The following is a 72,089-nucleotide window of genomic DNA, read 5'->3' as shown; positions in this document are numbered from 1 at the left end:
TTGCAGGCGTGGGACTACTCACAACAATAATTGCATGTCTTGGCCATGGATGCTGCGGCCCTAGCTTGCGGTGTCTTAAATATCGCCGGAAAATTCGTTAGCGGCCGACTTCACGCAAAGGCCAAGAAACATAACGATATACGGCTGTTGGCTGAGGCCAAACTTAAGAGCATCCGTGCACAGGTATCTACGGCATTATCTGATGGTGTTATTTCGGACGAAGAGTTCAAGCAATCGTTCAGGAGCTCCAGAACTACTCTGATCTGAAGCAGGAGATACGCGCTAAGTCTCGTAAGGCATTCAACGCCGTAGAGATCGATGAAAGCACGAAAAAACAGCTTATAGATCGCGGCCGAAAACTAGCTCGGCAAGAGCTGAAAAACGGTCTTTCCGAATGATGTTCTGGGGAGGTGCCCAGTTTTGGGCTCGAACCCATGGTCCAAAAAGGCCTGGTTTATAACTCCCCTGTTACCAATTAATCACCACCCTAACGGCAGGCTCCGGATTTTTTTTGCGCTAGCGACCCCCCTTGGTGGTACGGCGGCTGGCGGGCGGGGCCGCGGTGTCGCCGTCGCCGAGCTCGTCTCCCTCGAAGACGTCGTGGACCGTGATACTGTGACTGGCGGGCGGCTCCACGATGACCACCTCCATCTCTGAGGGAATGGAGAGGCCAATGTTCGAGGCGCAGACAGCGTTCATATTGACGATGCCGCTGAAGACCAAGTGGGAGCGGATCAGGTGGACATTGTGCGCCGTCACCGGGTGGCCGTCACAAGTTAGAGGCTCATAGGTGCGCTTGCCAGTCTTGGCGTCGCGGTGGGCCTTCGTGTAGTCGAAGAATGTGGCCTTTTTGGGGAGGCCCGTGTCCTTGTCGAACTTCATGTTCGTGCGGCAGATCGGATTCGCCAGCTCAGTACCGGGATCCGTCTTTGCCTCCATCGACACGTGGGTCTGGAAGAGCGGGACAATCGTGGTGTTGGGCACGACGACCATGCCGGGCGGGTAGTCCTTGCGGCGAGCATCCCGGAGGATGATGGTCCCGTCGGTTAGGCGTTCCTTCATCGTCGCGTTGAAGAATTCATCGACGAACTGGCGGACGCGGAAATACTTGGACTTCTGGTCGCCGCCGGGCAGGGCTCCTTTGGAGCCGCCTTGGTCGTCTGTCTCGACGCGGTCCTTGTATAGCTGCACATTGAGGATGGGGTGGCGTTCGCGCTTCTTCACGGCCCCGTACTTGCCGCCGCGCTCCGCGTTGATGCGGGTGGCTTCGACGTCGTCGAGAGGGGGTATTTGGCCGACGTGCTTCTCCTTAAGAACTCGCACCATCAGCCGCCCCTTCTTGCCAGGGGTGGCGACGTGGAGCCCCATGTATTTCGTACCGTGGGGGCTGGGCGGGCGGAGGTTTCAATCGAGAAGACCGTCGAAAGCGGCTTGCCGGAGGCCTTGGTGGCCTCGCAAGCGGCGATGAGCTCAGCACAGTCGAAGGTGACATAATTAGACGCCATGTCTGTTTTGTCGTTCTGGTTGGTCGTTCTGGTACGTGTTTCGGCGGGGAATAGACCGAAAGATCGATGTGTCTAAGTGCGACACTAGAAGGGGCTGGGGGCCTCTATTTGTTCTGGGGAGGGTCCCAGGGGAAGGTGCGGCCGAGGGTGGGCTAATATGCTTATATCTTTTCACGAAATGAGGCTGAGGGGCCTCTATTTGTTCTGGGGAGGGCCCCCAGGGGAGGGTGGTCCATAACCTATAGTGTGTATACTACCCCCAGAAGCAGGGAAGGGAATGGGGACTGGGAGCCTCTATTTGCCAAGGGGAAGGTGCGCCAGAACCCCTATTCCCTATACTACTTAAATACTGTTGGAACTTGGAACTAATTTCACATTTGTCTTGTTAGTGATAATAAATCATAAAAAAGATCTGATAAATCATAAAAAGATCTGATAAATCAATCATAAGAAAGAACTCTTTCTTATTACTCTAATTCACGGCAAGTGTACATGTGTCGTCACGACTATCGTTTGTTTCAAACGCTAAGGTTGCATCTTACAGTATACAACACCATTATATGACATCTTCCCTCTTATGGAGTTAACTGAAATCTTCATCAAAGTTTGAAATTAACCAGTGTCTCATAAATCAGATCACTGTCCACACTTTGGATTTCCACAATTACAAGGACATACCTGCACTTTCTGATTAACTTTAGAACAATTAACTTAACTCAAGCTTACACTGACAATTAACTTTGAGACACCAGAACACCAGTCATTCGAAACTGTAACGTTTAGGTGGATTAATCACACGTCCAGAACGAGTAGTTGAGCGCGCTCGCTGCCGATTCTAGCGTATTGCTGGAGTACCTTCCACAATGTCGTCAAAGGGATCTGGCAATGGCTGGATCATGTCTGGGGTGATTCCCGATGCTGGTTTCACGTCGCTTATTACAGCAATATCGACTTGATGATGGTGTGGACTCACCTTTGTGTGATGGAAGTTGTAGGTTGCTTGGAATTCTTTTGATTCGACAGAAACGAAATTTGTTCCCATGTCTGTGATGAGAAGATGGGCTGTTCCCAAATTTGGCAAAAATGTCTTTCAATTTCAAGATTGTCTTACAGTTAGTAAGATGGGACACTTCCGATATTTCAAAATAAAGTGAAAAGTAATTAATCGCTATCAAATAATATCTGTTCTTAAATGTTCGCTGCGATCTGTTGCCATGGACGTGAAGGCAAACGAGTTGACTTTAATGGTTCCTTTCGCAAACTTGGTTGGTGAACTTGGCAATAAGAACACTGAGGTACTTTTGTCTGGATCTATTTGCTGACTTCTGGCCACCATACCGACTGGCTGGTTCGCTGAGAGAATTTAGTCATACCCTGATGTCCGTCATAGATTCGATCAAGAATGTCATGACGTAAACACTCCGGAATCACAATTCGAATACCACAAGTCAAAAATCCGTTGACTGTACTAAGTCTCTCAGGTACGGAAAAATAGTCTCTGATATTTTCCGGAAAGTCTTTCGCGTGATCAGGCCATCCATACTGAACGAAACGCTTATTCTTTTCAATTTGTGCGTAACGCTTTTCCGTTTCCACCAATGTCCTTGACGCGTACGCAACCGGTTTCCATTCCGATCCGTTAAGATGCAATAGGACACCGCCAAGTATATATCGAGATGCATCTGCACTTACCATTGTTGGCAGTTTCACGTCGTACACCGTTAACACTGGAAAAGAAACTAAAGCCTGTTTTGACGTGGCAAAGGCTTTGTTCTGTGGTTCTTCCCACATCCAAACTTCAGGGATGACAACAGCTGAAAGTTATTTCAGCTGAAATTTACTATCCCAGCCAACTTAGGCCGGGGTCCAGGGGCCGCCTAGGCCCCGGAAGCTGTGAGGTCCTAGATGGCCGGAGAGAGCATCTGAGCCATTTTAGGGAACTAAACTGTTCAATACTGACACATCTTCAAGACCTTATTTATATATTGTTTGATGTGTTTTCACAAATACAAATTGATATTCCAGCTTTAAAAATAAAAAGTTGCAACTTTCTAAGGAACTGCAACCTTTAAGCAACAAATCTGAGATAGACAGGGATTGTACTACCCAGGATATTTTCAGGTGATGTAAAACGCTTTACACTTACCACCTAAAGGAGTGTCCTGTTTTAAATACATATTATTTATGTATCAATTGTCCTGGCATAGACTGTCCAACTTCTACAAGCATTGTTAGAAAGGCTTTCAATTGTTCTTTACAAAACTAGCATGAAATCAACGTCAAACACAAAGAAACTTTTTCAGTCAAATCAATATGTCATTATCAGAACATCTGATTACATCTTCTTCTTTCTCTTAGCAGCCAATTCCTTAAGTCTTTCGACAGCTTTTCTTTTAGCAGACTTCTGGTGATCAAGTCTGGCTTTCCATTCCATATTCTGTACCTTTAATTTATTCTGGGCTGCTGAACGTACAGGGATTGGATGTCTCTCTTTCCTCAGATCTGCACTTTCCTTCCACAAGGCCTTCTGTTTCTGTGCAGCAGTCCTCATGTTCAAGCACAGACGCCTGTCTACCTTTTGATGCATAACATTGGACTTGGCAAACAGTTGAACTGAAGGGTTCTGTCTGGCTTTTAGTCCATACTTTATTGACTGAATTGCATTAAAAGTGCTGACATTCATCCTAGTCGACCTGTTGTCAATAATATCTCCCATCAAATTAAATGACGATTCCACCATTGGCCCATGAAAACAAGTGAGAATGGTGAACACCATCTTACACAAAGCAGAGTATTTTCCTGTACTCTGGACAGCGATCCACCACTGATCAACCTTCATTGTAGCTGGGTCAGGAAGAGATATATCAACTTGATATTGGTGAGCTTGGAAAGAAATGGCTTCTACTTCTTCTTCTGAGAGAAAATGTTTTGTGTGTACCATGATTTCTTTCAAATACTTCAGTGTTAGGTGATGTCCTCTTGCAATAGGATCGATGGATGAGACAGCTTTCAGTAACACATTTTCCAGGGGGAGTCTCTTTTGGAGATGCTGGGCACAGTGAATAAATGCTGTACAGGCTAAATCCAAAAATGTTGCCACTTCATTAGAACTTTTCTCCTCCTCCAAAATCCTCTCGGCTGCCAATCCAACAAACATTTCTTTCCTCTTTAAAAACTTGTTCTCATCTTGCTCGATTTGAAAAGTGATGAGCTGCTCAGCTTTGAGTTTTGAGACCACCTCCGGTTTGATGAAACAAGACAGAAACTCCCTTAAGAGCTCTTCTTGTTTGTCATGTAATAGGTGAATCATTGGCTCTTTGCTTTGAAACAAGAGACAATAGTTTTTCAGTAGGCGCAATACATCTCCATAAAAAGACATGATTAGGTTGGTTTTCTGGAACATTAAGAGGACTTTCTTGATTATTCGCTGTTTTCGGGTTTTACCATCTTCTGTCAGGTTCTTACTTGAAAGTTCTGTCCAGATTTCTTTTATACGACTTTTTCCATCAGAAGACACATTCCTTTCTTTCAAAATATTGTACACTGGCGTCTTGTATAACTCCTGATCGTCTTTTGCCATAAATCCATAATACATGACACGAAATGCATCCATCACGGTTATATTAGGAATGGTGACATCATAACAAGACAACCACCGGTGTGAGAGGAATCTCTGGGGAGTGGTGAATGCAACTGACAGAATGTCACAAACTTCCATAAGCCTAACTTTCAAGTCAGCAGACCATTTCACATCATTGTGAAGATCTGTACAAAGTGTTTCCACACATCCATCAAAAGGCTGACAGAATTTTTTGCAAGCATTATGTATATGGTGGCAGGAGTCGCCATTAATGTCTAAAAGTTGTGGCGCCACCTCTTTTCGCATTCTGGTTTCTAGGCCATTCTTCGAACCACGCATGACAGAGCACGAGTCCATCAAGACAGATACAAGGTTTTTCCAAGGAATATTCTTGTCATTGAAAAGTTGCTTCACTGCTGTAAATACACTGTTTGTGTCAACTTTGTATAGCTCAACAGACTGAAGATGTTCAACCACAATTTTCTTTTGTTTAGGACACAAGTAGCTCACTAATATAGCTAGTATTCTCTTGTCAGAGTTACTTGTGCTCTCATCTATATTGAGAGAGAATGGACCTGTTTTCAAGTTGTCTATAGTCTCATCAATTAAAGTTTTCCCAAGTCCATGAGTCATTTTGTATGAAGCTGTTTTCCTATCAAGTTTTACTTTAGTTAGTGCTCTTGGGTCCTTCGCAAGCTCTTTAGCAGTGTTGAGAATAACAGGGGCCAACGTCAGTGGAAGGGTGTGCTCAGCCAATACACTCAGGATAAGGGCCTGTAAAATAAAAGCAAAAATTTAAACAATACATTTTACGTTCATTAATTCATTTAAATCAATGATACCAGGAGGCAAATGATATTGACATATGCAATCTTTGAATGGTCTTTTAACTCGAAGTAAGCTGCTGCAAAACTGCCAGTATTTCATCCCACAAAAAGTGAAATGTGAACAAAGCCAGCAGTTGTAAGTCAGTCACACACAAAATATTGGTATATTCATGTATATTAAATGTCCTTGACAACCTAACCTTCTAGTGCTCTAAAGATATTCAAACGAATTGACAACGAAAACACTAGACAACAATGAAAGAAAAAAATTTCTTCTCTTAAGACTTAATGGCTAAGAAACACCATAATACCAAAACAAAATGTAAACAAATATCAGAAATTATACATAGGGAAATCTTTGATAACAGGTTACAGGTTAGTAAATATTGTCTACAGCATATAAGCTAGAAATTAGTAACCATGATGAGTGCACATTTTACTAAGTCATAGATTTGATAGTTTGATAAATAAATATTGCTACACCCATAAACCTTCAGTACAGCAGCCAAAAAAATATATTAAAAGCCAAAGTACGCCCATCTCCAACTACATCTAGTTACTACCACCACATAAGCGTTTATAAAGAGACTAAATGAGTTGAAACTAAAATTACAAACCAAGTCAGCAGGATCCTGTAACAATTAGAAAATTACATTAGCCTACTGATTAGACTAGTGATACCATACTATGTACTTGTAACACTGCCTCGATAACATACAGATTGATTATTTTTGCACTAATATGGCAATTCCCGGTTTACTGTCTGAAATATAGTAATAAAATTCTTATGGTACTTTTGCCAATTAACAATATTTGAAAATATTCATTTCGTATATTGCAATTAATAATATTTTGAAAATTTCATTTTGTATATAAAAGAAAATTACCTCAGAATGAACTGTTCTGTCATCGACCGGAGTGAAAGGAATGGTACCACTTTCATTTGTTGAAACGGGCGTCGCTAGAGTGCCCCAATGACTTACATCCACTGATTTCCTCGTACCGGTTGTCGTATTGTCTGTACTACTTCTGGCAGTAAACGCGGATCCCAGAGAATAATTTGTCATCCTAACTGAAAGCGCTGCAGAATGTTTTTTTACTTTGGAAGCATGTTCAGTCAATGCGATGCATCCTCTTGACCCGTAGCTGATCATATCCTGGCAATAGGTGCACATAGCTTTACCGGGAACATCCACCTTCTTGACAAATGCATCCAGACTTTCCGTTATATCTTGAGTCTTATCGCCAACTTTTACACGGACTGTCACCTTATTGTCAAGCCATTTCCATCTAAATTTGTTTCGGACGCCTTTATCGATTTCCTGGACACGTACTTCGTCCCCAAGCGATAGAAATCCCACCATCTTTGCATGAACTACAACTAGAGTTAAGTTTTGCGCCGTGTTCTAGACCGGAAATGAGCTGTTAGAGACACGTTCATGGGTTCAAATACCGGAAATAAACTTGGCTAAACCAATGAAAACTCTCGTTTCAGAAAACACAAGCCAAGTTTATCACCCAAGCATTTAGGCCCATTGATAACAGCTGGGCGATCGTCGTGAAAGGTGCAGCATTTCAACACTGTATTTAACGTTGAAAACTTTGCCGACTTCGGAACGATGGAGGATAAAAGCATTATAAATAACACAAGATATGTAGGCCTATTTAACATATAATTTATTTTCTCAGTATCTACAGTATCTATCTCAGTATTGAAGGTACAACCCCCCTCCCCCCCCCCCCCACTTTCTCCTCGGATTTAGACGATTCACAAAAACGACCGAATTGGATTTTTTTTCAGCGGATTTCCGCGAATCCGCGGAAAATTGTCATCCCTGAAACTTTGTCAGATTGCAGCAACTCATGTAGGGGCTGAAGCAGTTCCGACAAATTTGGGAAATATTGTCCAAGATAATTAACCATTTCCAAAAATCGTCTTAATTCCGACAGATCAGTTGTCGGATTCAAGCCTTGTATCGCCTTGACTTTATCGGGATGTGGACTAATTCCATTAGCAATAAGCCTGTGTCCTAGAATATCCAATTCTGTTTGGCAATGGACTTATTTGTCCTTATTCAGTGAGAATCCTGATGCTCGCACGCGATCCAGTACACGATCAAGAAGGTCTTGCGATTTTGGCTTGTCGCCTCCAACGAATACATCGTCCATGAACACAGCTGTACTTTCTAGATCTCCAAGTAGTTCTGAGACTGCACGGGTAAAGATCTCTGGGGCATTTGTTATACCAAATGGAAGTTTACGGAAGGCATATCTCCCTAGTGGCGTCATGAAACAAGTCAGTTTCGAACTTTCACTATCTAGCGGAATTTGACAGAATCCCGAACTTGCGTCTAACTGCGAGAAATATTTGGCATTCCTCAATTTATGGAGGACATCGTCAAGCGTCGGTAGCGTGTAACGCTCGCGCTTTGAGTTTGTTGAGTTGTTTTAAGTCAACACATATACGAACGTTTCCGTTCGGTTTCAAAACTGGAACCATCGGAGCACATCAGTATGTCGGTTCTGTTACCTTGGTTATAACACCTGCCTGCTCCATGCGGCACTTTCTTCATTAAAGGGATGGGCACCCGTCGCGCGGTTTGTATCGCGTATAGCGTGGCGTCATCTTTCAACGTTATTTTCACTTCATCAGCTTTCATCAAGCCAATGTCACCGAATACGTCAGCGTTGATCTCATCTACTAGCTGTATAAGGCCCATTGCAACCGCTGTTGCACGACTGAGAAGGTTATGTTTTACATCGTCGACAAAATTTTGGTTCTGCAGCAACGCTCGTAATGCCCGCGTCTGTGGCGCCTCCTACACTCAGCATTTGGGCTGGACTTTTACTTCGGGTGTGAGTGCGACTACAGCGTGTACACCGGTCGTCGTCTTCCCTTTTCGGCATCGGTTTATATTGCCTTGGCTTTGCTCCGCGTGTACGTCCGATACCTCTACTTTTGGCATAGACAACGGTCTTCCCGCTGCCGTGCGTGACTTCATCGCTATCCACTGCGCGAATCTGACCTAATTTCTGCTTTTTCACTACTTCAGAGTGACATTTCAATAACTGTCTCTAAAGTTAGATCAGTTTTCATCTGTAATCTTTGGGATACTAGCTTGTCAAGAATTTCAAGAACAATTCTGTCACGAATTTGCTCATTTTTTGTGTTACCAAAGTCACAATGTTCGCTGAGAACGTGTAAGTTTCTAACGAAAGTCTCTACACTTTCTCCCTCCCTCTGCATACATTTACCGAACTGACAGATCTCAAAAATCGCATTTCGCTTAGGGATAAAGTGTTCATCGAACACATTCAAGGCAAATGATTTCAAGATTGCTTGTGACTGCGAACCCATCGCGTAAATGAGAGAGCTAACCTCAACATCGCCATCTTCCTTGTGAAGTTTAGTCGCCAGCCGAAAGCGGGTGAATCTTTCGTTCCACTCCTGCCATTCCTACGGCCGCTGAAAAGCAGGTTGTTTCGAACGTCGTTATTGTCCTAATGGAGCAACCACTCCTACGCCATGCGTTGTTATTGATAATAAATCATAACAAAGGTCTGTCCGTAAAAGTTACCAAATTCTTTCTTATTATTGTAATTCACGGCATTTGCTTATACTTCAGTCATTTGGTTTGTGATGTAAAATCAGTTTAGGCATTAATAGTTTTGTAGCTCCCAAGAAAAAAAAGTAGTTGTGCTGCTAGGCCTGGTAAGATGAGACATCGACCAACTTACCCCATATACTATTGTTTACATGTTTTGATGTTGATATCTGAGTTATTTGTGTAATATGTTCATACAGCTTCATTTTTATCTTCTGCATGCAATGACACATTCATCATGTTATCAGTCAGAATGTCACTAATCCCTCTTTGCGCGGCCATCCACTTCTCCAGAATGTCACTACTCCCTGTCTGTGTGGCCATCCACTTCTCCAAAATGTCACTATAACCTGTCTGTGTGGTCATCCACTTCTCCAGAATGTCACTATTCCCTGTCTGTGTGGCCATCCACTTCTCCAAAATGTCACTATAACCTGTCTGTGTGGCCATCCACTTCTCCAGAATGTCACTACTCCCTGTCTGTGTGGCCATCCACTTCTCCAAAATGTCACTATAACCTGTCTGTGTGGTCATCCACTTCTCCAGAATGTCACTACTCCCTGTCTGTGTGGCCATCCACTTCTCCAAAATGTCACTATAACCTGTCTGTGTGGCCATCCACTTCTCCAGAATGTCACTACTCCCTGTCCGTGCGGCCATCCACTTCTCGAGAATGTCACTCCTCCCTGTCTGTGTTGCATCCACTTCTCCAGAATATCACTACTCTCTGTCTCTGTGGCTATCCACTTCTCCAGAATGTCACTACTCCCTCTTTGCGCGGCCATCCACTTCTCCAGAATGTCACTACTCCCTGTCTGTGTGGCCATCCACTTCTCCAAAATGTCACTACTCCCTGTCTGTGTGGCCATCCACTTCTCCAAAATGTCACTACTCCCTGTCTGTGTGGTCATCCACTTCTCCAGAATGTCACTACTCCCTGTCTGTGTGGCCATCCACTTCTCCAAAATGTCACTATAACCTGTCTGTGTGGTCATCCACTTCTCCAAAATGTCACTATAACCTGTCTGTGTGGCCATCCACTTCTCCAGAATGTCACTACTCCCTGTCTGTGTGGTCATCCACTTCTCCAGAATGTCACTACTCCCTGTCTGTGTGGCCATCCACTTCTCCAGAATGTCACTACTCCCTGTCTGTGTGGCCATCCACTTCTCCAAAATGTCACTACTCCCTGTCTGTGTGGCCATCCACTTCTCCAAAATGTCACTACTCCCTGTCTGTGTGGTCATCCACTTCTCCAGAATGTCACTACTCCCTGTCTGTGTGGCCATCCACTTCTCCAAAATGTCACTATAACCTGTCTGTGTGGTCATCCACTTCTCCAAAATGTCACTATAACCTGCCTGCGTGGCCATCCACTTCTCCAAAATGTCACCACAGCCTGTCTGTGTGGGCATCCACTTCTCGAGAAATAGCGTCTTCAACGTTCGCGGCAAACTGTTTTTGCGCGTCGAAGGCTGTGCCCGTGCCTAGAATACGCGCCCTTGTTTGCGCTTGGGTGTCTAGAATAGCCCACACGTATGTCCGGATGGAATCGTTTAGGCGCTCTGCGCCCGGCTGCGTGAATCCTTGGGATTTGTCAGCAATGAACGACGCCCAAGCCTCCTCGGTGTCCTGCTTGATGTAGTCGACGTGGAGCACTCTAAGCTTTTTAGAGAACGACATCCTGCTCGCATCGAAGGTCCCATCCCAAATGGGGCTGTAGCCCTTTCTCGTTATGTAGTTATATTCCACTCCGAAGCCGTGATTCACCCCCCTGCGCCACCAGCCTGTGTGCTTATCTACGCGAAATTCCATACAAATCCTCTCATAGGCCCTCTCGTCATGGGGGTTTTTGAATGCTAAAAATGGGGCACAGCACACGCTGCCTCATCCCCTTAACAACCTCGACGGCTGCCTTAAAACCGCCCTTCGCGAGATAACATACTACCCAGCCTGGGTGAATATCCCCACTGGAGTGGGCGTCTTGCTTGAGGGCAAACGTGTTGAAGTGCCGACGGGCTACTACAATGTCTGTACGCTGGACAAGGATATATTCCGCCCGCATGGGATTTCTCTGGGATTGAATGAAGCTACGGGCCGCTTAGTTCTTACCCTCCCAGAAAATACTTTCATAATACTCCAAGAGCTTGCCCCCATCTTAGGGTTCTCCGACGGGATTGCGCCCATAGGGGGGACTATGGAGGGTGAGCAGCTACCTAACTTGGTCACACACAAAGAAGTCTTCGTACATTTGGATGAACTGAGCACCTCAGAAAACGTGAGAATAACCTCAGATTTCGGTGGCGGTTCAACACTGTAGATGGCTCATCACCTTCCACAGTCCCCTCTATAGGCTTTGTCCAGTTGTGGAACCCTAAGATGGGGGCAAGCTTTAGGAGCGCTATGTTGGTATTTTTAGGGAGCCATTGCCGCATACAATGAGTATGATGGACGCAGCCGGTCCCAGGTCTGCGTGCCTGTCTTTAAGCGACTTGGCAGATGTGTCGAAGTTCGAACTTCAAGGCCAGGAAGGTAAAATCTACGCCTTCGAGTTTCAAAGTGGCAAGTACATCCGCAAAAAGATTACGGGGCAAGCAGAACCTGCCACGTTTGCTTCTCTTCAAGATGTCTCATCCTCTGTAGAGGAAGAGCGCAGGTCACCTTCTGAGGTGATTGAAGAACAAAAACTCTCTTTAATTCGCTTTGAAGACCGTTTTGTTCTTACCAGAGCTCGCAACCCCGATTGGTTTGTAGATGTGAAGGTGACCCCGATGACGGTCCAGACCGACGGGGCCCTGGTGAAAAAAGTTTTCAATTCCGAAGCCTCTTTCGTGTCGTGGGTACCAACCAGCGACTGTCATATAGCTTTGGGTGGAAGAGGTTACTTCACACTATCTGCAGCGCCGGGTGTAGAGGTCGTGCGTCTTAGCGCGCACTCCATATCTACGGCCATGCTACGAATAAACCCTGGATCTATACTTATCTTCAACATCATACTTGGCGTGGCCTCTCAGCGCCGTTCCTCCTTGATTACCGGGGTGAGACTAAAGTGGCCTGTAGAGCACGATGGAAAGGAGCTCAGACTTTATGATCAAATTACAGGCCCAGGGCGATCCAGTCATCCGGAGCTCTCTCGAGGATATACGGGTCTTTGCAGGGAGCGATGTCGGTCCCAAACATGGTTTGAAAACCCCCCGGAGGGCGTGGCGCACGCCCATCGCCTGCAGTATATCAGCGAAATACAGAGGCAGCTTGAATCTGAGCGAGATCTCCGCTGGACCTTGTACAAAAAGCACCGGCGCGGTGTCTTAGCCGCCGAGGCCCTTGATTCGGCCATGCTCACGGCCGGTTTGGGACTAGGGGTTGCAGGTGTGGGACTACTCACAACAATAATTGCAGCCCCTGCTGTCTTGGCCATGGAAGCTGCGGCCATAGCTTGCGGTGTCTTAAATGTCACCGGAAAATTCGTTAGCCGCCGACTTCACGCAAAGGCCAAGAAACATAACGATATACGGCTGTTGGCTGAGGCTAAACTTAACAGCATCCATGCACAGGTATCTACGGCATTATCTGATGGTGTTATTTCGGACGAAGAGTACAGGCAAGTCGTTCAGGAGCTCCAGAACTACTCTGATCTGAAGCAGGAGATACGCGCTAAGTCTCGTAAGGCATTCAACGCCGTAGAGATCGATGAAAGCACGAAAAAACAGCTTATAGATCGCGGCCGAAAACCAGCTCGGCAAGAGCTGAAAAACGGTCTTTCCGGATGATGTTCTGGGGGTTAGGGTTGTTGCCTCATTAGCTCGGGCAGCAGCCGGTTTTCATAATACTGCCGGATGGGCTCGGGGTGATCCACCGAAGCGCACACGTCGTTGATAAAGAGCTTCAGCACGAGCATCCGGCCCGCGTGGACGCGGCCGTCTTCAAACATGCTGTGGGTGACTTCTTTTTAGCCTCGCAAGTATTGCACCGTGCCGACTAACTTCACCCAAATATGCCGGCTGGTCGTTTCCAGCACGGGAGACCCCATGATTATTCATTGTATGCGCTGTATACCTAATAAGAAATTTCGATAGCCGTCAGACCCTCCGCTGGGGGGCCTCTATTTGCTAAGGGGAGGGTGTGCCAGAAGCCACCTTCCCTATACTACTAATTTACAACCAAACTTGTCAAAAACACTGATCCAAAAGTATTTACTGGTTTCTGTATATCCTTTTCCTTTATATAACTTTTCATAATATTTACAAGTTATTGTACCATGTGCATACTAGTGTTAAATATTGCTTTACAAAACATGGGCGAAATCAATTATTTATTGATTTTATTGATGTTTTACACCATACTCAAAAATATTTCAAAATCAATAAAGATAAAGAATTATGTACATGAATTTATTGCCTTGTCAGTAAGTTTCATCATATAGTATACATGCATAATAAATTATAATACAACTGAATTCATATGTGTATGTCCATGCGGGCTTTGGCTTGCTCTTTTAGGATACATACCTCACGTATAGTATGATTCCTGTGTTCAGACACATCAGGAAGATGACCTCTCCCATTTGGCATCACCAGAGCTGATCTCCTGTCTTAGACGCTGAGACAAATGGTCTAATTTGCCTCGAGTCTGAAGATCTTCCTTGCTGATGTGAAATTGTAAATTAAGAACAGGTTTATTACATTAATTCTCATTGTTAAATAAAATATCTTAAAACAAATAAATCTGAGCTTAAATTACTTCATACATGTACTAAATATACAATGTTTAATCCTGGTTACATCTAAATCTTGATTTCTGTTTTAGTTACCAATGAAAACAATGTCAGTTGAACATGTAAAACTTGAAGTATAATTACACGTATGTACTCAGCTGATAATTTTGAAATTCAATAATTTCTCTTATAACAATTCGTGCAGGGCAGTTCATTTTTTTTTAGCTTTGCAGTCGTATTCTGCTTCGTTTGGTGACATATTGATGGTCATCACTTGTTTGAGAGGTTTTCTAAAACATTAAAGTACCAATTTTGCCAGCCTATATATTGTATGCCCACTGCATGCTGGAGACAGGTTTGGACAACCTAGGGAAAGGGTTGGCAACCTGGGGAAAAGGTGTGTGATAGTCCTATGACGTCTGCCCCATGGACGTATATACTAAATATGTTTATCCTGGAGAAAAGGTTGGACAACCTGGTGAAAAGGTATGAAGGTATATACATACATATACATATATATACATATATATATATATATATATATATATATATATATATATAGATGTACATACTACATATGTTTATCCTGGAGTAAAGGTTGGACAACCTGGAGAAGAGATTGAACAACCTGGAGAAAAAGTTGGACAATCTGGTGAAAAAGTTGGACAATATACAGAGTGTGTTACAGTCCTATGGGCCTGTCCCATAGGCATATACACGAAATATGTTTATCCTGGAGAAAAGGTTGGACAATATATAGAGTGTGTGACAGTCCTATGGGCCTGCACCATAGACATATATACTAAATATGTTTATCCTGGAGAAAAGGTTGGACAATATATAGAGTGTGTGACAGTCCTATGGGCCTGTCCCATAGGCATATACACTAAATATGTTTATCCTGGAGAAAAGGTTGGACAATATATAGAGTGTGTGACAGTCCTATGGGCCTGCCCCATAGACATATATACTAAATATGTTTATCCTGGAGAAAAGGTTGGACAATATATAGAGTGTGTGACAGTCCTATGGGCCTGTCCCATAGGCATATACACTAAATATGTTTATCCTGGAGAAAAGGTTGGACAATATATAGAGTGTGTGACAGTCCTATGGGCCTGCCCCATAGACATATATACTAAATATGTTTATCCTGGAGAAAAAGTCGGACAACCTGGAGAAAAGGTTGGGCAACCTGGTGAAAAGGTATGAACGTATATACATACATATATATATATATAACCTGGTGAAAAAGTTGGACAGTATACAGAGTGTGTGACCAACCTGTGGGCTCTGCCCTGAAGAAGGGTTAGAAAACGTGGAAAAAAGGTTGGACAGAATTTTGAACAGAAATTTTTTTTTACACTACATACTTTTCTTTTGGTGTTTGAACAAATCTGAAAGTGATCTGACTGATGACTATGTGAGCATATTGACAGCTTATTACTGGCTGTTAATCTATCAATAAGAAACACAAAAATAAAAGTTTACTGGAGGGTTGTATTGTCCATTACAACAAGTGACCCTATAAAGTATAAACTACAGAAGATGTTTGAAAGTTATTGTGTAATTTATATCTAAATTTAAATATAACACACAATGCACATTATCTTTTACATTTGTCTTGTTTTTGTCTGTTTCTCGTGGCTTGTGGCACAATGACATTCCATGATTTTCCCCCCACAACCATGAAAGGAAAGCCATCAAAATCAACACAACTACCAGTTACATCTCGTTAATCTTGCCAATATATATAATGATTTTTGAGATCTGTTGAGAAATTAAATGATTTGTTTATTTATATATCTGTTATTTATTTATTTATCTAGTTTATTGTGTTTTATGGTCATACCAAGAATTTTTCACATGCATGATGTACAGTGTGCCAGTGGCGTAGGTTGAGTAAACAGGGGAACTCGTGTTAAACTGCCAACATCTGACAATTATCTCCTATCAAAATGTGTGAGAGGTCAAGAATATTACAAAATTCCTGACCAAGGCACCCTTTCAAAGGGAAGGATGCTTACACATTAATAGCGCTAAATGACATGATTTGGGCTATTAACAGAGTTAATTATCAGTCGCTCTTGATCAGTGAGATGGATTACATACATTAAGATAAGAACATCAAAGTGCTATGGGCTGTTAATTATATAACTATGTACTGACACCAAGCCTGTGTTAGGTCTTGACCAGCAGTCTTTTTAATGTCCTGTACATAAATGGTTAAGACTGGTGTTAAGTATAAGAAACTTGGTTCTCTAATCCACTACATGGGTGGTCTTCCAGCAAACTCCCTCACACAAACATGCATCCACCTTATACATGTAGGTACACTTTACATTATGGGTGATTCCACGTCAAATTGGCCCAAATTTTTTTTTTTGTGGTGCAGTATAAGGGTCATTGCGTGTCACTTCAGCCGGTTGTTGTGGTGACCCTCTTGCATTTAGCTGAAAAAAATTCTTGAAAATTCCTTGACATATATGAGGAACGTTTCCCAAGTTAAAGCCCCAATTCCCAAGTGGTTATTGAGATATGACCATCTAAAAACACCCTGCAAAGTTCATTTTCAACACTTGAGAATAGGATATCTGTTCTGGAGACATTTTTGGATGACAATAACTTTTAATTCAATGGGCCTAAAAGTCTGAAAATCTACCTGCAGGGCATTTTCTACCCTGGCTTTCAGAATATGGAATCAAAAAATAAATATCTTCAATACTTTTTCAGATATATGCCCCTAAGTATCGTGTTTTGTTCAACACATATACTATATTTTGTATTTTCCATGAACCATAGGTCATGTGAAAGATTTAGGAGATATTTGTTATTAATATTATTGATGTATATGACAATTTGCGGAAAAAGTCTGACAACTTTGAGGTATTATTATTCATGTAGTTGGTGTCCGAACTTTGCTCCAGGACAAAAAAGCAGACATTTTACCTTGTTTTTGTCTTAACTGATACCCATGTTGACAGTTGAACACCTTTTTGAAATTTTTTCAACATCTAGATACATCCATTAGCCAACTATGGTAGAAAATTCAAGAGTTGTTCTCAACTCCTTCTACTTAAATTACATTTTTGAAAAAGGCTACGTTTTGATATATGTTTTATGACAATGAAACATGTAGATAACATTGTATATATTGAAGTACATAAGTCTAGTACAATGTACCCACAGCAAAACAGTCGGCTAAATTACTATACCAAACTGTTTTCAGCAAACCAGATAGTTAATTTAATTAAGTAGAATGCAGAATGGTACTGCTTCACATGCATTACGGTTTTTATATAAGTTTTAAATTAATTTAATCAAAACATTATAATTAACTCAGGTCACATGAACATTGCAATTGCAAGGTCATGTTATTTGATATAAAAACTTAATACCCTAGTAATAAATCATTACATCTGATCAAAACATATGATAATCAGCAAAATAGAATTCCCTCATACAAAAGTTTACGTGTAACTGTATAATAGGTAGATGTGCAAAACAACTGAATTAAATAATAAAATGTATACATCAAAAAACAACTTAATCAACAGTGAATTTAACAAACCCTGTCATCAGAGCTATATAGGCCTATATGTAGAAAAATAACTATAACTTACCTGCGTTTTTCGAAATATTTGTCCACTTTATACAGGATGAACTTCGTTGTGATAGACTGGCCGTGGTGTGAAATGGCATTGTCAACCTCAGTCAGCGTGCTGACGACAGGCACGATAATGTCAGTCAAAATCTGGTCACTGACGTCGCTGTCGGCGGCTGAAATACTTCGCTCCATCTGTCTAAATTCTTCTTTACCCGCCATGGACAAAACCAGTGACGTCGCTTGTCCAGCGTACTCGTTAACATTCATGACCATTGCTTAAGACACGCCTACCTCGAGAAAAGGTTTGGAATCTTACCTCTACCCGAGAGTGGTCATCGCGCATCAGGCGATGTAGTGCACGAGCCTCGGCTTCGACATCGTGGTTGTACAAAAAGTATTGCGCCCAGGTATATTAGAGATGAAATCTCAGCGTGGGCAGCGGGTACACTTCTGTTTTAAAATGATTGTATAACGTGGAGGCGAGCAAAATACCCAGAAAGTGGTGACATCATCATATGCATATTCAGTAGTCTGGGAGGCGATGAATTTCGTACTTCATACAGCGCATGCGTCGGTCTACTTTTCGCATGGTTCCGTGTTTTTCCTTCTTGCACCGACAATTTTGATTGGATTAGACGGCGTGAGAGAGCTTGGGTGGGGTTGAATATTCGGTTGGGGTTAATATATATTGACGGGCTTTGTGCTTGGCAGTGGTTGTGGCACTTGTTCACAAAGCTGATGATATTTGGTTCATTGTAGCTATTATAAAGATTTCCTCCTAACTCAGGTTTGTGCATTTTTTTTCATTGGATGTAGATTTAATTCAATTTTTCAGAGCGTCAGTACTTAAGCTAATTATCTCGTTTTTCGTTGTTATGGATTTTTCAGATCACTGTACATGTAGATACTGGTCCCGTCAAAACGGCCTCTGTCAAACGGGACGCACACTAACACATAACGGCCCGAGTTCGCCGTGGAAACGACCGCTATTAAGTGATCAATATCTGACAAGGGTAACTTAAAATTTTCAGGGTTAAACATTTCAGTGGCTTTTAACATGAGAACTGGCAGTTCATGATTTTCTGTAACGGTATGTTCCTGGAGGCCAACGCAGGTTGAGGAGAAAACCAAATTTCAAAATGGCCGCTTTGTTTTGTACGCTAAAAAAGTACAATATAGAACTTATGTAGTCTGAGATTGCTCTGATGTTCGGTTTGGCAAAATTTGTTTGATCAAGGATGGCCCCAAACTAGCAAGCGATACAGCCTCTCCCTAGACGCTGGGTATTTCTATTGAGGATGTCAAGTATAAATTTCAAACTTTGAATAGAAATAAAGTAAAAGCATGAATAACAGTGTTTCACACTGGTTTCAGAAATCTTGTTTCGATGCACTATCTGTACCTTGTCCAGCACACCACAACAGAGAAATGAAGTAAGTGACAGTTTACCGGACATTGCACACAATGGCAAGATCGCAAATATCATTGTAGTCACGATTTTCTGGCTATAACTGGCAGCAGATGTTGTGATAGGCCTGACGACATGCTGCAATTCTAGTCAGAATTCTCTCATGTTGACAAAAGTTTCCAGAAAACGTTGCTGACACTAAATTACCCAGCTTATCCTCTTGTTTTTGGTACATTCGAGGTTGTTTAGTCCTTCTTTCCTCGTCTTCAGTCTTGTTTCTCCCCTGTCAACAATATTTTGATGAACAAAGTCTCCCACACCCCTTTTTCAATTGACGCTTTTACTCTTAGTGGAATGGCCGCCAGTGTGTACCAACTGCTTATGTCACATGCATTCCAAAAACACTAGCCATCCCACTTTGACTTTCTTGGAGTTGGTGTTAGGTGAGTGTTTGAGGTTACATATCGTACGTAACAGTTTTTTCAAGTCATATAGTGGCAAAGGAGTCCTTAGAGCGCATGTACATGTAACATGCCTTCAAGTTGCAGGACTGATTTCCACCTCTCTTTTATCTAGTGCTGCTTCACTGAGACGACTTATCGAAGGCAAGTAAGCCACTTCGCCCGAACCATTATACTGATACGGGTCAACCACTCGTTGCACTATTCCCTTCATGCTGAACGCCAAGTGAGGAAGCTACAACTTCCTCTTTTAAAGCCTTAGGTCTGACTCAGCCCAGGATTGACCCTGGATCTACCGCTTCCAAAGCGGACTGTGCTATCGGGGCCGGTTTATAGGTGTGGATTTGTTTCGTTTCAATAGATGGTTTGCAGTGGCAGCCATCTTTGAGGTAAGTTTGTGTATTGCCCACTGGGTGTCTATTGTTTAAAGTGTCTTAAGCTGGACAGAGGCCCTTGGCTGGTAAGGGCATGCAGTGGGCAATATACACAAACTTACCTCAAAGATGGCTCCCATTACAAACCATCTGTAGTCTGTCTCTGCCCATCAGCGTTTTTTTTGTCAGCATTGCTCATTTTTGTCTGGATATTGCTGGGGCAGCGCTTATAATGCATGTGACGTAACCAATTATTGCGTACACATTGGCTTACATATACTGATATGAGGGGACCGCTGGCCACCCTTAGCTGGAGAGCTATGTGGGCTCGATTGGGGTATAATGCTTGCAAAGAGCTGCCTCATTCGCCCTGCGTACGCTTAAAGCACGGCAATTCTGAAAGCTGAAATATTTATACACATTTTGCCACAATTGCTATTTGCCTTTACATCACCATTCTCCTGTGAATTTTAGTCGAAGTTGATAACAGGCTCACACGCTGTCATATTTTAAAATCTGGGTCCACGAGGTGTGCATGGGCTGCAGCGGTTGACCTTCCTGTGAAATTCAATGGAACGGATGCCAAGGATAACCCCCCTTTTTCACTGCAAACTTAATGTGAGATTTCGCACAAACTGTGGGGTTCGTCATTCTGCTCCATACCCTTCAGTTGATTGCGAATTTGTGTCTCTGCAGTCACATATCTTTCTTTCAGTTGATCAAAACATAGTGATGACGTGAAAAGTCAGCCACGCATGCGCAGAGAGCAACAACCCGGTTTATTAGGTCACGATGTTGACACTATGAATTATCTTGGATTTACTTTTCGTAAAGGCTACAGAATGTGGAAAAAATTTGTTATTGGCAGAGGAACAGAGAACATCTTGGTGAACGTACTTTATTGGAGTTCTGGCCGGTTAATGTATGTATTGGTACCTTTTGCACCAAATTTTGTTGTGCTGAGCTTTTCCGCGCTAACGCCACTATTTTAGCCTGGGTAACGCCTTGGCTGTGATCTACGCCTAACCCCATGTTAAAAGATCACAGCCGAGATCCTTGGCTAGCAGCCGTCCCGGTGAGGATGAAAGGGTGAACAGAGAAGAGGTTTGGGAGACTTTGTTGGTCAAAATATTGTTGACGGAACAAACAAGGGAGAAAAAAGACTGTTGACTAGGAAAGAAGGAGTATACATGATTGAATGTAGCTAAAACAAGAGCTACAGGTGGGTAATTTAGCATCAGCATTGTTGTTTGGAAATTCTTAGTTTTTTCAAATGGAGCGACCTCTGGCTATAACTGCAGCATGCCATCAGGCCTATCACAATATCTACTTCAAGTTCTAGTCAGAAAATTCGGACTGTCACCTAGGTGGCCATCATACTCCTTCCAGCGGATGCATTACTCACTGTGCTCGCTTAACATCACTGCCATCACTAGAAAATTTTGTACAGAATTCATGAACAATGCTGAGGTCGCAGGGGTCACGGTGATGAGGCAGAAATGATGTCAGAAAACACAAACAATCAGCCTCAACCTCTGTCTCAACACTTTATACGCATGCCTTCTCTTTTCTAGAGTGTGTACGATATGATTCTAACCAAAACCTAAATTTTATTGATGAATGCTGATCAAGTAATTCCTGTGACAGGACCCACATCACACAGAAGCAGCACTCGATAAAAGAGCGTTGGAAATCCGCCCTGCAACAAGGAGGCACATTACATACACACTAAGGATTCATTCATCGTCATAGGCCTGAAAAATTGTTAAGTACCACAGTAAACCCCAAACACTGACTCACTATGCTCGCTTTACATCACTTCCACCACTAGACAAGCTTGACCTTTCAAGCCTGTGTAACATACGTGGGCTCGTTTGCCCTCACCACTGCTGTTCTGGCGCGGACATATATTTATAAATAAAACTGTGTCAGATGAACATTCTCAGAACTATTAATAGAAACCAAAGTTGAGAGATTTTTGTAATTTCTGACATTTCTTACCTCTTCACTGTGACCTCAGTGACATTAGCGTTGTTCAAGATTACTTTACAAAATATGCTAGTGATGGCAGTGATGTAAAGTTAGTGTAGTGAGCGATGCGTATGATGTTAGGAATATGCTAGGTGGCCTCTCCAAGCACTCCTTGATTTTCTTGGAAATGTGACCTGAACAAACCCTGAAAGGAAGTGCTGTAGATGGAGGCTGTTCAGCAGTTAAGCACTGCATAAGCTGGCAATGACCAGGTCGTCAGGATCCTTGGTTGGGGCTTATACTTTTCATCCAACTTTGGAATGTTTTTGTTTTACAGCTTCGTTTGTCTCATTTCTATGCAGTATGCATTTTGGAGTGAATGATCGCGGTATATTTTACTTCGGTTGGAAATTCATCCATGGTTTAACAGGACGAACTTATAAGTATAAATTGTTGTTGTAAATCTAGTTTGTGACAATTTCTGTGCTGAATTCAAGAAGCATGCTTAAAACTGTATTTTTGGGTCAAAGAGTACTTATTCACCTCTGGTAGGAGATTTAGTTAGCTCCGGAAGTGTCAGGGCAGAGTGACCAAGCGTCAAAGTCGACTGGGGCAAAGGGATGAATCAGCTTGCAGCTTAGCACAATTGTCGAGCCAGCCTTGTAGTCTAGCCCTATAACATCGTTATACTTGGCAGAGGGCAAGATCTCACTGAAGCGCTTGGAGCGCTCAATCAGACCTATGCTCTGAATGTTCCTACAAGTATTCTGAGTAAAACCCACATATTGTTTGGTCATTGGCTTACCTTGTTAGGAAAGAAGCCCAAAGATAAGCATCAAAACTCTGACTCAACGTTTTCCACTGCCGCCATGTGTGGCCTTGCTTTGTCGTCCTCACATCCACTCTGGAAAAATTCTATGACCCCAGCGATTCAGAGTGTGCAAGGTCAAAGTCACTGCTCTGCAATCTTTATGCATACGATAAACATATTTGTGACAGTATAATAATTTTGGCCTTTGTAATTGATTTAATGGGAAAATCTCTGCACTGTCTAATGATATTGGTAGGACAGGACAGTATTTGAATGTATAGCCATACTTCAACATTGTGCGGTTTTATGAACTCAAATACTTCGGCTACCCTGCAATAAAAATGGCTTTGTTCTTGAATTTAAACACTGCTACACTCGTAAGAAAAACAGAATGGACTTGCCTAATGCGAGCTTAGCTTTTAAACTGCTTGAGTCAGCAAATCTGACTCTACAGGAGAGATAATTAGCTCTCACTGTGTCCTTAGAATTTACATCAGTGAAGTCAGTGCTGAAACCACTCATCCAGTATTGATGGAGTCCTTGCATATCAACAGTAAGTTCCACACTAGATGCCACTTCTGGCCAAAATTGAATCCAGGGAACCCAACAAGGATCCATACCCATGGTTTTACTCGTCCTAAACGAAAGACCTCTCAAATCAGTTTGAAAAGCAAACTGAATATGCAGTATGTTAGCGGGTTAGTCTTCCAAGAATCAAAAGGTTGTCCCCATCAGGCTGGCTCTGCTTCTGTTTTTGAACCTGGAACAGGAGTGCATGATGGCTTTGGTGCTCAGTTGTGAAAATTTCAGCCAGTATCATTTACACAACAAAGTTCTTTGGATATGCTGCGATAGATACAGCGTGTTCTTAACAGCTTGGTGGCAAACAGTGCATGACTACATGGCTTTCTCAATGAGGCAGAGCGTGATTCTGTCTCCCTTTAAACCTTGTTGTGACCTTTTGTGCTCTGGTGACATCATTTTCAAAATGCAGTTATACCTACACAGGTAATAAACAATGTAATATTGTTGCTGAAGCTGTCATGGGTAACTTCACTGTCATGGGCTACTGAGTAAAGCTTCTCTCCAGAGACCCAGGATTGTTAATCTTGATAATGGTCAGGTTACCATGTTTGCTTCAGCACAATTCACCTCGAGTGGACACTTCTGTATTGATATTTGGGCCATCCATGCACCAATTCCTAGTCAGAAGTACTGATGGAGGCTGGCACAAACCCAGAAGAGACGAGACATGTTTTTGGCAAGAGTTGTTCCCCCTGCCTAATGCATCACCATGTGATGCGTCTGATATGGCACCCATATATGTGGTTCAAGATATCGATGATTTTGGTGTATCATTACACCTCTAAGTATTAAGTGCTGAGTACATCTGACATGGAAAAGGGTATAACATAAACACTTGTGATTCACTTGTCTATTGTTCTTATAGGTTAAAATGTGAAAACTTGACTTAAGAGCACTCCAAAGGTTAGAAACAAGAAACAAGACATGATTACTATGTGTAATACTGGCAGAGCAGGATCAGAGTAGTTTTCTGAAAAGGTTACTCTCAGCTGGGCATTGTAAAAGTAGGGTAGGGGGGGGCATTGATACCCAATTTTTAATGGTAATACATCTGCTCTTTATTTTCAGTGATCTGTTTTAAGGTTGCAGCTGTTCCTTTGAGGAAATCATATTGAAAGCTTGCAGGGTGAAAGGCTTTCTGTGGCGTTCCTTCTGAGACATTGGTTAGTGGGATGGATTGCCCAGATCCTCAACACAAAATGGATGGTAAGGCAACACTCTTTAAGTTGTGAATAGTAGGAACCCACCTTAGTATCTTCTTTGAGGTCTCTCTTCCAGGTCCTCTTTCACGGATACATTCAACAATTATTTCTAGCCGTAAAGTTTAGCCAGTTTGATTTGCCATTAGAGATAGCTCGGGAGAGCATTCAGCCCTCAGTGTGCACCAAATCCCAGTTCCAGTTTCTGCCACATTGGGTAAACTTGCCAGGCTTGATGTTATAGTTGAATGACCAGAAACTTTATAGGCCGGACAGAGACCTTGTGAGGGTGTACATGTGCTAGTTAGGTAGGGTTGCAGTTTGAGCTGCTATATTGTCAGCACAAATAGCCATTTTCAGTCCAAGGATGGGAGTTTTCATTTCTTTGAATTTGTCTTTTTTTTTTAAATCGCCAATAGTATTTGTCAGTATGTTGACAATTATTTTGACCTTTCTTGCCCATCTTTTGTTTTTGCTTACAAACTGTCGCAAAACTATACACAGAATTATTATCTGAAGCTCTAATTACACTTGAAAATATATGTTAAAATTCAAACATTTTTGGTCCGTGGCAGTTATGTAAATAGGCATACATCAAAATATAAAATAGATGTTCTATGAGCATATTAAATTTCAGGTAAATTTGCCATTTTTGAGAAGATGTTAAAATATTTTCCGTAATATGTCGGCAAAAATAGATCATACTGAAAGTTTAGACTTGTACAAAAAAGTTTTCCTATGCATTGTCTCTCAGGTTAGATGTATGACAGCTGTGGAAGTTAGTTTTATACAGTTATAGGGGTGTAAGAAGGAAATATAGATGCAGAGCAGCAATTCGAGCGGGCATGTCTAGCTCACATGACACATATCTGGTTAGCTGAATTAGCTCCATGCATAGGAATACCCAGTGGTATTATTACCATGCCTCTGGTACTGTACATGCCTCTAGTACTGTATATGCTTCTGTCAGATGTTATAAAGGAGATATGATCACTTCCGGTTTTGATAATATCACTTCCAGTTTGTCAAATTAATACTGACAAACAGGTCTTTCACATATTGTAGGTGTAGAAATTTCTTGTAAAAATCCAGTAGGATTCCCAAGGTCAGAGGCTGCAAGAATCCAAAGCTCAAGAAAACATTATTATTTACCTGGACAAATGTGATCTGTACCAAAATCATTTATCGTCAGTCTTTTTTCGAGTGGCTTTTAGTTAAATGAAATTTATTTATTGAAATAATTTGACTGCGTACATGGGGTTGCCAAACTTTCAGGTTTCGCTTCAGTAGGTGCTGTGTGCTTTTTGCCTGAATGTCTCAACGTCCGCATCAGTTTTGCCTTGAAGCTTTGTATGATTTTTTTACGATCTTCTCACAATGTTTCTGACATATCTGGCAGATTGCCAACACAGCCTTATCCCTTCGATTCATCAAACACAAACTTAAAATTGTCTCTGTGGTCCCTTTCCCATTTGCCTTGTCGAATACACGTCCATTTTTACTGAGGTAGAGACCTGTCCGTTCTCAAGATAGTGTGAGGAGTACGCCTCTGTTGTTTTTGTAAACACTGGTATAATCTTGCGCTTTGCTTTATCATTATCATCATTGAAACTTTAAGCGTAACCTTGAACTATATTTAAAATGAACATAAAGTCAGCCACTAAAGCAGAATTAGGAATGCTCTGAAAATATTTTAAAAATTCCACATCGCTTATCAACAAAGTAAATAGCAAACAATCGTCAGTACCTAGCTACTCGTTTAGTGATGCCATTTTGCCATGATATGGCCATCTAGAGTGGCGTCACGAAACCAAGGAGCTCTCCCGTGCCATCAGTATGAAGCAATGTGACATCGCAGTGAGAAAATACAAACAAAAATGCGTGATACGTAGCTGAAGAATATCAGCTCTGTTCAGTGTTGAAAGGGCCAGTGTTTCTTTTAGTTTGACGCTTGATCAATCCGATGGTCGTGGACACAAGTGTAATGTTTTGGCAGCCCTGCTCACCCTAGTCCTGCATGGGTGTAAGCATTTGACCCAGCTGGCTGTACGGACTTCAGTGAATTTACCAAACATAGAAGGACTTTCTAATCGATAACTGACCCTTTCATTCAGATTTTCCCTGCTCATAAACGTGTGATCCAAAATGCATCAGACAGCAAAATCCAATTTATTGCATTGATATCTGTCCATCCACTAAAAGAAACCACATTAAGAGTAAAGAGGTTAACAGCTAATTATCACATGACATTTTCAGCGCTAGTGATGGCCAAGTTCATAAGGGCTTCTACAGCATGGCTACTCGGAGTGAATTGTCCGTCAGTGCCATGTCCCCAATGCTGAACTCGGCTTTCAAAACTTTACATATTTTTCTGGGATAACTGTGTCTTACATCTTTTTTTTCTTTGTATATGTAGTGGCAGAGTTTAACATAGACAATCATGGAGGTATATATAGAAGGGGGAACAACTCGGGCTCTTTAAAGTGTTCAATGTACGATAATGACACAGCGGGACTCTAGCTTTCTTTTAACAGGGGGTTAGCCTATCTGCATTGTGGCAGGTCTTTGCACATGCGCTCTTGAGCTACAGAAGCTTTTGACACCTGGGGTAAAGGGCACTCAGAATGCACCTACTCTTGCGTCGCTTGCTGACAACATAGGTCCCCTGTTCAGGCGGAGAAGAATGAATACAGAACAACAGAATGGATGTCCAACCACTTTGCCAACTTCCATGGGAATGTCATGTTGAAAAGTAAATAACATCATAAACAAAATCATGCTATCGATAGTTGAATAATAGTAATGCACGCATGCATTTTTGATTTGTCACATTTTAACCTCCTTGCCAACCAAATAAAGATACTACATGCATACATATATACAAGCCTATCGTCAATGCAAGAGGCACTTCACTTTTGTCTAAACATAAGAAGCAAACATTTTTTTATGCATATCTTCAAACAGTTCTGATTTCATTGATTTAATAACTTTTTCATCGATTCATTAGTTCCTTCTGGTAACGGACACAAATAAGTTTCCGGACATTGTTTTTCCACAGTGTTTTAATGCAGTGAATTGAAATGTGTTGCATTGTTTCACCACAATACACAAATCATGTTCAAATTTCCAACTGTTTCGTTTTCATTTTCGACAAAATTATGGCAGTTTTTGCCCCATCTTATTTGTCTCCCTGTTGGTAACTTGGAGAAAGTAATTTAGCCTTGGGCCATTTCACCTGGAAACTCTTTATAAAATCTGGATTAAAATATAGGCCTGTCAGACGATACAGTTACTCGTACAGAGAGAATTCAACTTTCATGTGGTTAATTGGAATTTTACTATAAAGAGCCATTTTTAAATAATCATAAAACATACCGACAATATGTATAACTGTCGAGGTTTAAACAAGGACGACATTTGCGTCTGGCGTTTCATTTCAGTGCACCAAAGTTTATTAACCACTGCCACAATGCTACACTATAGAATGCTGCCCATGCAGATGTCTCCATAAGCAGTGGTTATGGGTTATAGAGACAAACATTAGCAGGAAGCTAAGCAGACGTTCAGCAGAGGAGTGTATTCACAGTAGGTACATTTTTAAAATCAGTGGGGGCAGCGACTAGCAGTGCTTTTCGAGAAATATATGAATTTAGTGTTTCAAAAAAAAATCAAACTTGTTGATAAACCACTTATGGGGCCCTAAATTGCCACGTGTACATTCAGTTAAGTATTTTCCTGATCTTACTTGACTGTAGGTCGTTACTGGTGCGGAAGTTTATGGAACTCAAAGCCAGATTTTTGGTAAAGTCCCATGTATTTCAAATGGGCAACTTTCAATCATCATTTAAAAAAAAAAAAGAGAGAGCTCCGGGGCCCATAATCCGTCAGCGCCAGATAAACAGCACAGGCTAATGCTACCTACAAAACATGATTTTATCGCACTGTGTATGCTGCAAAATAGTGAAAAAATAGAAAATGTTCTTGATAGCTCTACAAAAACTGCTGTCCTTTACATGCTATGTTGTCCAATACAATAGTCCTATAGATGTGATTAAAATGCTCACTTAGACGCGTAAATATAACCTTACTACATCTTTGTTGTGCGCAGAATTTGGAGATTTTGACTGAAATTAAGTGTGCATTATGGGATTCCTTTCGAGGCAGTCACCCTGAGCCCCTTTTTCTAATGCTTTGTGTAGTGCGGTATCAAACATGGGACATCAAAGGCCATTGTTAGGGGGTTTTCATTAAAATCCAAAACGGCTGGCAAGTCAGCGATGGTCTGCTTTGTTTTACTTGAAAAGGTGATCAATTCCTTGTCCGCCTCAGAGAAAACCATCTTGATTCAGCAAAACTTGTGCCTGTCTGGCAGAAGGGTCTCTTGGACACTAGAGCCAGACAATTTTTCTAGCTTGTCACGCAGGTGCAGCGCGTGTTCTACCGGAACGTGTTTTTTTAAGGCTGTTTTTATTTTAACTCTGTGTACAGACCACTCAAGCTATGACCTTGAATATTGATCAGTATATTAACAAAATCATGCCATTTGAATGCCTAAAGTTTGAAAGGGTTTGAACAAAGGATAATGGAGCAATGCAGCATCAAAGAACAGCCCATTTTTTTATGCCCACCAAATACATCTGTTTAAAGCAAACTCCAATCTAGGAAAATTTATTGCCTCTAGTTTATCTAATTTTTGGACTTAGATACATTAGTACTGGGACGAAATGTTTAAACCACCCACCTAGGCAGTGACTGTTGTCAGCTGGGTATCATGTCAGGCAATCATATTCAGTGATGAGTAACGATGTGCATGTCAAAGACCACTCCACCGATTTGGTGCTCAGACTCTCCCACAAGGAAGTTTTCGACTACTGTACCGCCACATTAGCTCAACCATTCACAGGGTTGCAATTTTCCACCCATAGTACAACGATTGCCAAACGATTTGCATGCAAAGACCACCGCCCACAATGTCAAGACTGCATGCTTCACAAGACGCTGTGTCCCACTTTTCGTATTTTCAGAAGTTGAAAGTCAATCTTGTAAAGTCGCAGCTGCTGTAGGAGAGGTAATTCCCTCAGACCCTCGGGGATATCTAGGGTTGGCTGGTTGATGGTTGTTCCTGTTTTGGTGCATGTCAGCAAAATTGGCTATCAGTTGTCTAATAGGAACATCACCAGGAAGATTTTTCATGTCTTTGTCATCATTCAAAAGTTGTTACAACCAAACCATTGCTCTTAAGTTTGGATCGGCCTGACAGCATATATCACTAAAATACCACTTGTTAAATATCTGGATTATTTATCTTTGCATCTTTCCCAGATTAAGACGTCACTTTGCAGAATACTTAGCGGAACTACGAATCCGGAAGAAGTCACAAGGTTGTTTGTCCATGTGACTGGTGACTGTTCAGATGGTGAAGGAGAATACCCGCTTTCAGATTTTGTATAGAAACCTTTATGGTGTGTGTGTTTAGAATCCGAACTGCCCGCAGGAGAATTATGGAACTCGCCTAGTCTAATCTCCAAAGAAGTGTTGCATATTTGCATTTGAATGAGTTTTCTTTTCTCTTTTCAGCAAAACGTAACTATTATCCCTGTGAAGTATGCCACATCGTCACTTGCAATATTGCGACTCATTTAAAAAGAAAGTGTATGAGGGGAGAGCCGAAGGAAGAAATTGATGCTGCCTTGGTTAAAGCCCGAGAGCGTGTGTTCTTTCACATTCGTGACCATCTTGTGATCACTTACAGTTTTGTACAAGACCGGCTTAGTCTTGATAAGAAAGGGATGTCTGAGGTTGTTAAACTCTTGGAAGATCTTGGTCATACTATTACCAACAAACCCAGGTAATTTGGTATTCCATTAGACAAATGTAAAACCTTTTTTTTTAATTTTTTTTATTTTATTCACATTATTACAGCTTAGTAGGTCCTTTATGGCGATACATGGTAAGACCTTCGACCAACCTGCAGATGGCTGTGGGCTTCCCTTGGGGTCTGCCCGCTTTCCTTTTAATTCCTCCCACCATAATGCTGGCCACAGTTGTATAAGTAAAATATTCTTGCCAATCAGTTAAATAAATGGAGCCAGCAAAATGGGAGGTCTGTTGGTTACTATCATGTAGGAGACACAACTGGGTCTTCGGATGGTACTGTGTATGATATTGAGACGGTAGGATCAGGGCTGTGTTTTCTCAGAAGATTTGCAGAAAGCTTTTTCTTCCTTCTTTTTGTGAGTATTATTCCATTCATTTTACCTTTTACAATGTTTTAGCTTGTGTGAAGTCAGATATTGCGAGAGGGGGAAACTTGTGAATTTTTTTTTTTTTTTTTTTTTACCCCTTTCAAATGGGCTTTCATACATGAATTGAAGGTTAAGGCTGCAATAAAAATAAGAAAAATAACATAATATTTTGTGCAAGATAACATAAGAAACACAAGATAAGACATTTTGGTATGTGGATATGGTGAAGGGCTACCTAATTTTGGAAATTTTAATCCCCCAAGAACTTACATTCATTCAAATTTTTTGTTTTTTATTTCAAAACACTTGACCAAAGAGAGTGAAAACAAAAGATATGTGAAAATATATGCACTAGTGTCAAATATCTGGTGAAATTAACACTTCCATTATCATTCCCCATATTGGGTGCCATATTCCTGGATCAGTTAGTTGAACTTTAGAAACTATATTTTAGATAATACATAATTTATATGGCAGGGTACAGGTTTTAAAAATTAGCATAAGTGAATAAGTTACATGGAATGGACCAGTTACAAAAGTGCATAGTGAAGCCTGTGTGCTCAAGCTACAGTTCCAATTGCTTTGTATGCTGTTTTGACATTTGGTGCATACAGAGGTAACGAGGTGTTGCGATTTCCACGGTTACCATTATGACAAATCCATGTGCCTGTAGTATATATCAGTGCTACAGATACATTTTTCCAGAGACAGCACGGTACTCCTGCTCAAGGAGAGGGAGAACTGGGAAGACTAATGCAGTATACATTTTTTCAAATGTTTGTGCATACAGAGATTGTTGCATATAGGACTACAAGTTTAGATGTACATAGATTGCCCAGAATTTGCGACGTGTCACAATGTTCTAGAAGAAAGTAATTATTTCAGCTCTCCCTCCAGAGGAATGTATATTGATTTATTTTGCATCAATCAGTGTTGGGTTTATTTCAATAACTCACTCACTGACAGTTTTACCATTTCATTGTGTTTTGATAGCAGTGTAGGATGCAGCATTATTTTGGTCTATGGTAACCTGCTTAATGTGACAAGTAAATATTTTTTTTTTATAACCCATACACACTTGTTAAAGGAGAAGAAAATGTAAATATCAATCAAGTACCATTGAAAAGAGTATGCATTTCCTCGCAGGTGCATGCCGTAAAAAATTCTAATATGTACCTCAAGTTGATAAATTATAAAGTCTGCACCAACATCCGCTGTGGGCGACTCCATTTTGTGTAAGAACTAGTCCTGAAGTCTTCTGTGGTAGGAGGAGAATTGCTGTTGGTAACCGCCGAAGTGCAGTTCATACATTTCCAGTAGAACTCTTCTTCTCAAAAGGTAGCGAACAGTACAGTTCGTTTTCCACTTGACGGTTGGGAAACTAGAATGTTGGACGTAGGTTTCGGTTGATTTACTACATTTGGCACATTTACATATTGATGCTATACATTGTACTTAAGACACTGATGGCTACGAAGAATTTACGCTTTCTGAGGAAGTTGGTTATATATCAATGCATGGATGCCATTCGGGTAACAGGAAGTGACACTGCATAGGCTGGAAATACCGGCTTGAACCCTGGCATTGCTGCTTTAGCAGCTATATTTATGCATTGATAGTGGAATATTAACCATCCGTTTTCCTTTCATGTGTCACACAGCTGCAGAAATGCCTTGGTAAGCATGAATATAAACAATAATCAAGAGATCCATGCTAAGTGATTGGTATTCCTGTTGTGTTACCGCCAACTCGCTAAACTGTGGGATTTCACGAGATTTCGGCAGAAGTCGAACTGAAAACTTCACCAACTTATGTGTAATCACCTTCAGCAATTAATTGATTATTGGGACAGCTAGGCCATCACAAACAATGTTTGTTGAGGGTAACCCAATCAATCCTCCAACAAGTTTTTCCAAATCTTTTTGTAATTGCTGTCTCTCTCATTAGGCAGAGAAAAAAAATTTCCTACCATCTGACCCTCTTTTTGTCTTAAAGGAAGAATTTTTTAAGGGTGGCTGTATTGGAACACAGTAATCGTGAGAAAACACTCGAGGTGCATATATTATGGCACAGCAAACATTTCCATAACACAGATTCAATCAATTGAGACTTGGGCAGACTACATGTCTGATGATGCAAGAGTTCAGTTAACCAGCATGATTTCTCAGATTGAACATTATTATAAGTTAGGTTCATTGAAACAAGTTAATTGCATCTAAATGTGTGGTTGTCTTTACTTTTGAAATAAATTTAGATGGCATAGTTTCAAACATATAGCACCCGTCCCAAGACCCGTAGCATCTTTGATACAAGGTTTATACTATATCTGTATCTCTAAACTTTTATTGACGCATAAACAGTATTCACTCAACTAATCTTAACCCTGAAATCAAGGGTCATTGTTGCAACAAACCACGGGGATCAGTGAAGATGTCAAGGTGACTCGTTATCAGTGATTTTTGTCTCTAGCGCGTATCATACTACGCAAAAAAGCCTCTTATGATTGGTTGATGTCCCTTAATACAGTAACTACTTTCTTGCTGTATACCCTAGGATTATCACTTCTTACTGTGTAAAGTTTTTAACATTTTATTTCATAAATGTGAGGAAAAATGGTCTCAGTGTAGCACACGTCACTGTAGATTGACCATATTCGTATGGTAACTGAAGAAAATGTAAAACCCTGTGTTGCTGTTGATATTGCAATTTCTGCTTTTTCTTATGCAGCATGGAATCTTCAGAAGATGATTTCCTGTCCGCGGATTGTGTTCAAAAGAAAGTGGAAAGTATTGGATACCAACAAATGCATCCAGTAACGGACTCACATCTTGGAGAATTTATGGAATATCTTTCGAAGAATATGAATGTGAAAGAGTGCCAGCAGATGACTGAGAATGTTAGTAGACTCCTGTATTTTGCTGATTCAACCAGTGTTAATCTGCACTCGCTTCATCCAGATACTGTGAGTAAAAGCTGTAATAGTATATAATTTCACCTCCAAGAATATGATTGTGGTTCAAAATAATTGAGCATTGTGCTTTTTTAAGGTGTAAGGTGTGGCGTGTAATTGTACATATACTTGGATTGAAGGTTAAGCTTTTTTTTCTTTACAGCAATAGAAATTATGTTTTTTTAAAAATATTTATACCCCCTCAACAAAGTTAAAGGGGGAAAGTGACTGGAATCACCCTGTCTGCATGTCCTTCTGCCTGTCTGTAGACATGATTTTGTTTTGCATCTCTGAACCTATTTCCATGATACTTAGCATGCATTTTTCCTGTCGTCCAAACTTGTGCATAAGATAACAGTGGGGTAATAATTATCATAATTACTTCCATTCAGGTAATGGATGTTCATCTACACAGATTTTGTCCATGTAACTGCTGAAGTGTTGAACCAATTTCCCTGAAACAGATTATACATGTATTGTATGTATGGTGAAAATTGTTGACCTGTGTCTAAGAAAACTGGACGTTCATGCTTTCGAATAATGTCCAAAGGCAGATTTACCACATTTGACACATTTACATATACCATATGGTGTAATGCAATGTATGGATAGCTGTGAAGAATATGTACCATGTATATCTTAATTACTGTGAAGTACTTAATTTACTTAAAAGTTGGGGATGAAAGCTCCCACAGAGAGAAGCAGATTTTCAGGTTTGCAGTCGGAGGGGGGAAGTATACCATCTCTGATGGGTATTGTTTTGAGTGGATTTGGCAAAAAGTCACGAAAAGTTTCTGGATTATTGTACATAGCCCATTTCACAAGTATGAGCGTTGACATTTTCTACATTCCAGATACAAAAATTTTTTCATGCCCTCAAGGAATCAGGACTGTCTTTACAAGCAAGAATGAGGTATCTAAAATGCATCCAGCGATTCACTGGATGGCTGACAAAATTACCCAGCATTAAGTCTGAAGGAGACTCCTTAATTACCAGCCTACAAGGTGTCAATGGCTGGCTGACTGCATGGTCTAGACACGATCTTGGTGATGGTTCTGAGAGACCGAAAAAGTCTGTGGAAGAGTGCCAGGTGTTGCTCCGGGTATGTACCGTGTTGTCATTTTAAATTGTTCACAACATTTTAGAACTGGCCTTATGACTTTGTGCTGGTCCATGTTGGGCTCTGCGTAACAAAGCTTTGAAAGTGCTGTATAGTGTTGAGCTTCAAATACGCAGATTTTGACACTCGTTTATTGACATGGCACGGCTTTTATTTCGGAATTAATTTATTAAGGAGGAATTTGCAAGGAGTTTGTAGATTGCCCCAGGTTGTCGCATTCCCCCTACCCATAAAACTGATCGGTATCGTATAGGTGAAGAAAATTTTAAATGTGGTGTAAAACAAGGAATACAGATATTAATGGTGGTAAGTAAGCAGAAGATAAATGTACCAAAAAAAGCTGCATGAAGGTACTTCTGGCTTGGCCAAGTGTACAAAAAACAGGCATTGTTAGGATGCCTGCACAAAGTACAGACGTAGCTATTGTCACACCACGTGTGTCGGTGTCCAGTAACACAAGGATTCATACAAAATTTTGCACACCGAAATTCAAAAAACCAAAACTGGATTTTCCCGATCAATGTGAATCTGAATATTTTATATGAACCAAGGCAAATTTTATGTTGTATTTTGTAATTATGTATAGATTTCTATAAATGTTTCGTTCAGTTTCACTTATTAAGTGAGATGACTTTTTCTGACAAAACTGATAGCATACTGATGATATTTATGGGTTGAGCAGGAGTAAAAAAGACCGTTTGAATCCAAAAAGTGCAAACAATGTATACATTACATCTATAGGTGATTTTCTGTAGTTACATGTATTTTTCTATTTACTAAAATATGCCCTGTGCCCTACATCAAAAATCAAAAATGTTTATGCTCTGTACATCTTAATTACAAAATTCACGACTTTATGTTTCATAGAATCAAGATAAAGGTATGATTTCTCACAGAATGTAGTGAGCTCAGGTTTTGCACACAAGTGAGGCACAATGACATTAGGGGGATGTCCTATGTGCATGTTAATTACTGCACTTTACAAAACTTTCAAAGCTCAAATCCCCTTGAATGTTGAAATCAGTGTTAAGGTTAATGTTAACTAAAGGGTATATCTAAACAAAATGCCTCCGGTTTTGCTTACATGAAAAGCGCTATGATACAAGGAGAAATTCCATTTTGGATTCACTCTGTATGATTATTTTTCCCCCACCCCCCCCTCTTCGAAAGAGGTGGGTATATAGAAAGAGACTGAACAGAGGGGAGATGCATAGCAATGACATTCTGTGAATGAACTCCCTCAGGGCTTAAATGGGGATGGATGGGTCCTGTTGGCTTTTTGACATCAAGCCACCAGAGTTTAATGGCTGGTTTAGTGGCAGGAACACAGATAATGTCAGCTGCATTAGATCATTAAGCATGTCTTGCTTTAGGAAAAAGAACACAGTTATAAATCCTATACCTTTAATGAAAGAGCTATACAAACCCTGTGGAATTTTATTGTTTTCAGATTTTAAGTTTTCGTGAGAGAGAAAAAGGGTCTTTGTCTACAATATCCACCAATTCAAGGCACATTGAAAGTCACGTCATGTTTTACACTTGTCCAATAAAAAAACCCTCATTTCCTCCTTGAATGTTCATTGTGAAAACACTGTTCTTGCAGTTTTACTTCTACCATATAATTTACACGCATTTCCAGTCTGGGCCAAATATGTACGTATATCACAAAGTCAGGAGACGTAAGGATCAAACCCTGCAGTCAGGTCACACCAAAGATTTGGAACTTGCTACTGCCTCGCTTGCTGCTCAGCTAGAGCACGGAAACATGACTGGTTGGCCTGGTGTCAGTATAATGTGACTGGATTGGGTGTCACGTCTGGTGTCCTTGGCTGGGTACTTCAGTGGCGGCAGCATTTTGGCAGCATGGATTCGCCCTGCCACAGGAAGACACAGTATATGTACACACATCTAATGACTCGTCATATAAGTGAAAAATTGTTGAGTATGATGTTAAACCCCAGGCATCCATACATACATACGAAGATTGATTTTTTTTCTTTTCAGCCCAAAATAATAAATCTGGTCTGATTTTACTTCTATCAGTTTTAACAATAGTTTTGATTTCCAAGCCTGGGACAAAAGCAAATGCTGCCAACAAGATATTTGGCTCATTGAAAAAGTAGAATGGGGGAATTTTACTTATTTGTATGGAGAAGGTGGCCAATGCACTTTTGCTATATTTAAGTTTTTTTTATTTATTTGATTAGTGTTTTACGAATATTTCACTTATACCACAGCGGCCAGCATTGGGAGAAAACTGAGCAGATAGAGGTTTTTAAAATTCCGTGATTGAAGATAGGTGTTGAAACCAAGCTCATGTTGGCTTTGAGAGTCTCCAAGCCTAAAGCCTAATGATGCCTAAGGTCGTACAAGTGACTGGTTCCAGGGTGGGAGGACAGATTTGTTATATATCTGTATAAGTTTGATTTTCAGTTGGTCAAAGAAAATGAACCAAAATTCATTGAAAGTCATACGATTTGATTGATTCAGCAGGGTGCAAACCCTGCAGTCTCTGGCTGTATGTGGGAAGGTCTACTAGGATGGTTGTGGGTTTCCCCCGGGCTGTGCTTGGTCTTGATGCATAGGTACAGGGATGACAACATGGCATTTCAGATTTATCATGTCTGTGGTTATCATGGCAACCTGATAGTCCCTATCTCGATAGTGTGTAAATTAAACAGGTATCCCTTTCTCTCTGAACTACAACCTGAATTGTAGTATTATGTGGATTGAATATTTTATGGATACATATATACAGATGTGATGAGATATCTCCATATCTGCCATGGTCATTATAATATTTGGTAGTTACATATATACAAAGGTGACGATTGAACTACAATTCACTTTAACATATTTTTGAAAAAACATTTCTTTTTAAACTTGTTTTTGGGGGCCTCCGTGGCTCAGTTGGTTAGCGCGCTAGCGTAGCATAATGACCCAGGAGTCTCTCACCAATGCGGTCGCTGTGAGTTCAAGTCCAGCTCATGCTGGCTTCCTCTCCGGCCGTACGTGGGAAGGTCTTCTAGCAACCTGCGGATGGTCGTGGGTTTCCCCCGGGCTGTGCCCGGTTTCCACCCACCATAATGCTGGCCGCCGTCGTATAAGTGAAATATTCTTGAGTACGGCGTAAAACACCAATCAAATAAATAAATAAGTAAACTTGTTTTTGTGTTTACTTTTTAGTTCACTGTTTCATACAGAAACCTATCAACACCCATCGAGTACTTTCCTTCAGAGTTTATACTCATCACAGTGCTGCCCTGGTATTCTTTTATACATTTCGAAACAAAAATGTATTTGTTTGGCCGTATATTGTGTTCACCTGAATTTCGCCCTACTAACATAGAATGAGCATTATAAATTACTTGTGTTATGAGACCCAAAGGCATCAGTATCCCATCCAACATAATGTTAAACCTGTTGGGTTGTATTTACACAGGCTTCCTATTTCATGAAACACACATCCAAGAAATCCCAAACTGAAATTTAATACAAAACCAAAACAATTTAAATAGGTCATATTTATTCACTATGGCTTATCCAGACAGGATTAGATTTTACCACATGACCTGTTGACCTACTTTCACTGGTCATGGTCATGGTTTCTTGGTCGAGCTTTTAAGGTTTTCTCATTCCTTATGTTTTGTCAATTTTTGGTTTGCTTCACTTTCAGGTTGCGGCAAATGATTTTAAGACTGCCATCCAGCAAAATGGTGACATCCATCCATCAGACTATATTTTGGTTTTAAACTATCTAACGGCTCTTTTGTCACTGAAGCATCTGCAAAGAAGAAGTGTCATTGAAAATTTTAAAGTTGAAGAATGGGCTACTGGGTAAATATATAGCTTTTATCCCCGATGATTACATAATACATGCTGGCCATGGTTTACGCTGTGATTTTTTTTAATACCATATTTCCTTGAACCTTTTGGATAGCTGACCAGTGGGGATTTTGGCTGCGGAAATAACCGTGGGTATACGAAACTTCAACACAGCTACTGACAATTGACTGATCAACAGCTACGCCTCCCAAATTATCTCTAGCCAGCCTAGAAGCAGGCTAAAAATACCTCGCTTAGTGCTGCCACCTTGTGCGGCAATCATTACTTGACTGTGCAGGTTACAGCATAAGAAATTATCAAAGAAAACAGAGAAAATCACTAGTATATGCTAAAATCCCACAAAAATTAAAAAATATATGCGGTAGTTGTATTGTTGATTTCTGAAAATTTACATAGTGGTTCTTCCATATCCGATAATAAATGAAAAGGTTATGATATGGTTTAATTATGTTCTGAACCCAAATACCATCCGTTTTATCGCGGAATTGTCTTGTGAATTGTTCTACAAAGTTTACATACTACAACACCTTGACTGCTGCAAAAATTAAGAAGCTTATCAAATACAGAAAAGAGCTGCTCGCTTGTATAATTGTGTTTAGTACAACCCTCTTTGGTCAACTGCAACAGATGCATTTTAGTTAATTTTAGAGCTCTCTGCCTCTTATTTAAAGCAATCAGTAATGCAGCCCAAGTCCTGCCAATCAAATATTTTCACACTGCTGCTCTGCATTCAACGAGCTATAATATGTACATTCCTAAATTTTTTTTTGACGGTCATTGAAGTCCTGTGTCGTCTGTATAGGCTAACTGGACTACGCCTGGTTCACTTTGAATAATGATGTGTGTCTTCAATGACAACTGATTCAAAAATCCAAAGTATAAAGACTGGCTGTGCAAACATTTAGAAAAAAATAAAGCAACATACATTGTGTATGTCATTGTCCTTTTGCTACTGTTACACAGGAATATAAAGTAGTTGAGATATCTCACGGTAAATGTGTATGTATTAACCTTTCTTGCCAGTTATTTTTGTGGGTACATCAGTGAAGAAAACTTTAAAGATGTTGTATATGTTTTCTCCTGGTATAAAATTGTATACAGAAGTTCAGCTCTCTAATATATTTGTGTCATTAAACTTTTTCTTCAGGCTTAAAAAAATCTTTTTAGTTTAGTTACAGTCTGTTTGAGTAAAGCTTTGGATCAGCAGTCTCAAGTGAAAATTGTCCAGTACAAAGGTCTTGAAAAATGTCAAACCAACCTTGAAAATGGCCTTAAAAAAATTGTCTTGGGAGTATGAACCCTGTTCCCTGTCTATGTCTGAGTTTAAACCCACACTTTCTGTGTCCCAGCCATACAAGCGCTCTGAAATAATAAACTGGCATTGCAGCATAAATGTTACGTGAGCGTGTGGTATCTGAAAGGCACTTCATGTATTGAGGTGAAGCTTTGGATCCATGCATCTCCACAGGCAAGCTCTGTGTGGCTTCCAAATCTCATATTTTTATGTGCATGTATTGTTTCAGGATATCTTTTATACTGTTACATCACTGTTATTAAACATGATGGCTTTGACCATGCACAAGTTCACTCCATTTGCAGATGATAAAGCTATAAACTCACCAAAGGTGTGAACTGTGTGTGAGCTACTATCATTTTAAGATAGGTATATGCAAGTCACATTGGTGATGTTGATGTGTGGTAGTACTACATCATTCAGCAGCTTCAATCCTGGCAAGGAATTTTTTTTATTCCAACGCTCTCGCTGTTTAAGGAACCTTGTTGACAATGAGCGGTTGACAACGCTCATCTGACGTGTTGCACACTTGTTAAAAACTACAGTTTTTCTATTGGTATTTGTGTGCATATCTGTCACTTAATGCACAAATCTGCCGAAGTTCAGTAGTTTACCACTTTCATTCACCTGTAAAACTGACCACTATGGTGTAATTGAAAAATTTCTTGTATGGTATTAAGCAACAACCGAATAAATAATGCATAGGTCATCCATAGGTCTTAGCAATTTGTATGGAGTTTTCTATAATTACTATATTTTCTCATTAGAAAACTTTTATTTTCTCCTATATATTTGCTATATAAGGCTTATGATTGGTTTGTGCATTGCTGGTAAAATGCTTTTTTGAATAACTTATTTGGAGATATGTGCGTTTATTTTTAGTATTGAAGATCTTTATTGTTATTGTTTATTGACTAAGTGCTTGGGGTTTAATGTTCATTGTTTATTGAGGCCAAGTCTCCACGACTTGTTCAAACCAAAGAGGGAATGGGAATGGGTCCATCTCCCGCTCATTCGGTTTGTGGTTCCAGGTAGCAGACAGAGTGGAGTGGGAGTAGGGGGATGCTTTTAATGCCAGCTGAGTTTTTCTGAAAAGAAATTTATCACAAGAGACTCCTGACAGGCCCTGTAAGGTGGATGAATCAGCCAGACAAAGTGTCACTTGAAAAGTGCTGAACTGTAGGTGAAAAACAGTACATCTTGAAAACTAGCAGGAGCTGAATCGTGAAACTCAGATTACATTGAGTGTGCATGACATTCAGTCAAGCTCTAAAACTAGTCTGATCTGCACATAACTTTCTATATTTAATGAATTTCTGATTCTGATTGATTCATCCACCTTAGAGTGGCACTTCAGAGGTTTTATTTTTTTTTGTTGAAGTTTGATTAATTTCTCAGGAAAGTATCTTTTCAATGACTTGATGAGCTTCTGAAAGTTTTACACACCAAACTTATGGTGAAATACAGTATGTGACACACTTGTGGTGGGAGCATATCTTTTTATCTATTGAACAATGTAAACCTATATATTATCCTGTGAATACACTTGAATGATAATATAGAATTATCAAAAGCAGAAATAAAGGTTGTTCTGTGGGATGAGCTTTAGCTTCATGTAATTTTTTTCCTGTAGGGTTGAATTGAGGCTTGATGAGAAAAGGTTTTGGACATTCTACGTCAAAGAAAGCCAAGGTGACGGCCGAGAAGCGAAAACAGCACAGCCAGCAGCCTTTTGTTTAAATGAAGAGGAACACATGGTATATTTGCAATGATTATTGGGTGTGGGAGCATGTAGCAATTGTTTTCTGTGTGTGTTTGCGTGTCTGGACCATATCATGGATATCATTATTGACAAATGGGTTCTAGGGCTTTGATGTCGATTCAGCTAGTTTTGCAACATGTTAGTAAACAAAACAGGATCTTTTGCCAATATGGGGTGAGCAACACTCATGTGGCAATTTGCTTAATTTAACTGTATTGTAGACTATTTGTCTATGATCAATATGGTGTGCATATCTGTGCATCACAAATGACAATTATGACTTATTGATTGGTGTTTTACATTGTACTCAAAAATATTTCACTGATAAAGATGGCAGCCAGCATTAATGCGATAGGTCAATCAGTAACTTGCTGGAAGGTGGCTGGTTTTCCATCCATAAAACAAACCACTACCATATAAGGGACATTTTTGAATACAACATGAAACAGCAATCTAATAAATAAATACATTCACCATTCTGTTCTCAAGTGTGTAATAGTAGAGTAACATTTCCTAGTCTAAGCTGATAATACACATGCTTGCCAGCTAGAGTAAGCAACAGATGCTGCATTTAATAACATTTCTGTTACAGTGGTTCCAGATTTATTTTGATCAGTTTCGCCCAGCATATGCAGACAAGAAGGATGCTCACACGGAGTTTTTCTTCCTTTCGACTATGGGCAGGAAAATTCATAACGCAGCAAATGATTTGAATCGTATACACAGAAAGTAAGTAGTTCTTATGTGCATGCAATTGTTTTGTCATTGATGTCGTATGAAATATTTGAAGAAAACATTTGGGGAATATACATCTTTGTTTAAATGTAACAGCTTGTGGTTTTCAAACAATGCCATTTTAGCTCCTTTTCTATATGTGGCGTGATCATAAGAGCGTTGTGCAGATGTCAATATTTTTGACTGTCGAAAAGCATGTCAAAATCTTTTTCCTTTTGGCTACCTGTATATCCAGATGCTTCGTTAATTTATAAAGGGAGGTAAATTGTAAGTTACATTTAACTTGTTTTTGTGGTGAAACTGTGCAAACAAAGGGAAAGAGTGAATAGATAATTTTTCCTATTTCACACTATAAAAATTAACTGCTCTCAACTTGGACTGTTTCTCAAACTTCACAGGCCTATGTTTTGTGCAACTGCAGTTAAAATTTCAGCTCATTCGCATTAGCAAATAATACACGGCAAGTTTATACTTCCACGTCTCAATTCACGACCTGCCATGCACAAACTGATTGCTCTGCTGATAGCTCGGTCGTTGTCAGCAAGCCAACACCTGGACCACGGCACAAGTCAATATCTGTTAGTCACCCTGGCCTGGTTGGCGTACAGTGAAGAACACAAGGTGTGCGCAAAGCAAAGCTAACTTTTAGAGGTCCACATCGTTTGTTATCATTTTACGCCGTCAAATACAGGACAGTATAGCTGTATGCCATCGTACAACTGTTTCGGGAGATCACAGACAGTGGAGCAGAAAGTATCAGGTGAAATACCATAAGTCCAGTTCCCATCTAACTCCATGTTAAAGCAATAGGATTCCCATCTTTTTCTAAACAAAAAACAGTGTTGTCTAGCGAGAAAATTATTGATCTTAGCTCAAATCCTTTGGCATACTCCCGGAAGAGCATGTCTTGGGCTTCAGTTTGGTGCAATTTCTAGCTCCCATAGTTCTCCAGTTACAGGTTGTTGAAATGACATAATTCATTTTATTTTTTTTACTATATCTCAAAGTTACAAAGATATGAAAAAAATAAAAGCAGATTCGGAATCAGTGGCTCAGAACACATCAGAAGACCTTGAGAAAAATTGAAATTTAAAAACTTTTTGTGACACCACAACTTCGACCAGTGGCGAGCTTCCAAAGTTTTGACCGGAAGTCAACGATTTTTGCAAACTTATTGTAACTTATTGTCTAGCTCCATGTCAAATTTGAAAACGATAGGTTCAGTGGTTCTTGAAGATTTCACACAAAATTCAAGCCACCTTGGTAACGGACCGTGGTAAATTTAGGATTGTGGTAAATGAGCCTTTGGGTTGATTAAGACATGTAATGTATACAGCGTTCGTGGTGTGAAGAATGTAGTGTTCAAATATCCCTTTCCTCTAGCATCATTGGTGCTAGACCTATATAGTGGATGAAAAAAGTAATAATACTGGGTCATACTGTGATGAGCTGTGCACAACTTTTCATTTTACTCTATGCAGGTGGGATAATTTAAGGTGTGAATGGTTTTGCCAGGTTTGTTGAAATTAGCTTGGAATGTTGAGCTCTTTTACTGTCGCCTAATCATATTAAAACAAGTGCTTTATTTTTATATCTTTCCTCATTGTTCACAGGTACAAACTTGGTGTCAACACAGCTGGAGAAGCAAGACGAGCTATGATAGCTTTCGTAAAATCAAGGCTAGAAGGGCCTGATCTGGACTTGACTGATAATTATCTATCACATTCTGGGAATGGTGTTGGCAAGTTTTACCAGTTCAGTCAACCAATCAATGTTTGCCGGGCGATGTTGTTAATCACTGGGTAAGATACTTTTATTAGGTCAGCTGTACATACATGTAGTCATACCCTGTGCATCTGCAGCCAATATAAATGGCCAAAACAATATTTTGCTAAATGGTCAGGGTGGTATCCTAAAACAGGGTTGGGACTAAGCGGTGCATGCTTGTTCGGGTTATGCATGGGTCGCCCTCAGTCTAGTTATGGGGAACGGTCATTCATTCACCACGAGCTAAGGCTCAGATTCAAATATTTAAGTTCACAGGGGAAAGGCCTTTAAAATCTAAACTGCAAGACGTATATAAGTCGATTTTCTCCGGCACTTAAATACTGTCAGCATTTTGTATGACGAGCATCCCAGGCTCATAGCAATCTATGTGGCATTTCGGGTATTAAAACGTGCCTCCACACTAAAGACTTCCACATAACCACGCATGCTGAAAGTCAGCTAAAATGGTTAGTTGATTTCCCGTGAAAATGTCAAACTGTGCAACATCCTCTATGCATTGAACTCGGACTTTGCATAGTGTGAGAAGAGTTTTCCATCGTTCATGCAATTTACACATATATATATTATGTAGTTATTAAATTAGATTTATTTTTTGATCATTAATGTCCTGCATGTGTGCGTTAGTAACGAACTTCAGGTCTCATTATCATGTTCATATCAGTATTGAGTAAATAAAGGGGTTTCTTCTGGCTGAAGGCGAGAGGTTTTAAATCCCTACATGAATCAAATATCTTTAGCTCCCTAATCTAAGGTATGGGGTGTAAATATACATACTTGGATGGGAGATTTAGGTGTAGATGTATCTATATATTTTGTAGGCAAGGTGACAAGCTCAGACCCTGCATGGCTTCTCAAGGCCGACTTAGCACAAACCCCAGTCCGCACCTTACTTGATCTGTTGCCCCACAGAGTTCTTTTTAACGGTGATGATCGCTTACGTCACCAGCATCAGCGAACATTACTTTTTTAAAAATATTTTTGTGCCCACCTGTTAAAGTGATCATGGATGGTGTTGATCTACATAAGGCCTACTGGTGGAAGTTTGAACTTTTTTTTATTGGTTTTTGTTTTATTGGCTTTGTGAATATTCATTTTGATTGATAGGCTTTCAGGTTTATGTTTAGAGGCAAGTAAAGGTCATAAAATATTTTCATGCTAAAGCTTACATTATTTCAGTAGGATATCACACTACTTTCAAACCAGTTGAAAACAAGTTGAAAAACACTTTTCTAAGATCAATAGAATAGTAACGAACTCATGGATGAAAATTTAAGTCAAATACAGGCATTATTTTAGATTGCAATGTAAAAGCTGATTTGCACTTCAGTGCCCTTCAATCAAGGAGATGGTCCCCAAAGCAGATAGCTGATTATTTGTTTTGTGTTTTCCAGAGAAACGTTTTTTGGGGTGAGATGCGAGTCTAGATCTGGCATGGTTCTGTCCGGTGAACAGCCTGTTCCTTTTACAGCTCAGCAGCCCTCACTCAAACCTGATGTGTCAGCAAGGTATTTTTGCATTGCTTTTAGCACGCCTGTGCGAAGTAGAGCAAGGGCTTACATCAGCATCGAATAACAATAAAGCAATAAGGGTATTTTTTACAATACTGATCTGATCCTGCCATTGAACTAACAATTTCAGAATGGAATATTCAAGGATCATTTGCATAAATGAAAATTATTGTGCATCCCTAAAACATTTTAACCCAGCATTCAATGTCCAGGTCTGTTCAGTGTCTGGTGGCATCTGAATGATTACTCCAGGCCACACAGAGTTGGTTTTCTATTTCTTATGCATGCTTTGCTCGCATGTACAAAGTAAGGTGAGATATTGTGAGAGGGGCGAAAAGTGTGCTACTCTTTTTTTCAGCTTCTGTGTGAGATACATGGATTGAAGGTTTAAAGGTGCATGAAACGAAACTCTTCTGTTCGCCGTTGTATGAGTGAAATATTATGGACTGTGGCATAAAACACCAATCAAGTGAAGAAATGAATAAATGAAATGGAACTCTAAAACAAAGATTATGGTTCCATACAGGGAATTGAACATGGTTATGCCAAATTATTGGGGGGTGGGGGGCAAGTTTTCATTTTTGAGACACACTTCTATCTCTATTTACCCCTCTATTTTACGATAATGAATGCTTCTACTATAATAGTACTGTACTAATCTAATCTTGATGTAACATTTTGTAACATCTGGAGAATAGAGCATTTATAGAGTATTTTTGATTAATACATGTTATAATTTTTTAATAAATTGCACCCTAGATCAACAAATCCTGTCCACTCATTAAGGTAAACGTTGAAGGTGGTATCTCGTACATATTAAGCACAATGGCATGAAGGAGATGCTCCTGCAGCGATGCCTTTGGTGTGTGTTAATCATCGAAAACTAAGGTACTAAGGTACATGTATATGTTAAGGGTAGTACTACAAACACAGATAGATTAAGCTCAGGTTTTTACAAATGTTCCCATTCATCACTGCTAGTTACAAAAGTAATGACTTACTTGGTTAATGTGTGTTCTATGTACAACTATGTTGTCATTTTTTCTGCACTGAGCTCAAATTTTGCAGTTGGTTAGCGCGCTAGCGCAGCGTAATGACCCAGAAGCCTCTCACCAATGTGGTCGCTGTGAGTTCAAGTCCAACTCATGCTGGCTTCCTCTCCGGCTGTAAGTGGGAAGGTCTGCCAGCAACCTGCGGATGGTCGTGGGTTTCCCTCGGGCTGTGCCTGGTTTCCTCCCACCATAATGCTGGCCGCCGTCGTAAAGTGAAATATTCTTGAGTACGGCGTAAAACACCAATCAAATAAATAAAAATAAATCAAATTTTGCATACATTGACATGAAGGGGATGTTCTGTCCTTGATGCCTTGTATCGGAAATAGCAGATTTCGAGACTTTTTCCTTTGCTTATATGAGGTCGTCCTTAATGTCAGTGAATATCTGACGTGTATGGCAGTGTTCTGCTTTATTTTGGTTTAGAGGTCAGTATTTGAATGTATAACCTCACTTGAACATTATGCAATTTTTAGAACAACTCAGGCGATCTTTCGGTGTTCTCTGAATGCCTTGTTATATTTTACATTCTGATTTTTAAGGGATTGTGGATGGGGTGTTCATTCACATATTGCCTACTATGGAAGGTTAATTTTTTTTTTTTGGTTTTAGTTTTATTGGGTGTTTTCAGTCATTTTGTTAGATCTGTGAAATGTATATATGTACCAGTGTTATGAACTTTGTTTTCTGTGGTAAACACATCTTCTCTAGAAAGCATCCAGGCAGAGCTACAGTTTATTGTGCATAGGGTCTCAGGTCTTATGGACTTTGCCAGATTTACCTACAATGTATTTCCTGTAATAAAGAAAACTTTTGTGCAGAGTTGTGCACAGGCTACCTACTACATTTAGGAGATCAAGAAAGGTATTGATAGCTATGTTCCTCTGGCGATTTTACCAGATTTGTCCTTTTTAGTCCGCCTTAGTAAGTATGGAGAGGTATTGTGAGCGGGGGATCAGGCGGAGTCAGTTTCCAGTTTGGGTAAAGCTTTTGGCCAATCATACAGTTGCAGTGGCCACCCATAGTATACAGTCTTTGAAAGCGATTGGCATACCAAAGACCAAGGAAGTCTTTTACTGCATAGCTCAACATTTTGCTTACCTAGTAACAGGGTTACAAATGCCTCCCATAGTAGTACATGGATTGTCGAATGCAGTTCGCAATTTGCATGCCAAAGACCCCACAGTGTCTTTGCCACCACAATGATTTGCAACTCCATAACATATGAAGTCACTGCTCTGCAATCCTTACATATAAGATAAACAGTCATAGTTGTGACAGCATGATAATTTTAGTCTTTTCTTGTTGATTTAACGGCAAGATTATACAATTAGAGGATAATATCTGTGTATGACAATATCAAACATTTTACTTTTTTGGTTTGTAGCTCATATTTGAATGTATCGCATGACTTTAACATTATGTAGTTCTCCTAGCAACTTTATCAAGCGAGCTCTGAATGCCTTGTTCTGTTTTGTGGACCCCTGTTCTCCTGTAAACACAGATTTCTATTAGCCTTTCATGTAGAACTACGCCGGTCTACAGAAATTTATTGTCTCTCTCGCTACTTTACTAGATTCATGGAGTGTCAAAAGTTTACCTAATTTTTACACTGGTATTCCACATGTGTAGAAAGCTTTCCACATCTATAGTGCTAGGAACCTATGACCATGGCGAAACTGGCCGATGCATGTGCCTTCCTAGATTGCGACGGAATATTTAAACCGTTCGTATAGGCAGTGACTTTGTCAGCTGAGTATTTGCTCAGTCAGTGATAGGATTGCAGTGGACACCTATAGTGCACTGATGGCCAGCCGTGGTTAGCGATTTTGCATATCAAAGAGAACTCTAGTGTGCTGGTGCTCTAATTCCTCACAAGGAAGATTTTTACTACCATAGCACATTTGCTCAGCCATTCACAGGGCTGCAGTTGCCAGCCAGAGTACATGGATTGCCAAATACTTTTCGCGAATTGTATACAAAGACCTCTGCCCATAGTTACCATCGTAATGATTTACAACTCTATAACATACAAAGTCACTGCTCTGCAATCAGGGCATTAGCCAGGCCCCCGTAAATAAGCAGGGGGTCTGCCGCTGGAGACATTTTATCGCCACTGTATCATTGAAAATCAAGGCCTTTGAATAGCTTTAATTGCTATTATATCACTGGAAATAATGTATTACTATTGGACCCCAAGAAATTGACAGTTTTTAGGGGCACCCAATATATCACACTTTTCCCACCAATGACTGACACTGAGTGCGAATCACTAAAAAGAGTACATAAATTTTATATTCAACTATATAAGGTTACAATCCGTTATGCTTTGGACAACCAAGTGTGAAACAGGAGGTAGAAAAACAAATTGAACTGTAAAATACACAATTCAATACAGATGCAAGGAAAACAATGGCAATTTGGCACAGCAGTTCTGACAGTTCAAGTGTGAATGCTGTGAATCAGGAGGTAGAAATAAATAAACTGTGAACAATAAAATACACAAAAATACATATAAAAGGAAAACAATCAAAATGCATGGTAATTTGGCACAGCAGGTGCATGTCACTCACAGTTACACTACTTCACATTAAAATGCAACGGAACCAAATCAGAATACAGTATACATAGCTCTTACAACTGAGACTGAGAACAGGCAAAATTATCACCACTGAATCTGTGACTGTCACTCACTAAAAAGAGTAGTGTCACCAATCACCATACGATTTGAGCAGCTAAGTCACAGTAGGTAGAAATAAACTTTGTAAAATACAAAAAACAAAACAAAACAAGAAACAATTCAAATACATGTACTTTGAAAACTTACATGTTAGAAAAATATTCACAATCTAGTATACATACATATAATGTTAATACACTTTGAAACAGTGTCTGTGGGCTGGGACTAGCCGTAAAAAAAATGTTGATTCAAAATTTTGCCCGTCAAAAATACCCCTTTTGGCTGGATTGCCTGTCCAGTTGGATGGGTGGACGGGTGTCTGGCTAACCTTGTGTCTGTAATCTTTACATAATTATGACAGTATAAACGACCCAGGAGCCTCCTAACAATTCTGTCACTGTGAGCTGAGGTTCAGCTCATTGTGGCTTCCTCTCTGGCTGTAGGTAGGAAGGTCTTGCAGCAACCTGCAGCTGGTCGTGTGTTTCCTCCAGGCTCTGCCCAGTTTCCTCCCACCGTAATGCTGGTTGTCGTATAAGTGAAATATTCTTGAGTACGGCGTAAAGCACCAATCAAATAAATAAACATGACAGTCTGATTATTTTGGCCTTTTTTGCTGATTAAGTGGCAAGATCTTAGCTCAATGTAATCAGAGTAATATGTGTATGAGTGTCTTATTTTGGTTTAGAGGGCATTATTTGAAAATATCACCTCGTTTGAACATTATGCAGTTTTACAAACCGCTCAATCAGATGAGCTACCAGTATTCTCTGAATGCCATTTTTTTTCTGTTTTACCAGATTTTGCCAATTTTCATTCAAAACAAAGAAAACCCTGACATGAAATATGCCAGTATGTCAGATCAAACACTCTCCAGAAAAAAATTTTGATTATTTTTTTTGTTAATTTTTCCATCCAAGTAAAATGGTTTTGAAACGATTCAGTGGTGGTCTGTAGTGACCCAGGGTATCAGTGATATTACATGCATGTTTTTTGCTTGAAGCAGGCCCATTCGATGAATTCATTCATAGATCTGTATGTAAATGCATTTTGAATGATCTAATCTAGCAGTCTTTGTGTTATTTGGCCAAAAAACCTGATGTGATGTCACTTGTTCCAGTATGGTCAAGAAAGGCCACTGTAGAATCCTAAAGTTTCAGATGGATTTTACGAGGTTAAAACAATTTAAAAAACTAGATGTGCTTTTCTGGTAGTGGTCTTTCATCTGACATATACTTCATGTTAGTGTTTCCTTGCCTTTGAAGTTGGATTTGAGTTTCACACTGAGCAGGTCTGAACTAGAGTATGTGTGTGTTTCTTTCTCAATATTTCCTATAACTCCAAAAAAGGGAGGATGGGAGGCATATGTGTTTTGTAATTGAAGCCTCTAGGTTTTGGTTAACTGTGTCATTTTGTCTTCACAGGAACATTCCTGCTGCACATTATGCAACGACTAATGGGGACCTTGCCAAGGCCTTTGACAAACTGATTGAAGTTCACCCAGTGACATTAGATGGGAAACCTCCAAGCAAAACTTTGTCAACTCAGTTCTTCATGATTAAACCGAAGTCATTGATCGACAAATGGGCATACGCCCAAAGAGCTCTGCGTGTGCAGCACATAAAAGGTAAATTTAGAAATGCAATAAGCATTATCACAAAAGGTGATACATTTGCTTTGCCGCAGGAGAGAGCTCATTAGCTCACCTCTACAAGGTCTAGGTGTAGTTTATGTCATACCCTGAGCATTGGTTTTCAGTAACTGCGAAGGCAGTGTTAATGCTAAGGGAGCTATATGATGTGCACTACATTTACGAAGCTCAGGCAGGATAAATGTAAAGCACAATAACATGAGGGGGATGTTCCATCGCTTATGCACTTTATATGCATATAAATTACCTGAAGTGACAAAATTCGCAAGGAATCACTTTGTTAGGGAGGCATTTCAAAAAGTACTGCATGTAAAAGACAGTTCAAAATGGAGATATTCCATTGTTGATTTTGTGTGTTTGACTCCATGTTGTGGTATGTCAAAATGTACATCATGTATTGACCTGAAGTTTTACATTCATATAAGGCACATTGACACAAGGGGGATGTTCCATCACTTATGCTCTGTGTGCATATTAATTACTGTAAATTACCAAATTTACAATTTCAGTGCTTAATGTATTGAGCTGAAGTTTTGCATTCATGTGCCTCCTGCAGACAAGCTCATTGGTAGCCTTGCAACCATTTCTAAGTTATGTGGTACTCAACAATTTTCCATATCCTCAGTGTTGGACAACAGGGAAAGCAATGTTAAACAAAATTTTAGGGGTGGTATCTGCAGGTATTGAAATCAAGGTTTAAACACATGTGGAGCACAATAACTCGAAGGATATTCCATCGTTGATGCGGTGTCAACATAATAAACATCGTAAATTAATGAATTTCCAACTTTTGTATTAGAATTCATGTTGAACAAAAAAAGAAAAAGTACAGCATATATTGACCTGAAGTTTTACATGCATATAAAGCATGACGACACAAATGGGGGTGTTCCATCACTGATGCTGTCTGTGCATTTTAATTATTATAAATTACCAAATTCACAATTTTAGTACTTAAAGGAGAAGAAAATTTAAATATCAATGAAATACCATTGAAAAGAGTATGCATTTCCTCGCAGGTGCGTGCCGTAAAAAATTCTAATATGTACCTCAGGTTGATAAATTATAAAGTCAGCGCCAACATCCACTGTGGGCCAACTCCATTTTGCGTAAGAACTAGCCCTGAGGCCTTCTGTGTTAAGAGGAGAATTGCCATCGGTACCCGCTGAAGTGTGATGGACTCAGCGATTTATGCCAGCTTTGCTGTATTCAGGCTTTACATGTATGGCGAGGAAAAATTATGCAGTAGGCAACACCAGATAGAAAAAAAATGTGCTCTTTTTGACGAGTGTCATTTTTTAAAATCTGCAAGTACGTATTGATTTGCGGTATGCGAAATTCTGCTACAGCTTTGTATACGGAGAGCCGAGCAGTTTAAAAAAGGGTATTTGACATACCACTCCACAATGTTCTCTCCAAAATTCCTGTTTATCACCAAGTAACGAAAATAAAACAATCAGCCTGTTCGGAAGTGCATTTGCTAAAAAACTGAGGAAAACATTAGCTGTTGGTGTTAGGAGCATAGACTGAACGCTCAGGGAAGCGTGAGCTTGTTTATTACATTCTTGAACTGTCAGTATAATCTCTGACCACCCCTGATGCTCTCCCGCGGCGATCAGTCAGTAACAACCACAATCGGTCCTGGGATAATAACTTGTGCTCATTTACCGTATATTTAAACAATTTCTTACGTTGCGACACTCACCAAAGTGTCTTTAACAGAGACATACAAGATACATAAATCTATACATGTAGCGAACAGGCAGGTGTATATCTACCCACGGCTATCTTAGAAAATTAAGTACCTTGAGACCAGTAAGCCTTTGTATTTGTGTATGTATGTATGTATGTATGTATGTATATACATACATACCAGCAATCTGCGGGTGGTCGCGCGTTTCTTCCGGGCTCTGCTCGGTTTCCTCCCACATAATGCTGGCCGTCGTCGTATAAGTGACATATTTTTGAGTACGGCGTAAAACACCAATTAAATGAACACATCAGTGACATGTTCATGATGCTTGAAGGCAGTTGGTGTCATTGGGAGAGCCCTTAATGCAAATTGTTCATGGCACACATTGTTTGATTAGGAGTTTCTAAAGCAGCTCTAGACTGGTTGGTCTAATTTTTTACATCCTATCTTTTAATATTGGCCATTCACTTAATGAGGGAGGGAGGGCCGGAGTGCCAGACGATATTGATTTTTTGCAGGATGTCATAGCTATTGGGAATATGTGCTGTCACGTAATATTGATGGTGAATAATTGTTGAACTGATTACCTTTCAGATCTGTTTCCCCGCCGAAGACCTCGTAGAGCAGAAGTACTTAAATTTGTGCAAGAGAGAAAATGGCCCTTAAGTCTCTTGATGAGGGTTATCCAGAAATGGGCTCCGACTTCTACCAGACAAACTGCTGCTCAACTTTCAACACTGCAGGATCGGATGGAACAACAAAATTGGCCTGGCCTCTGCATAGGGAGAAACCAGCGTGGCAATGTAATCTTTACAGGCAAGACCTTTTCAAAAGGGGAAATAGTCGTTGACTATCATGGCGAAGTCATGTCTTTCAAAGAAGGATTGAAACGTCAGAATGAAGTTAAAAAAGATGGCTATATCTTCTTTCTTCGTCACAAGGACCTGGCCATTGACGCTTCGCAAGAACACTGCAAATGTCATCCGAACACCACACTTTATGGACGTCTTATTTCTCATTCTAGAAAGGGGACACGGATGAATTTGAAGCCAGAAGCTTTAACAGTTGCTGGAAAGATTTGCATTGTTTTCAGGGCATTAAGAGACCTAAAAGCTGGAGAAGAACTGTTTTTTGATTATGGTGTACGTCGCAAACAGTTCAATGAAGGACATGATTTGTCATGGATAGATTCTTGAATCGATTTTTCCTTGGCGAACATGCAAATACACCAAAAATTGTAACCTGTTTTAACTAGGTTTGTGTTTTTTGTTAGTTTTATAACATAATGCACAATAAATAATGGTTCCTCAACATATTACCAAAATGGATTATGAAATATTATGTTTTTGTGTCCCCCTTGAGAATGCAACTGGTCATCTTTCACACCTGTCCTATACGCCTCTTATTCGTTACAACCTGCTAAGTACAGTCTTATTCTATTATGCACTTATTTTGGATTACAGTTAACAACTATTATAGCATTGTCTCGAAATATGTTGCCCGCTATCAAAATTGAATGCTGAAAAACTGAAAACTGAAAATGTCCTCCAAAAACAGCGTTGTAATGAGAAAAAGGTGTATGTCTATTTTGCGTAACGTTACCAGATAGGCAAAAAATTAAGTTTGGTTACATAATTTCAATGGAGTCTAAACCGAAAAAGAGACGAAAATTAGAAACTAGGGCTAAGAGTTAGGCCAAAGCTTAAGATTTGACTTTGAATTTCGGGATTTGATCTAAAACCTGTGAATCTCGGTTAACTCCACGCGAGACATTTGTAGGTTATATAAGTTGCTGCCTGTGCATGCATGTATTGGCTTATTGTGTCTGAAGATATATGGCTGAAAATATTGCTGATAATCAATAATAAAGCCATATTCATTCATTGTAACTCCTGTGAATAGTGCTTAGTGTTCAGATCACAAGATTGGCAATTAATATGCGGTAGTAACATCATTTCTCCATGATGTGACCCTGTTGTAGCTACAGTACTTCCTCGTGTTTTATACTGATGAACGGAGAGCTACAGAGTGAAAGCTGTAGACTCTTGGCAGGACTTGGCGGAAAATGTTCCATGGCCTGCTACCGGCCCCACTGGCACAGTTGGTAGAGCGTCCGGTTCGGGAGCGGTTCCAAGTTCAATCCTGGGTCAAGTCACATCTAAGACTGGCTTGGCGTGCAGCATGAAGGGGATAGTGTAGATGACCCGTATCAGTATAATGGCGGCTTACTTGGTTGTCATCTTCAACAGTGTTAACCGAAATATTAGTTTTACACCATCAGACATTATTGCAGTCACATTTTATTGGTCATTGGGAAACCTCTGGGAAAGGAAGTTGCTTTTCTCAATTCAACCCTGGTAGAGTGTCCGCTTCGGGACCGGTAGATCCAGGATCAATCCTTGAACGAGTCACACCTAAGACTTTGAAAGAGGAAGTTGTAACTCCCTCGCTTGGCGTTAAGCATGAAGGGGATAGTGCAGCGACTGGTTGACCCGTATCGGTAAAATGGCTCGGGCGGGGCCGCTTACTTGCCTTCGGTAAGTCATCTCGGTGAAACCGCACTAGATAAAACAATGGTGGAAATCCGCTCTGCGACGAGGAAGCAAATTGCATACACTAAGGATTCCTTTGTGGTCATATAACTGAAAAATTGTTAAGTACCACGTTAAACCCCAAGCACTCACTCACTCACTCACTCACTCGATCAGTTGCCTTCCTATTTACAGATGCTGTGGTATGATAGTACATGTATGTTAAGGTAAAGCCGAAAGTTTAATGTAGAAATGACCAGTGGCGATGGTACACACTACATTGTAGCCGATGTCAATCAGCAAAGGGATCAGGCAAACATTCAAAAGTGGAAAAGTTGTTCAAACGGGCTTGGAAAGTAGCTAAGCCGATGGATTTTGCGACTAGAAATGGAAAGGTGCAAACCGCACTGCTCTCTGACCAATACTTTTAGATGTAGCTGCGTTTCAAATATGGTTGACGTCATGATTGCGTGCTCAGCAACGACCCTTACTCCTTGGAAACCAGAGACATTTGCAATTTTTCAGCAATTGCCATTTGCTTGCCCTATTCCGCACCTTTTGGCACCTTATTTTGGTGGGGCAGTGGTAAATTGCATTTCTTAGAACAGAGGGTATCATTTGCTGTGGTATGGTGGTACATGTACGTAAAGGTAATTGGGTTTGTCTTCGACTTATAATTAACACAATTGCTGGGTCAGTTAAACATTCCTCTGCGCTACCGAACGCTACATGACATACAGCCGAAAGTTAACTTAAAATTAAGTACGACGTTAAACCCCAAGCACTCACTCAATTGCCTTATGATTTCTATATACAGATGCTGTGGCATGGTATTACATGTACATAAAGGTAATTGGGTTTGTCTTCCACTTGGAAGGAACACAAATGCTGGGTCAGTCAAATGGGATTGGCCAAAATATTTGACGTCTTCTGGGCTATCGAACGCCACATTACTTATAGCTGAAAGCCAACACACGACATTGTAGCTGTCAATCGACGTATTTTGTGACGAGGAATAGAATGGTGCAAACCGGATTGCTCTCCGAACAATAGATGTAGCGGCGTTTTAGATATGGTTGACGCCATAATTGCTTGCAACGACCCTTACTCCTAGGGACATTTGCAATTTTTTAAACCGCCAATGGCTTGCCTTAACCCGCATCTTTTAGCACCTCATTTATGTTGGGCAATGTTATTTATTTATTTATTTGATTGGTGTTTTACGCCATATCCAAGAATATTTCACTTTACGACGGCGACCAGTATTATGGTAGGAGGAAACTGGGCAAAGGCCGGTGGAAACCCACGACCATCCGTAGATTGCTGGAAAACCTTCCCACGAACGGCCAGAGAGGAAGCCAGCATGAGCTGGACTGGAACTCACAGCGACCGCATTGGTAAGAGGCTCCTGGTTCATTAGGCATCCCTAGCGCGATAACAAACTGAGACACGGAGGCCCCAGGGCAGGGTTAAATTGTATTTTTTAGAACAAAAGGTATTAATTGCTTTATCGCATCTATATACAAATGCTGCGGTATGGTAGTACATGTACACAAAGGCACTGGGTTTGTCTTCCACTTGGAAGTAACACAATTGGTGTGTCAGTTAAATGGGCTTGGCTCAAAGATTTGATGTCTTCTGGGCGATCAAATGCCACATTCCTTATAGCCGAAAGTTTAATTTAGAAATGAGCAGTCACGATGGTACACACTACATTGTAGCTGATGTGAATGAGTAAAGGGATCAGGCAAAAATTCTGAAGTGTTAACATTGTTCAAATGCGCTTGAAAAAAGATTTTTGTGACGAGAAATCGAATGGTGCAAACCGCATTGCTCTCCGACCAATACCTTTAGCTGTAGCGGCGTTTAAAACCTGGTTAACGCCATAATTGCATGCCCAGCATTTGCCCTTACTCCAGGGAAACCAGTGAAATTTTTTCAAGAACTGCCGATTTCCTTTCCTTTTCCCGCATCGTTTGGCACCTTATTTATGTAGGTCATTGTTAAATTGTATTTTTTAGAACAGAAGGTATCAAGTACCTTATTCAAAGTACCTATTTTTAACAACTGCCGATTGCTTGCCTTATTCCGTATCTTTTGGCACCTCATCTAGGTGGGGCAAATTGTATTCTTTAGAACAAAAGGTATCAATTGCCTTATGTTTTCTATATACAAATGTTGTGGTATGGTAGTGATCAGGCAAAAATTCGAAAGAGGGAAATTTTTTCAAATGCACTGAGAAAGAAACGAATCGGATTTTGTGACGAGAAATGGAATGGTGCTAACCGCTCTCTTACCAATACTTTTTGCTGTAGCGGCGTTCAACAAACATGGTTGACGTCATAATTGAGTGCCTAGCAACGGCCCATACTGCTTGTAAACTGGAGAAATTGGTCATTTTTTCAACAGCTGCCGACCATAGTCCGCATCGTTTGGCACCTTATTTGTGTGGGTCAGTGTTAACTTGTATATTTTAGAACAGAAGTGCCTTATGTTTTCTATATACAAATACTGTGGTATTTTACATCTGCTGGGCTACTGAACGGCACATAACTTATAGTGGAAAGTTTGATATAGAAATGACCAGTGGCGATGGTACATACTATATTATAGCTGATGTGTATCAGCAAAGTGATCAGGTAAAAATTTGAAAATGAAAAGATTGTTAAAATGCCCCTGTAAAGGAGCTCTTATTGCCGTTTATTGTACTGTATATTGTATTATTGTACTGTATTTTTTGACGAGAAATCGAACGTTGCAAATCGCATAGCTTTCCAACTGATACTTTTAGCTGTAGCGGCGTTTAAAACTTGGCTGACGTCATAACTGCGTGCCCGTCAACGGCGCCTATTTTGGAAACCAGAGAAATTTGCAATTTTTTCATACCTGCCCATTGCTTGCCGTATTGTATTTTTTAGAACATGCTGGGGCTCACTGGGACTTCACTGCGTCAGAAAGTTGAAATGTTGGCTCACTGCAACTACCAGACTGTCGACTGAGGTCACGTATGGCAGCAACCTGCGGAGGGTCGTGGGTTTACCTGGGTTTCTACCTGGCTTACTTCTGTCATAATACTGTGTGCCATCATATAAATGAATTTTTCTTAAGTAGGCCATAAAGTACCAATGAAATAAATAATACAAACTAGTGAGGTGGCATTTTTAAATCCAGCTTTTGCTATTTCAGCAGCGGCAGGAGGTTTGTCAGCAGCGACCTTGTGAAGGTCGGTGGTTTACCCCGGGCAAACAAGTTTCCTCCACCCATAAACCTGAAGCCATCGTTTTAGTGAAATCTTTGGCGTTGAACGCCAGTCACTCCCAGCATTCATCAATCCATACTCTTCTTCGTAGACGCACTGTCCACATCATTGGCAAATCCCACCTTTTTATACTGTACCAACAATATTTTATGATATGTCATGGTATTATGATGGATAGGAACTGAGAGATGCCTGGAGAATATGGACGGGAGAATTGACGGATAAAAATATCAAGAGCTGGATTTGAACTCACAGTCTGGATGAAAAGTATATACAGTAAACTATATAATTATAAATAAAAACGATATACTCCTCCTTTCTGTGTGCCCACACCTAGAATTAGCTCTCATGGTTTTATGTCTGAATATACTTATTTGAGAGAAGACCGCTTTGGTGGCCTAATGTATAGAGCGTCCATCGCAAATCCGTGTCCAGTCATACCAAAGAATTTGTTACTGCTTCGCTTGGAGTTCAGCACTGAGACATTAGAGCAAGGAAACCAGACAGGTGGAAACATGGGGTGTCAGTATAATGTGATTGGGTAGGGTGACAGTCTATGGAAACTGGGTAACAGCTAGCATAAGGTAACTGGATGGGGTCCCAGTATAGTGTGACTTGGTAGGGTGTCGTGCTTGTGGCATGATATTTTAGTCAAGTGGCATGGAAGTGGTGTTCGGAATGCTGGGAAATGTCACAGATTGCCAATTCCCTGTTCCCGTTTTACGAAGATACAGTCCGCCGAATCACGGATTGCTTTACCAGGCATGTCGAAATATAAGAATATTAATCAGCTTGGAACCGGTTTTCTGAGTGTGTGATATAGTTATATGAAGTCAAGTGGTAATAAGACGAATGTGAGCTCTTTCCATGGAGTGAAGAAAATGAACACATTGTTGAAATATGACCTGACTAAATAACATTCTCTTATATTATCTTGGCCTTGATGGACGTAATTGGGCGGAGACTACCGATTGTTGGCGGACAAAATGCATATAAACCAGCCAGTATCCAGTGAATTGAATGCCTATTACTCAAATTAATGTACCCTATTTACATATTCTTTAAAAAATATGTTTGATTACGACGTAAAAAGGCAAGCCAAATGAAAATATAAATATTTTCTTTTTTTCATTGTCATAAAACGGAAAAAAACGTTCGTCCAGGTTTATACATGGACATGTTTCCAGGGTGTAAATGATCACTTATATAAAAGCTTACAAGTAAGGACATGCCAGAGTGTTGTGAACGACGCTACACAGTGGGAATGAATGAATGAATATGGCTTATATTCACTTATATTTCAGCCATATCTTGGCGATACACAGTGAGAGATTAAAAAGGATACTATTATCAGTCCCAATACAAATTATAATGCGGTTCATGATGTACATTAAACCTCGCATTCGTAAGCGATGCGTGGGTGTGTTTGGTTAATTAATACCCATGTGTGCACACATTTGACCATGGTCATCATCGTTATGACCTATATGGCCGACGGCTTCCATTTAGACCGGGGTTGATACTTACTTATAAACAAAGTTTGTTTAACACTTGTGGCCACGATATCGCTTAAATATTGCCAATCTGGAGTTGAGCCATAATAGTATGCAGAGTATAGGTTCTGGCGCACCCTCCCCTTGGGGCCCTCCCCAGAACAAATAGAGGCCCCCAGCTCCCCAGCGGAGGGTCTGGCGGCTATGGAAATTTCATATTAGAGAGACATCGCAACTAGGCATACGGCGATATTGCACAACGGCGTGTACAATGACCAATCACCAAGAAGCACGAGCACTACGGGAGGAGTATGAGACGCTCATAGGCGTGCGGCCCAGATACCCACGGTCCCGCATTGCAGGGGTTCCTCGACAGGTATAAAACGGCTGGGAAGCAAGACAACATGCCAAAGAGTCTCAACAATTGCCGGTGGCTTCTCATCGGCTCCACGGAGCTCTGTGGTAAGAGTTGTCTGGGGGAGTACTGCGGCTTCCACCTATACCGTCTGCGGAAAGGTCCTGGCACCCAGCCATGTATTCGCTGGCATTAAAAACCAATTTCGGCTTTGCGGGGCCTGTGGATATCATAATGTCCAGAGGCGTAAAAGGCAGCGGAGGCGAAAGGCTTTCTTGGACGAGTTCAAACGGCTGGCGGCTATCGAAATTTCATATTAGAGAGACACCACTAGACATACGACGATATTGCACAACGGTGAGTAAAAACAGCTGGCGGCTATCGAAATTTCATATTAGTGAGGTATCGCCACTAGGCATACGGCGCGTACAATGAGGCACCATCAAAAAGCGCGAGCACTACGGGAGGAGTTTGAGACGCTCCTAAGTGTGCGTCCCAAGTACCCACGGTCCCGCAATGCCTTGGAAGAATTGCAGGGGATCCTCGACAGGCATAAAACGGCTGTGGCTGAGTGGAAGCGGCTGCAAGACAGCAAGAACTCCCGAAGTAACGAGGAGTTGAAGCAAGACAACAAGAACTTACTCAGTAACGAGGAGTTGAATGAATTGCTAGGTGGAATACAGGGTGAAAAGAAACTAGAATTCATTAACACCGGCAGGGCCATAAGGAATCTCCTCCGGGTCTGGCAGATGGGCGTACCCGAAGGTGTTTGGACGGACCCCGTGGCCTTCTTAGAAGAAATTCGAGCCAGTATTCGCCAGAAGCTAGAAGAAGAGATCCTGGCACTCAACGGGGTTAAGTTCCAACTAGGCCTCAGGGCTCAGCTGCGAAAGGCCCACGTCGATGGCAGTGAAGAGAATACCAGCCCAGTACTCCGCAGCAAACAGGAGGCCTTCCTAGAGGTCGGTGACATTGATGGGGCTCTAGATAAGGTCTTCCCCACCATCCAGGAGGTGCTAGAAAAATGGACACAGCGAGGGTCAGGGTGGGCTGTAAGTAGCGTGCAAACACTCTGGCTTGACATTGCCACTTATAGGCGGGTCCTACATCCCCCTACCTGCAGCTGTGAGTAACGAGAAAGCAGTCATCAACGTGAAGAACAAAGACGACGACTGCCTCCGATGGGCACTCCGGTCTGCCTTATTTCCAGCCGCCCGGGACCCTCAGAGACCAACAAAGTATCCCACCAATGATGGTCTTGACTTTGGGGGGATCGACGCCCCCACGCCCATCTCTCAGATCTCTAAAGTGGAGGAAAAGAACAATCTCACCATCAACGGTTCGGGTGGGACAAGGGTGTGATCGTGCATCGTCTCAGCAAGCAGCCCGGCGACACACCCCGAATCAATCTGCTGCTGATTGAGAAGGCAGGCAAATTCCATTATACGTGGATAAAAGGCCTCAATCGGCTCCTATACCAAGAAAGTAAGGCGCCAAATCGCAAAAACTTCTGCGAGCGCTGCCTACACGGCTACAAAAGGGAGGACCTGCTCGAGGCGCATAAGCCGGAATGCCGAGGGATTGGCCAGACGGCGGTGAGGGTGGAGATGCCCCAGGAGGGGGAAAACAAGTTCTCCTTCCAGAACCACCACAAACAGCTACCGGCTCCGTTCATCATATATGCCGACTTCGAGGCTCTGACCAAAAAGGTTGAAGGCCCGCCGTGCAGCCCCACAGAGAGCAGCACTCAAAAGACTCAGCACCACGAGCCCTGCAGTTACTGCTATGTTGTGGTGCGTTGCGACGGCCACAGAAAACGCCCCGTGGAATACAGAGGCCCTAACGCGACGGAACACTTCCTCAGAGCTCTCCAACAGGAGGAGCAGGAAATCAAAAATGTTCTAGCCAACCCTATAGCCATGAATATGACTCCCCAAGACTGGCAGGCCCACAACAACGCCGCAACCTGTCACGTGTGTGAGAAGCCTCTAGGCGCCGATTCTGTGCGCGATCACTGCCATATCACTGGCAAGTACAGAGGCGCGGCCCATAACGTATGCAGCCTAAAGTTGCGGCTGGGTCCCAAGACAGCCATACCAGTAGTCTTCCACAACCTACGGGGCTACGACGGGCACCTCCTGATGCAAGCCATAAGTAAGGCGGAGGGCCGCATCTCCTGCATCCACAACAACACGGAAAAGTACATCTCCTTCTCGCTGGGGCAGCTCCGCTTCATCGACAGCGTTCAATTCTTACCGACTTCCCTTGACAATCTGGTAGAGGCCAACAAACCTGAGGCTTTCCACATGACAGCCCGGTATGAGCCTGCCGAAGAAAAACGTAAGTTACTCATGCGCAAGTGTGTCTACCCCTATGAGTATATGGACGCCTGGGAGCGCTTCGACGAGTCCAGCCTCCCACCCAAAGAGGCTTTCTACAGTAAGCTCAAAGTCGGAGGCATTAGCGATGAGGACTACATCCATGCGAAACAGGTATGGAAGGCATTTGACTGCACCAATCTGGGGGACTACACAGACCTTTACTGCCGCACAGACGTGCTCCTATTGGCTGATGTGTTTGAGGCCTTCCGGAAGACTTGTTTACGGCAGTATAGATTGGACCCTGCTCACTACTTTACGAGCCCAGGTCTCTCGTGGGATGCGCTGTTCAAGAAGACCGGGGTAGAGCTGGAGCTGTTGACGGACTATGACCAACATCTCTTCACTGAGAAGGGGTTGCGAGGAGGTATCTCCATGGTAAGTAAGCGATACGCCAAAGCCAATAATCCGCAGGTGGAGGGATACAACCCAGAAAGTCCAAACAGCTACATCCAATACCTAGACGCCAATAATCTATATGGCTGGGCTATGAGTCAGTTCGTTCCAACGGGCGGCTTCAAGTGGGTAGATGACGCGCAGCGTCTCGGTGAAACGATTGCCACCCACTCCCACGACAGTCCTTCCGGTTACATCGTCCAGGTCGACCTAGAGTATCCGGCCGACCTACATAACGCACATAACGACTGCCCATTAGCCCCGGAGCGTCTGGTGGTCCAGAAGGAGTGGATGTCGAACTATCAGCACGGTCTTCTCGGCAAGAAAGCGCCTACCGAGGTCGAAAAGCTGGTCCCCAACCTCCGCAACAAGGAACGGTACGTCCTGTACTACCGGAACCTACAGCTGTATCTATCTCTGGGAATGCGCCTGACAAAGGTTCACCGGGCTCTGACATTCGCCCAGAGCCCTTGGATGGAACCCTATATCAGGATGAACACCGAGCTCCGAAAAACGGCCGCGAGTAAATTCGAGAAGGACCTGTACAAGCTAATGAACAACTCGGTCTTCGGGAAAACTATGAAGAACCTTCGGTAGCGTGTGGACGTCAAGCTGGTACGCTCTGGAGAAGACGACAAGATCCGACGTTTGATAGCCAGCCCGAGCTTTGCACGGGCAAACATATTTGATGATGACCTCGCAGCGATTCAGATGCACAAGACCCGTCTAGTCCTAAACCGACCTATCTATGTTGGCATGAGCATTCTTGATCTCTCCAAGCACCTGATGTACGACTTCTACTACAGCCACATGAAGGCCCAGTACGGAGAGCGCTGCCAGCTCCTCTACACTGACACGGATAGTCTGCTACTCGAGATTCAGACTGATGTTTATAGGGATATGGCTGAGAATGCAAACCTGTACGACACCTCAGATTACCCACAAGACCACCCCCCTGCACAGCGTAGCAAATATGAAGGTCTTGGGGAAAATGAAGGACGAGTGCGCGGGGCGGCCGATCGCCGAATACATAGGTCTGCGTCCCAAGATGTACACCATTCTGGAGGCCCCCGGAGCCAACATAAGAAGGCCAAGGGCGTGAAAAAGGGAGTTGTGGAAAAGCACATCCGCCATAAGCAGTACAAAGAGGCCCTCTTCGAGAAGATCTTCCGTCACGGTATGGACATGCTGAGATCAAAGCGCCACCATATCTACGGACAGCACCTGATTAAGGTCTCACTGTCCCCCTTCGATAGTAAGCGCTGGATCGCCGAAGATGGTGTCCACACTCTGGCTTACGGCCATAGAGATGCGGCGCCCGCAGGATGGGCTGGGATGGATGTCCTCATCGAAGAACTACTAGCGCCGTAGAACCCCATCCGGGGAAAGCTGAGTATCGGTAGGCACTATAAGCAACTCCTCACGAAGGAATCCCCGTCGCGGGCCATCCGACGTATCGTCTAGATAGTACAGCACGGGCTCATTAGGCTTTGTGACAGAGCGCCCCAGCCGATATATCTCTAGAGACCACACAGGATCAGTTGGGCGACGGTGGCCGCCCTCCAGCTCTCCAGGCTGATAGAGATAACGAACACCAACACCCTCGGGGATTTTCCGCTCATGAAGTCCAACGGGACGACCTGGAACCGTCGAAGAAGGCTTATGGGGCACCCCTTTTGCCTTGATGGCGTCTTTCGGATTTTTACCGATCGTTGTCTCGTTATTCAGAGCGGCCACAACAGAGGGCAGCCGAGCCACCCATTCAGTAGACCGATGTTCGGGAGGGAGGCGCATCTCCTGGGCGTACTGATGTCCAAAGAGCCGCTCAGCCAGAGTACGGTTGAAACGCTCCACTATGCCCTGTTCTCGGTGGATATCCACGCGGCCTCGGCGGACTGTGACATCGTGTGTGGCCAGCAGTTGGCTCACTACACCCATGAACTCTTGGAGTTCTTGGAGAAGTTTCGGCCATCGAATGGGTTCCCGCTTGTAAATGCGAGAGAGAGCATCAGCGACTTCTTGGAATCTTTAGTAGCCAGAGGTTTCGCCTCCTTGTAGCGAGAAGCGACATCAACAACTGTCAGCGCGTACTTATACAGCTTCCGGCCTCGCCGATCATGTGGTAGAAATAGAAGATCGCCTTGGTGGATGTCATTCGGCATGAAAACATCGAACAAAGGCCTCGGTATTTTTCTGGGACGGGGGAAGTATATCTGCCAGATAGCCTGCTTTTCCAGCCAGGCCCGGACCACATCTTCGGAGACTTTAGCCGCAGTGGCAAGTTTCTGGATGGCCGCGCGGCCCTTCCAGTACCCACGAGGGCTGTAGTAGATATTTGCCAGGCGAGCAGACACCTTACTAGCCATGTCATCAAGGTATTCTAGAAGCCCTCTAACAGATTTGCGACGAAATGTTAATCGTCGCGGCGTATTTGCGTGCTCAGAACCACCTCACTACTATCGTCGTGTCTGCCATACGGCGAGGAGCTCGATGGTGAGCCGGGCACAGTCAGTTCGGATTACTTGGTGAGTTTTGCGATTCCGTAACTCACACCCCCAACCACACACATTCCCAGGATGACGAAGGTCCTCTCGCGGTGTTTTTGATCTTCACTAGGCACATAGAAATCGGACAGCTGTGGCTCTGTGCCCAGCAGCGCCTCGCATGCATCGCGTGTAAGAGTTTTGCCCGTGACCCTAGAATACTCGCGGATTGCAGCGTCGACATCCCGGAATGTTTGGACAGCGTGGCCCTGGCGGAGGAGTTCATCGTTGATCCAGTCCAAGCGCTCAGTGCGCTTTCGGGCCCATTTTTCCTGTGCGGCTTGGAGCTGCTCTACAGCGCGGTCATGGCGCCTTCGCTCTTCGTCGACACCGGAACTCCTCAGCATCGAAAACATATAGCTGCTCCCGCTGAAGGCCAAAGCGTTTACGAGGGCGCCGCCCATCATCATTGCGATGGAGGCCATTACTACCTGATTATATTGGGAGGAAGGAGCCCTTGTTTAATTAGCAGTTCCTTCGAAAACATGGCCAGGCCTACATCTGCAATGACCATGCCGACGTCACGGGATGTCAAGTCCAGCTTTGGGAGGGCTCCTTTCAGGAACATCTGGCCGAGGCGAGCGTACCCACTAGCCAGGAGAGAGACTACAGCGGCGTGGTAGGCCGCGTTGACTAGCACTTTTCCGTCACTAGGTGGAGTAGACAGGGTGCTCTATATAGAAAGGGTCGCGACGTGTATTCAAATGGAGATTCTTTTCTTGCGGCGTGATATTTTTTTGCGGTGTAATATCTGCACCTCGTGCATGTGCTGTATAGCCGCTGCGCCACAAGCGTGGCAACAAAAGCACTGCAAGGCTACCAACGCCTAATAACGCCAGGGGCGCCCTCCAGTGGGTGATTTGGTGTGCCTTCGTAGAATCCGGTTCCCTCGCAAAATCTGTGGCTCCCCCTCCTTCGTAGAATCCGGTTCCTTCGGCTGTTTCTTGGTGGAATGAACTGCGCCAAGCAAAGCAGCCTTTGCTTCGCGAAGCTCGTCCTTGAGCTTTTCAGCCTTGGGCTTTCTCGCTGCAGCACTTCCTCGACCCGCAGCGACTTTTTGGGGATTCTTTGCAGGGCCGTCATTCGTAAAATCCGCTGTCACCCCCCTCCGCTTCCTTCGGGCCTTCCGGATTCGTTGTACTAATCTTCCTCTGGATAATACGGCTCATTTCTAGGACAGCAGTGGTGTTCAAATGAGCAGTGCCCAGCAGTGGTCAACACCATGGTTAACGGTGCTAAGTACTTACCATAGCAGTGGTATAGCCAGCAGCTAGCACTGCTAAGCGCCTGTTCAACAAATGGGTCGGTGGCGAGCTGTGCCATGAGCATTGATCGATTCTCGGGTGGGATTGGTAGGAGCCAGCTGGCCGCCTATTACATATGATCTCAAGAACATACCTCCGAGACCGTCAACCATCCGCGCACCGAGCTTAGCCTCGTACCGTGAGTACAGCCTTTCAACGTCTTCGTCGCTCATGGCGTCGATCTCAGCGGCTGTTACGTCTTTTTCCAGATATCGCTTGGCCTGCCCACCCACCGCAAGTGCCGCCAGCTTATCCCTGAGCTGCCGTGCATCATCTTGTTGGCTGGGGTCGGGCTGTTGGCTTCGGCCGGGCTGTTGCCTTCGGCCGGGCTCCTCCTCTGCGCCCAGAATTTCGTCTATTATAAGCTCGTCCGTATCCATGCTTTATTGGAAGTATCAGTCATTAGCAGGAGCTTAGAATGCGGATTGTTCTTGAGCTTCTGTCGAACCTCTGCCTTTTCGCTCTCGGCCTCGATGATGTGGTTCTCCTTCAGGCATTCGTTGAACGAGTGCCGATCTTTACAGTGGAATAAAGCCACCCACCTTGTCTGCTCGTGAAAGTCTTTGAGGACGGCGTTGTATTTCTGAGTGAGGACCCACACGCTTTGCTTTGCATGACGGCCCGAGAAAGCCATGAATGACAGCATTTTTTGTTTCTTCTTCATCGCCTCCAACGCGCTACAATCATCGATGTTGTATAGGGTGGGCTCCTTTTCGAACAATCTGTGAAAACCTCTCAGACAGTCGTTGAGCCGCTCGCCGGGATCAAAACAATAGAGCTCAGGGTCAGACAGTATCCATCGCCGCCGGTACGCCTCGTTATGCTTAAGAGTGGGGCACAGGATCACAATGTGATGAAAGAAACCGCGGAAAGGGCCCTCAAGCAGGTCCAGCACGAAGACTGTTTTGCCGCAGTTCGTCTGCCCACAGATAATCGCGCAGTGGGCGTCATCAATAAAGCGCGCTAGCGAACCTACCATTCTGGATGTGCAGCTTTGCGTCCATGATCACATATAGATATACGTTCAACACGCCGGGATCTTTACTCTCTTTTGTCACCTGTATCGTAATCCCCTCGCTGGCGTTCAGAACGCCCCTCCCACTGCCATGCAGCTCGTCATCGTCGCTTGGCCGAAGGTCAAGCCAGAAGGCGTGCTTGTGCGTCAAGAACTCTTCCATGGAGACGTCTGCCAGGCCTAAGTCTTTTACGACCCTGGTCACCTCAGGGTCCCGCTTCCGTAGGGGTGAGCTGACGAAGAACTTCTGGACCTCGCCCGATTGCTGATACGCCCGCATGCCCTGGCTGTACAGCTGATTGGGGACCCCTTCTATTGTGACTTCTACTTTGTTGATCTTCGGGTTGTAGAAGGATTCCGACCTCCTCTTCCACGGGGTTCCTTTAGTCTCGAACAGCATAAGGAGGCCCTTTATTGCTCTCGCGGGCGTGTTCAGGTTTATGTTCCAGAGAGTATCAGACTTGTCCTTCACAAACTTTTGGTGGCGGGGGACGCGATCATACAGTATGGAGACGCCCCCGGCAAACTGGATGCGGATCTGTCTAGCGAGCTCCTTTTCGGTGAGCATATCGAACTCCAGGCTGATGTTGTCGATGGTGTAAGTCGCGTCGGCATCGTCTGTTGTCTTGATGATCCGGCTGGAATCGTTGAACGTCAGTTCGTACTCCAGTCGGTCGGCCAGGCACTCTGGTAGAATGGCATGTGGCTATCTAGAAGCTCAAAGTCTAGCGGGATGTGGAACCGGCTGCCAAAGGCGCGAGCGATGGACTTTTCTGCAGCATCGTCGTCACTTGCGTCCTCCGCTTCGACTCGAAGTTTAAGCATGTTTTCGCTGCCGATGCCTTGGTAGGCCGCATTCCGCCGTTCGTTTTTGGTCAGCCATAAGTCGCCGTAGCAATGAAACACATCAGAGTCGTGGATGGACATTACCTCATCCCCGCTGATTCTGATCGTGGTTTTCTTGACGCGTCTTGACTGCGCGTCCGAGATTCCCGACCACTGTGGCGTTCGGGTCGGATGAATTGATCGTGATCGAGAAGGCCAAGCGCACCGTACCGGGCACAATGACGTCATTTGCGCCGAGGTTGGGGAAGCGGACCAAGAGTTGTTGATTCTGGTCGATCGAACTCGGGTTGTTGGTGACGACCAAGGACTGCCGTACACCTTGTACCCCCCGAGGCTTACGGAGTGTTCTGAAAGGGTTTAGCCTGCGTCCGTATGCATCCATTGTGTGTATTGAAGGTATACCTTTGCAATGTTTAATACGAGGATTATGGCAGACTTTGACTTTGATAATCCGGCGGGCTGGGCTTTTATAGACTGGAAAAGAAGAGAACAGCCATCATTTCCTCCGGCAGCAGTCGCAGCCCTCGGGAAAGCGAGTTTAGAACTCGGTGCCGCGGCCGCGGAGGCAGATACCATGGAGCTGAAAGATTTAAACCAATCAGCGAAAAAGGCCACTGATGCTGTCCACATATTGGAAACAAGCTTGACGGATAGTTAGGTCCAGCAGGCTCTTTCAACGATAAACGACCCTCCTCTTCCCATGCGAGAACTTCTGGGGCTTGACAAGGCACTGCAGACCTCGGAAGGCGAACACGCGAATAACCTCGCCAAGCTGTCAAGTCTCGATAAGTACATCGCAAAAGAAAACCATAAGTTGAAGGAGGCCACTGATGAATTCTCCCGGCGCCGGATCGCAGACCGGATATGGAATCTCGAGGACGAGAGGGTGGCCAGGCTCGAAGCAGCCTCTTTAACGGCCAAAGCCCTGCGCACGCAAATACGCCGCATCAAGCAGACGATCGCTCACATCCTACACAAGGATACCACTCTGGCCGAGCGCGTCCGCACCGTCTTCTGGGAGCAGGGAATAACCGCGGTCTCCATTCTCACGGCAATTGGGATGCCGATCTCGACACTGGGGCTAGCGATAAAGTTGACGCTGACTGGCGGGTCCGGCGGGGGCATCCAGCCAACGCCACCTCCATCCGAAGGGCGTGGTCTTAAAGAATGGGTGAAAAAGCATCTCCAGTCCCTGGCGCGCGCCCTTGGAAAGCTGGCTGGGAAGGCTGCCGCTGCGATTCCGGGTATTATTGGCAGTATCGTGTCCTGGCTACTGAAACTTTTCAAGAAAGCGGCTGGGTGGCTGGCCGATAATGTCTGGGCTCTAGTCTTTGAAGTAGGTGGCCTAATGCTTGTGGATGTCCGCAAGTATTTAACGCATAGTTCACAGCAGCAGTAAGCCGATACCAACCCCAGCGACGACGATAGCTGTCTTCTCCGCATCGTGATTCTGTTGGTTTGGAAATAGGGGTTCTTGTTTGCCTCCGGCGGCAGCAACATGCTGAACGTGCGCGGTGGGTGGTGGGACGCTTTCTTGTGGCTTAACGATCCCGTGGGAAGGTGCGCGCTTGTGCAAAGTGGGCGGTACTTTAGCGTTCACACCCTCATTGGCGCCTAGACTCTGGTCCTCTGTGGCCAGGACGATTTTGTTGTTGTAGTTCGCCACATGGCCGATCTGCAGAAGCATGTTGCTGGGGGCCATATACAGGCTTATGCCATACACAAAGTCTACAGCGCTCCCGGCATACTGTAGCACGTCCTGGTAGCGTTTGATAGCAGACGGAAGGTCGATCGGAGAGGAAATAGCGTCTTCAACGTTCGCGGCAAACTGTTTTTGCGCGTCGAAGACTGTGCCCGTGCCTAGAATACGCGCCCTTGTTTGCGCTTGGGCGCCTAAAACAGCCCACACGTATGTCCGGATGGAATCGTTTAGGCGCTCTACGCCCGGCTGCGTGAATTCTTGGGATTTGTGGACAGTGATCGCTGCCCAAGCCTCCTCGGCGTCCTGCTCGATGTAGTCGACGTGGAGCGCTGTACGCTTTCTAGAGAACGACATCCTGCTCGGATCGAAGGTCCCATCGCCAATGGGGCTGTAGCCCGTTCTCGTGAGATAGTAATATGCCACTCCGAGGCCGTGATTCACCCCCCTGCGCCTCCAGTCTGTGTGTGCATCTACGTGGAACTCCCTACAAATTTTTTCATAGGCCCTCTCGTCGTTGGGGTTTTTGAATGTCGCCCACGCTCTGCCTTGCGGCAGGGGGGCCTGGATCTCTTCCAAGATCCGCCTAACTTGGTAATACACATGGAACGTGTACAGGGCCCTTATTCGTTGGTCGGGGGCGAGAAGATGGTCTTTTGCAGAGACGCCACAGCCCGTGGTTGCGCACCAGACCGCGAAGTTCACTTGGTTCTGCTAGAATTGCATAGGATTGGTGTTCCAGGCCCGAACAATTTCATTGTCGGTTATCTTTGGCAGCCGGTACTTGGCCAACACATCTGTGAACTGGACTGGAAAGGCCTTCTTTTCATCGATGTAGATGTCAAATCGCGTGAGCTGCTCTGCGTGGGTTTGGATACTATGAAATGCCCCGGCCTTGTAAGTGGCCTCTCTATTGAACCCGTAAGCCTCGCTTTTCATCGTGGCTAAGATGTTCATCAAATTGACTGACATTATAAATGGGACACATCACACGCTGCCTCATGCCCTTAACAACCTCAACGTCCGCCTTAAAACCGCCCTTCGCAAGATAACATTCTTCCCGGCCTGGGTGAATATCCCCACCGGAGTGAGCTTCTTGCTTGAGGGCAATCGTGTTGAAGTGCCGACGGGCTACTACAATGTCTGTACGCTGGACAAGGACATATTCCGCCTGCATGGGGTTTTTCTGGGATTGAATGAAGCCACGGGCCGCTTAGTCCTTACCCTCCCTAGAAATGCCTGCATAATACACCAAGAGCTTGCCCCCATCTTAGGGTTCTCCGACGGTATGACGCCCATAG

At 42.6% G+C, this 72,089-nt stretch overlaps 1 protein-coding gene across 1 annotated transcript; it reads left to right on the top strand.

The window, feature by feature from the left end:
- The first annotated feature begins 15,375 nt into the window (after positions 1 to 15,375).
- Positions 15,376 to 64,752, top strand: LOC135481372 (uncharacterized). Its single transcript, XM_064761203.1, has 10 exons — positions 15,376 to 15,437; positions 33,620 to 33,788; positions 34,697 to 34,945; positions 38,640 to 38,800; positions 41,737 to 41,860; positions 42,458 to 42,594; positions 44,214 to 44,402; positions 45,780 to 45,893; positions 51,050 to 51,252; positions 64,448 to 64,752. Exons 1-10 carry the CDS (start codon positions 15,376 to 15,378, stop codon positions 64,750 to 64,752), a joined length of 1,713 nt encoding a protein of 570 aa, XP_064617273.1.
- Positions 64,753 to 72,089: the final 7,337 nt, after the last annotated feature.

This window comes from Liolophura sinensis, unplaced genomic scaffold (genome assembly GCF_032854445.1).
Source record: "Liolophura sinensis isolate JHLJ2023 unplaced genomic scaffold, CUHK_Ljap_v2 scaffold_26, whole genome shotgun sequence".
NCBI classification, from domain to species: domain Eukaryota; kingdom Metazoa; phylum Mollusca; class Polyplacophora; order Chitonida; family Chitonidae; genus Liolophura; species Liolophura sinensis.
This window is presented reverse-complemented; position numbering and strand designations above follow the sequence as displayed.

Excerpts from the sequence above, each read along its gene's own strand:
- LOC135481372 (XM_064761203.1), top strand. The coding sequence starts at position 15,376 with ATGTTTATCCTGGAGAAAAAGTCGGACAACCTGGAGAAAAGGTTGGGC. Across the intron at positions 33,789-34,696 it reads GCCAGCAGATGACTGAGAAT|ATACAAAAATTTTTTCATGC; the intron begins GTTAGTAGACTC and ends TCTACATTCCAG. Across the intron at positions 38,801-41,736 it reads GTTGAAGAATGGGCTACTGG|GGTTGAATTGAGGCTTGATG; the intron begins GTAAATATATAG and ends TTTTTCCTGTAG.